This window comes from Prunus avium, chromosome 7, assembly GCF_965620075.1.
Source record: "Prunus avium chromosome 7, drPruAviu1.hap1.1, whole genome shotgun sequence".
Lineage (NCBI taxonomy): Eukaryota > Viridiplantae > Streptophyta > Magnoliopsida > Rosales > Rosaceae > Prunus > Prunus avium.
Window position 1 is genome coordinate 20,718,258 of NC_142290.1, and position 72,089 is coordinate 20,790,346.

General features: G+C 38.5%; 3 protein-coding genes and 1 pseudogene across 7 annotated transcripts; 3 read left to right on the forward strand and 1 right to left on the reverse strand.

Annotated features, from left to right (window-relative positions):
- Positions 1-13,437: 13,437 nt before the first annotated feature.
- Positions 13,438-14,151, reverse strand: LOC110765194 (putative F-box protein At1g67623). The gene has a single exon (XM_021968270.1). The coding sequence runs from the start codon at positions 14,149-14,151 to the stop codon at positions 13,438-13,440; it is 714 nt and encodes a 237-aa protein (XP_021823962.1).
- Positions 14,152-17,236: 3,085 nt separating this feature from the next.
- On the forward strand, positions 17,237-20,034 carry LOC110765195 (uncharacterized). The gene is made up of 2 exons (XM_088244586.1): positions 17,237-17,573; positions 19,865-20,034. Exons 1-2 carry the CDS (start codon positions 17,237-17,239, stop codon positions 20,032-20,034), a joined length of 507 nt encoding a protein of 168 aa, XP_088100712.1.
- A 2,255-nt stretch (positions 20,035-22,289) lies between these two features.
- On the forward strand, positions 22,290-26,050 carry LOC148293100 (receptor-like protein EIX2; annotated as a pseudogene).
- A 21,120-nt stretch (positions 26,051-47,170) lies between these two features.
- Positions 47,171-59,094, forward strand: LOC110765193 (receptor-like protein EIX1). Of its 5 annotated transcripts, none has more exons than XM_088244718.1 (7): positions 47,171-49,821; positions 50,081-50,229; positions 50,367-50,447; positions 50,546-50,659; positions 51,458-51,559; positions 52,345-52,519; positions 53,006-59,094. In XM_088244718.1, the coding sequence occupies exon 1, from the start codon at positions 47,193-47,195 to the stop codon at positions 49,563-49,565; it is 2,373 nt and encodes a 790-aa protein (XP_088100844.1). In that variant the 5' UTR covers positions 47,171-47,192; the 3' UTR covers positions 49,566-49,821; positions 50,081-50,229; positions 50,367-50,447; positions 50,546-50,659; positions 51,458-51,559; positions 52,345-52,519; positions 53,006-59,094. The 5 variants fall into 5 exon arrangements, with proteins under 5 accessions (XP_088100844.1, XP_088100845.1, XP_088100847.1 ...); XM_088244719.1 differs by having other exon boundaries at positions 52,345-52,391; XM_088244721.1 differs by lacking the exon at positions 52,345-52,519.
- The last annotated feature ends 12,995 nt before the right edge of the window (positions 59,095-72,089 follow it).

A 72,089-nucleotide genomic window follows, 5' to 3' on the forward strand; every position in this document is an offset into this window, starting at 1 on the left:
ATGTGTTCGGAAAGTGAATAAAATCAAAATAAAAATAAAAGCAAGAACTCAAACAAAATAAAATAAAAATAAAAACAAGCAAAAAAATTAAATTAAATTAAGGAAAAAAATCAAATTTACATGCTAAACTCCAATACCCCCAAACCTAGAAATGAACATTGTCCTCAATGTTTAAAAATTAGGAACAAGCAATGTCATAGCAAGAAATGAAAGGTACTAAAGTAAATATAAATCACAAAACACACAAGAATTAAAATACACAAATAAAATAATTACAAAAATAAAAATTACAAAACAAACAAACAAACAAACAAAAAAATGAAACAGTAAACCCTAATCACACAATTCTGAAACCCAAAAAAATTTGAAGCCCAAAGCCCACAATGAAATTAACCCACCTTGAAACCCAAACAAGGTGAAAAACCGACCCAAAATGAATTCTGAAGCCCACACATTTTATTATTATTATTTTTTTTTTTTTTAAAAGAAGATAAAACGTGAATTATGAGCGCAAAGTGGGATTTCTGAAAAGAAAGCACGTGGTCCCTAATGTCGTCTCATGGATAGTCACGGGCAGAAAGCAGGAGCCACGTGTCGACGCATAGAGGCGCCGCAGACTCCACAAGCAGAAATTACGGGGCCATACAAAGTCGTGATGACTTTACTGAACGCGTCCGTTCAGAAAGGTCACGTCGAGATAAATGTGTTGGGTACGGTTGGAAAGCGAGAAGGTTGTGGGACTCGATGAATGCTGGAGATTCAGAAATGCTTAGACGCTGCAATGGCTAGGGTTTGTCAAAGACTATATCTATAAGAAGGAAAAAGAAGGGGATAAAAACAAAACCACAAACTCAGAAACACAAAAGAGAAAAGAAGAAAAAAGTGAGAAATCAAATGGCCTCTTCCTACCCATTTTCGTTGGATCTCAACCTAGCTCCACCGACTCAAACATTGGGCCAAGCAGCGGCACCAGTATGGATGCCCTACTTTGGCTCCTCCCGGGGGCCTGTGTCTGTCAATGACTCAATACTCCTAGACAACGATGTTGCTATTGGAGTTGGCAGAAATTTAGTGACTCCCAAAGATATACGTGTGTTCGGGACAAGGGATGACAACCGGGTCACGAGTGATGCCCTGGCACTGAGCGTGCAGAGTACAGCATGTGTCGCAAGTTTGGGTCATCGCCTACTTGCGAAGTCCCATGAGGTGGAGGTGCTCAAAGCTCAGTTGGCGGCGGAGCGAAGTATGGTTGAAGATTGTCAGAGTGCTATAAAAAGCTTGAAAAGGGAAAGGTCAAGGATAGTGGAGGTGAATCGACACCAGCTAGAAGTATTGCGGGACGAGAATAAAAACCTATCAAAGATGGTAGAGTTGTATTCTCGCGACATGCGAAAGCAGCTGGAGGACCTAGACCGACCGGGTAAACGCAAGAAAGTAGATCACGAGAGTAGTTACGCTCAAGCTAAGATTGCGATCTTTGGGAGCTCAAGTGATGAGCCCCAAGAGGCTGTGCGTGAAGACCCAGAAGTGGACATCCAGACAGCCAAACTCAAAGCTCCTATGGTCGAGACACCGAAGGCCAAGAAGAAATGATTTCAGTTTTTATTTAATTTTAAAGTGTATGTGTGTTTTTTTTTTTTCTTTAATTGGGAAATAAAAACGTTAGCTATCTCAAAGAAACGATTGACCCTAAATTTAAAGAACGACAATCAAACAAAAACACGAAGACCCAAACAAGATTTTTTATTTTTTATTTTTTATTTTTTTTAGTTAAGTAAATACACAAATAACTGCTTCTTCTTTTAAGAGAAAAACTTAAGGATGACCAGTTAAGGGCCTCAGAAAACACAGCCAGGGGTTCCGGGAAGGTTGGAGGGGTCACAATGGTCCCGCTTAAAACCCTAACTTCTTAGACACCGAAGGTGTCGCCTTAAAGAACTCCTAGACACTGTATAGACTGCGGTTGCTCACTGGAGTTACCAAAAAATTTAGCTCCTTCAAAGAATATCCTATGAGTTTTAAATGATACTACCTAATTAAATAAAAAACAAAATAAATAAATAAATAAATAAACTGAAATAAACACGCAATTCAAACAAGAATTTAAAAGAAGAGTTGGGATTCTTGCACCAGGTGTCCAAGACGCATCTTTAATTTTGTCTCTTCTTCCAACTACATTATTAAGAAACCTGTCAAACAAGAAGAAAATAATTGAAAATAAAATAAAATAAAATAAAAACTGAAAAAGCAAAAACACAAACATCAGAAAACAGGGAGGCAAAAGTAAGTGAAAGTGTAGACATGCTCCCTTTTAAAAAAAAACGTGCTCGCAATTTGCGCCAGAAATGAAGGGATCCGAGAGAAAAGAGCACAGGATAGCACCCTCGAGATCCGAAGTGCTTTCGGCTCCCTCGTCTGTATAAGTCTATTTAAACTCATCTCGGTGAAGTAGAAGAGCACCCCGCATTTCTTCCTGCAAATTCAGAGAAAAACATCAAAAAATCCAAAAACAAAACAATGGCATCCTCATGCACTCACCTTGATGATCTTAACCTTGAATTGTCCCTTGCGCCACCGAATGCGCAGATAAGGGTTCCTCCAAACCATGTCTTCCCAAACTCCACATATCATCACGGTACGGCCTCAAACTTTGCTGAGATAATACCGAACTTTTCTGAGGCAATGCCGAACAGAGCAGCGCTGCTGGGAGGCATGATTGGTAACAATCTCACACCGACAGATCATCTGCATGTGGCAAAGAGGTCTGACAAGGCAGCGGTGGAGGAGTCCCACAATTTAACTGTACTCCACGCGGTCTCGGCTACCAATTTGGGCATGCGATTGCTGGCGAGAACACGGGAGTGTGCCGCGATGAGCGAGGAAATAGCTTCCTTGAAGGCTATGGTGGCGGACTTGCAGAAGCGGCTCTATTGTGCCAATCAGCACGTGGAAGCACTGCAGAGAAAAAATGAGGACCATGTGGAGCTGCTGCAGATTCTGCAAGTAAGAGATAATAGAGGCATGCCATGAAGATGAAGATGAAGACGAAGAAGAAGAAGAAGAAGTTGTTTTTATTTTTAATTTATTTGAATGTTCTTTTTTTTTGTTTTTGTTTTTTTGTTTTTTTTTAATTTTTTACTTTTTTTTTTTCTTTGTTTGTAATGCAGTGTTTGAGTGAAATAAAAATAATATGTTTTTAACACTCAGAAATAAACTAACTAACCACACCACGTAAATAAATACATAAACTAACTTAACAAAACAAAAAAAAAGAAAACAAAGAAGTTCCAAATTGATTTTTTTTTTTTAATTTATTATTATTTACAACTAATTGACCACACAAAGAAAAATAAAAAAAATAAAAAAAAAAGAAGTTCCAAATTGCAATTTACAAGGATAAAAAAAAATAAAAACTCAAATTTCAATTTTTTTATTTTGTTTTTTTTTTTTATAAAACACACAAATATACAAGCAACTCATGGATGACCAGTTAAGGGCCTCAGAAAACACAGCCAGGGGATCCGGGAAGGTTGGAGGGGTCACAAAGGTCCCACTTAAAACCCAAACTTCTTAGACACCGAAGGTGTCGCCTAAAGAACTCCTAGACACTATATTGACGGAGACGCTCACTGGAGTTACCACGAGTCAGCTAATATAAAAAATCTTTTTAATTTTTTTTTAATAAAAGAAATAGAAAATTAAAATTACTAAAATAATAACAAAACAACTAAAGAGAAAAGATTGGAATACTCCCCTTTGAAGCGATTAGGTCGAGCATGGATGCATTTGGAGGTCGCGACTTCTCCCACTGCTCCACACTTCCCATTCTTATGATTGAGGTTGCCATCTCTCTCCATTTATTATTGAGCTATAATAAATTGCTAAAACAAACATAGAAAACTTGAAACGGAATTAAAGGATTACGAAATATAAAAAAAAAACTAAAAATGAAAAGGAAAAATCAACACATGTCCAATTCCATGCTTCAAAGCAACAAGCACCAATGGGTTGTGTAAGCTGGGACTTAAACCCAGTTCTCTTGCTTGTTGGGCAATTGTCCTTTTCTGTTGGACTACAAACACAACTTGTCCATTAACGTTATTAACTTTAAAACAAGAAATTGTCTAGAAAAACATGAAAATGAAAAATAAAAATAAAAAAAAAGTAGGGAAAAGAAATATAACCAAACTATGCTGCCAATCCCCGGCAACGGCGCCAAAAACTTGTTGCGTAGATTTAGCTCCACCAAAATGGATTAAGCTGCATCCTCAACTTGTGATACTCGCAAGTGCACGAACCGTTGGTAGTATAGCATATGTAAGTGCGAGGTCGATTCCACAGGGATTGGTGATTGAATGATCCAATTTAGTTTCCCTACACAAAATAGAAACAAAAACAAAGAACATAAAACAAGGAAGAAAGAAATAAGTAACTCAAGCAAATAAGTTCCCAAGTTCAATTTAGATTAATGGATTGATTCTAGCTAAAGTATGATTAAGCCATGGTGTGTGGTCATAACCTTGTGTTCCTAATTCCCTAATTTGATCATTTGTTGTCTAACCTAAAATTAAGCATTAGGAACCCATTAAGCATAGAAGAACATTTTAAACAACCAAGTATGTATCTAATCCCTGTTGTCGAATGTCCATACATACTCTTCCTATTCATAGTTCAATTCGAATTAAAGCATGGTGTATACTCTTAATTCAAACCAAGATAGCTAACATGCAAGCCTAAATGGTGATCAATCATTCAAACTAGCATATTAACTTATAAGCATAATGAATAAGAACAAAAACCATAATTGAAACTTGGAAACTAATTCAACTTGAAAACTTAAGAAAAGAATTTACATAACAAAGAAAAATAAATTACAACTAAGAAAACATTAAGGAAACTAAGAGAACTTTGAGGAAGAAAGGAAGTGTTTGAGAACTTTGAGGAGGGAGAAGAAAGTGTTTGGTAACTTTAGAGAATTTTGGAAGAACATGTGTTTGAGAGCTTTGAGGATTTTGGAAGGGAATGTGTTTAAGACATGGGGAATTTGGAAGAGAGTGTTTGAGAACTTGGAGGATTTGGAGAAGAAAGTAGAGAGGTGTTTTGAGAGCTTTGTGGATTTTGGAAGAGAGTGTTTAGGAACTTTGAGAATTTGGAAGAGAGTGGTTGAGAACTTGGAGGATGTTTGTGAACTTGGAGAATTTGAGAACTTAGGGAAGGAAGAGAAATGTGTTTGTGAAGTGTTTGAGACATGGAGACTTTTGGAAGAGAAGGGAAGTAGAGAGATGTTTGAGAACTTTGAGGATTTTGGAAGAACATGTGTTTGAAAGCTTTAGAGAATTAGAAGAAGAGAAAGGAAAAGTGTTTGATATTTAGTACAAAGAAAATTTAATAGAATGATCTTATTACAACAATTGAGAACTACAAAGGGAAACTAAGAGAATTTGAGGGAGAGAAGGGAAGGGAGCTCTAGAGAAGTGTTTGAGAGCTCCCCCCCCTTGGGGTGTGTTTACAAGCTTGGGAAACCTCACTATATATAGGCCTAAAGAAGCTGAAAATCTGAATTAAGTATGGCTAATGCATACAACACTTTGTTTTATAAAATCTGAAATGGTTGATGCACTTCACTAATGCATACAACACTTCCATTATAAAATCTGAAATGGTTGATGCACTTCACTAATAAATCCCACCAGCAGCCCTAGCTCATCTTCATGTCACCATGACCAAGCTTCCAACCAGAAATAATAGCTCATCCTGAGGTCAGCATGACCAGCAACTTCAAGGGCTTACGAATTGGGCTTCCCTTAAGCAAATTAAGACTTTAAGCACTCAAACTTGAAGTTCAGAATGTCTTCTTTCCAGCCATATATCATTTGGGCCAATCCAAGGTCGGAGGAGGAAGTTAAGGCCAAAACAAATTGCTAACTCATTTTGCGCGCTGATAAAATCCATCCTGAGCATGGCTCTGTGTTTGCTAGGTAACAGACTCCATATTTATCCAATGGGGCTGAAGTTCGGATATGTTATATTACACACCCATTGGAACAACTTTCATGAAGAATGTGGCCTCATCCGAGCTATGTAGGTTGCTGAAACAAAGCTTGCAATATGACCTACGAAACTGGGCTGGCAGGGGACTGTAGCCAAAATTGAGTTTGTCTTTAAGCTCTTCATCCATTCATCCAAATTAGGCCCTAACATGCATGGATTGCATCATTTACTATCCAAAGCCCTCATTATTACCTAAAGCTCAATGAACTGAAAGATAAACACAAAAAGGATTAAAAGCACAAGTTTAACTCAAAAACATAACCAAATCATAAGCTAGAAGGGTACAAAATGATATGTAAATATGCACCGATCATGCTCTTGCTGGCTCTGCCAGCTGTGTTGTATTTGCTTCTCTTTTTGGGCGGTTTTAACTACAACAACCTCTTTCAGACCAAAAAAAAAAAAAAAAACATTATATAAGAATAAATCGCAGCCATTGAAATGCATCTGAACGGTTGAAGAGAAAAAGCGAGCTTACGGTGCATTAGGGTAGGCTGCAATTTCCCCTTAGCAGAGGTGTTAGGTCGCGCCTGGTTCGAAAAAATCGCGCCTTTCTTATTCCTGACAGTGGCGCCTTTCTTGTCAATGGAGTTATGAATGAACCCTAGTCATAACACCCAAATACCTACCAGACATCAAGTTCTCTATTCCTCATCTCTTCTCACAGAAACTCCTTGGTATACTGTTTCTTTTTTACTTGCTCTTCTGTTGTGGCAGAACCTCCGTGATCGAGTAATTCTCATCTGAACGTCTGAATTGGTACGTTTTTGTCGAATTTCCTCCCTCTCTTTGATATTAAAGTTTGCATGTTATACTACATTCACTTTATTGAAATTGCTTTAGGACTTTAGGGAGGATTTGAGGGCTTTGATTTTCTGGGTAAGAGTAGTCTGTCTCTATACGGAGTGTTTGCAAAAATATAAATTGGCCTGAGTAATTTGTGTTGTGTGTTGTACTTCGTATTTTTGTTTGCATTCTAGTTGTTTGTTGTGTTTTCGTAAAATTCGAGGAATCTTCATCTGTTCCTCATTGTAATCCTGCTTTGGGCATGTAGTGGTGTGAGTGTTGGGCATAATTTTAGGGATTTAATGGGGCTTGGCAAACAAATAATAATAAGTACCAGTTGAAGTAGAACGCATAAGAGAAAATTGAATCTTAACTCTGAATATGAGATGATTTGGGATGCATAAGGAGCAATGCATCTTGTAGTAGGTATCAATTTTGTATCTGAATTTGTTGAAATTAGTGTTTGTAGGTGAAATTATGTATCTTAATGTGTTGAAAATAGTGTATCAGTTTTGTAACTTGATATGTTGAAGATTGTGTTAGTAGGTATCAATTATGTAATGTGTTGAAAATAGTGTTTGTAGGTTTAAAAATGTGTAGATAATATTGTGAGTAGGTATCACTTCTGTATGTTAATGTGGTCATAATATTGTCAGCACGTATCAGTTCTATTTCTTAAGCAAAAGGTGTCTTTTGCAGGTATAAAATGGATTGTGGGTTTGAGCGTTGTTTCCCAGAGTCAGAGGTCTATTCTGCGCGGGTGAATAATCTGTGTGTGGCGCAAACAGTACTGTGTAATTTTGGGGCGCATTTCAGTGAGTCGCTTATGGAAAGATTTAGAGAGAGCTGTTTTGGGCACCTGTTGGGACTCCATAAAATTGCATTTAGTGGTCAAATTGTGCATGGTCTAGCACTCCGGCGAGTCGGAGGACTTGGTGTGAAGGACATGATGGGCCTTAGTTATGCAATAGGGTCCAACGTTGCTCAATTCAGTGTGAAGGATTTTTGTTTGATAAGTGGTCTAAAATGTGGAAGCGAGCCTGACATAACGTCTGCCGAGGAAGATCATAAGCGATTTATGACAGCGCATTTTACCAACAGGAGTCACATTACTGGCCAGGACTTAGAAAATGCATTCCTAAAGTCCGAAAGAGGAAGCGAGGACTCGTTCAAATTGGGACTGCTGTATTTTGTGGAGTCTGTGATAATGGGTAGACCCCAAAATGTAAAGATAAATGAGGACTACTTACATTTGGTTCATAAAATGGATGAATTCAACAAATATCTGTGGGGATCTATATCGTTTGAGTGTCTGCAAGATTCTCTGTTGTTTGTTCCCGGGAAGAAAGAGAGAGATGAAGACAAGGATGGGCAGGGGAAAGGGGAGAAAAAGCGAAAAAAGGCGGTGCGGAGTTCAGTGAGAAAAGGGAAGAAAAACGTGGAGGATGAGAAGCCTAAAAGAATTAACAGACCTGCATGGAATATAAAGGGATTGAGCTATGCTTTCCAGGTATGATTTAGTTCAAAATTAGTGTTTGTAAAATTTAAGTTCGTAACTAAGTACTGACTTTGATAATCTATTTGTTGTAGATTTGGGCGTATGAATTAATTGCTGAATTGGGAATTCCCCCCCTTAGATATTGTAGGCGGATCGAGGAAACTGCATTAGTCCCTCGAATTTGCCGGTGGGAATCCATAGATAAAGTGCATGAGTTTAGAAAGCTGAACGCTTATATATTTCAAAGCAAACAGGTGTGTAGTTAATAATTGATTTCAATAGTATGTTGGTTTCATGAGGAAAGCTGTTTACTATTGTATATGACCTGTTAACTGTATATGTTTGACAGCCTGTTATACTGCGGCTCTTACGACCACGTGAATTGGAGATTAGGCAACCATATTGGAGTTGGGGATCAGTTGTTCCTGAATGTGATGCACCTAGTGCAGGCCCGTGGGTATGTAAGGACCTTGATGAATTAAACTCTGTTGTGCAGCAGTTGAGGAATGAGGTTGCACTATTGCACCGTGAGAAGGGTGAGCTGGAGGAGAGAGTTTTACGCTTGGAAAAGTGTACCAGTCATGCAGACGCCAGGAAGAGTGAGGATGATGGAGAGGAGAGACTTAAGACTGAGGATGCTGGATAGGAGAGACATAAGACTGAGGATGCTGGAGAGGAGAGACATGAGACTGAGGATGCTGGAGAGGAGAGTGATAAAACCGAGGAAGGTGGAGTACCCGAATCGAGAGAGGAGTGTGTACAAAATGCGAAAGAAGAGGTGCAATATGCAACCCCGGATATAAATTGGGATGATCCAGATGTGGTGTGTGTCACCCTTGTTAAATTCCTTACGAATCCTCCTCGAAGATTGACATGTCCACTGCGGAGGGTGAATGTGGCGAAGATGTTATAGTTGGGGTGGGGCGAAAGAGGGGTCGGGGAAGGAGTCGGACAGTTGGTCCTGTGACGAAGAGGCCAAGGGCAGTGGTAAGGGAAACTCCATGGCAAGGTCGGGAGATTCCCAATATTTCGAAGGACCCAATTGCTGACCCCCTAAGGCCTGTTCCTCGTGATTCCCTTCTGGAGGTGGCAAAATTCTGCTGGGAATGGGGACAAGAAGTAAAGTAAGTTCCCTTTGCCCGTCCTTAGTGAAATGTAAATGGTTTATTATGATTACCTATTGAGTCACTGGTGAAACGGAATTGATAATAACAATGATTGATAAATATAGTTCAAATGTGCGGTTCTGTGGAGATGAAGCTATGGAAGGTTCACATAACTTCTTTATTCGGTTGCTGACCAAGGACGGTTGGTTGGATGACTCGGTAAGCATTGATTGATTTGGGATTTTGTCGATAAGCCCTTGCTATGTAGTAATTGATTGATTTAATAATGGAAACAACCCTTTTATGTAGAACATTGACATGGCCTTGCATTTGCTACGGGAGTAGCACAATAGGTCTGGCAAGTGGGCGGGTTCTGACTGGACGATACTGGACACCACTTTTCAGGTCTGTATTATTTCATAAGCATTGTTTGTTTTGAAATTCTGTATCCGTTATGATGCATAACTCGTGTGCCACTATGCAGAAATGTGCTGCCTTAGATTACACGCAAATGAAGTCGTATATTGGAAAGGAGGAGAGGAAGCAGAGCAACGGTCTAGTGGGAATGGTGAAGGGCGAATGGCATAAGTTGGCTAAATCATGGGGGTCTATGAATCAAGTTTTTTTGCCCTTCAACCTAGAAAGGCAGAAGCACTGGATCTTACTTGTTATCGATTTAAAAGAGTGTGAGATAAGGGCATATGATTCAAAAGTAGATCTGTGCAGAACGATAGCCATCCAACGGGCTGTGCAGCCGGTGTCCAAAATACTCCCCCGGTTGTTACACGAAGCTGGATATATGGGCGACGGTCTACTTCTTAAAACTGAGTGGCCAGTTAGTCGCGTTTTGGATGCACCCCAACAAGTAGGCGGGTGAGTCATATTCAACCTAAACACATTGTGTTATGAAAGTGCGCTTTTGTTGTACAATGAATGACAGCTGCTTCGCTATGTTTCAGGGGCGACCGTGGGATGTACATTTTCAAATACTGCGAGTTTCTGACCTCCAATGTAGAACTAGCCAATATTTCCCATCATGCCATGCCCTTGTATCGGTTGAAGCTCGCTGTGCAATTGTTGCAGGGATATTAACGCGTGTGCTTAATTAGGAGAGGCAATATGACATAACTGGGTAGGTGTAGTATACGAACTTGCAAACTTCATTTCACTGGGTGGGCGGTTTGTAATTATGTAGCTAACAGTAGTTGAATTGAAGAAATTCATATAGCTTGGTATTGGCTCAATTCGCGAGATAGAGAACTAACCTTTCTATCATATAAGGGAAGCTCGAAGAGCTTTCTTCGCATGCTTGAGGGCATCCTTCCCGTTTGTACGAAGGTTTTGAAAAGGTAGTTTTGAGTCTTACTTGTTAATGAACAAACTCTTCTTTATGATCCAACTACCCCTATTGACTTAAAATTAAAGAATAAGTTATTTTTATTGGGTTCAAATACAACCTGTATGAAACCGTCAACACATGTTGTTGATACTATGCTGAACCATAAACCGTAAATGGTGCCACATTGTGTTTTCAAATGTGGAATAAATAGGAATGTTTCTTGTTTACGGCAAACAAGATTGTGAAGGTCAAGATGCAGGCATATCAAACGTTCAAAAATTCATTTCCTAATTATGCTCAATGATTAATTCATAATAGTAGATTTGCAAACACTTCTTCATATTTCATAGCTGTCCGGATTAGAAAATTACAAAATATATACTTGAAAAGCCAAAATAGAACACAATTTAAAAATATATACTTGAAATTGCTTGAAGATTTCCAGACGCAAAAAGTTTCTTACTTCTTCATCACTTGACCTGCCAAATTCAGAAATGATAGAACTAACAACAGTAGAAGGATCTTTTTAATGCCCTTCACTATACGGATGACTTCAGCATATGCATTAAGTTCCTTCACATCCAGCTGGTTTTCAATTTGAGATTCAGTTGGCATGTTGCCTCCAGTCACCCATTCATAGCCACAACACCTTGTAGCTCCCTAAAAAAACATAAGAAAGTTGCATTTTTCATTTTCGAATTACAATGTCAGACCCAATTCTTCTACTCTGTAGCAGTTTTTGTTGGCTTAGGCAATGGCCGATCTGAGTTAGTGTTATTGGCTTAGGGAAGATAATACTTACATATGTTGTGAAGCACTTCCAATACGGTCTGCCCATATTCCTTTCAGATTTGGAAATTAGCATAACCATCTCAGCATTGCACTGCCGACACCTCTTTCCTTGAGTGTTCGTTGAAGAATTCGACATGGCTTTGCCCAGAAGGGAAAATGAAGATAACAGAAGATGACAACCCTTCCAAAAATTTGCTCAAAACCCCCAAATAATTTTCCTTAAAATCTGAAAAGGAATGGTATTTTATTTTTTGGGGAGAACTAATATGGAGTTTCAAGTTTTAATTGTCCTGTTTTGGTCGTAACAATCCGAGACTGTGAGCGGCAAATTCAAAATTTGCAGGAATGTTATTTTTTGTTAACCCTAACCCATGAGTGGGAAAGAAAAGCATTGGTTTAATATTTTTTAACCCTAAGCATTCGACAGTAAACCCTAAACCGTAGGCGGGAAGCCCCTACACCCTTGAAGTCGTTTAAAAATTGAATATTTAAGTGGAAATGATTAGAAAATAGAAAAACTGGCGAGTGGCGGCATGGGAATGCGCTGCGTGGCAGTTAGGCTTGCAGCTCCCCACTCCAGCGCCCCCACTTGGCATTTCTTGTATATTTTATTCAGTTTTTTCCCAAAAATAGTTAAAAATGCAGGAAAATTAAGGAAAAAATTGGGAAATTTCCTAACTGTGTGTGGGGATGAATACTTCATACGGAAAGTACAAACCCTGGTTTAGGAGCGAGTGAAAAATAAAATTTGGGAACCAACCCTACATTCGGATGATGCAAATGAAAACCCTAATACACTTTGTAAACCCCACACTCTCATATGTTCGATCACATTAATCCCGTATCCAAATTTGTTTGTCCTGCCCTTTTTCGGGATATGTCATCAAAGGAAATCTCGTCCCGATCGCTGAGGAATTTTTCGGGATTTTTTCACCTTCAATTTTGATTTTTAATTGAATATTTAAGTGGAAACGATTAAAAAATATAAAAACTGGCGTGTGGCGGCATGGGAGCGCGCCGCATGGCGGTCAGGCTTGTAGCTCCCCACTCCAGCGCCTCCACTTGGCATTTCTTGTATATTTTATTTAGTTTTTTTTCTCAAAAATCGTTAAAAATGCAGGAAAATTAAGGAAAAAATTGGGAAATTTCCTAACTCTGTGTGGAGATGAATACTTCGTTAGGAGTTTTGGGTTAATATTTGGCAAAATATTTTTTGTGAAAATTGATATGTAATTCTTGATGTTAGTGAAAAGGGATTTCCTTACTATGGGATTCAATATTTTTTTTGGTTTGGTGCAGAAATCCTAAAAATTGCTGGCCAAATCCGAAAATAATGGGGAAATGTCGTAGATGGTTATAATCAAATTGGGAAAAACCCTCCACTTAATTCGTAGATCCACATTGCGATATTTAAATAATTATGTTAGTGAAAAGGGATTACCGGATGACTTAATTACACTTCTGTTTTGTTGCAAATATAGTTTCAAATGCATGACAAATCAGGTAATTAGGGGGAGTTTTTTGGGGTATTTATGGGATCATCATAGTATCTTAGAAGATCGAGGATGTGTCAGACATCCACTTGTCAACAAAGTGACTGAAAGGATAATCCCTTTCCGGGTTGACAACACGCAACCTCCCTGCCATATGCCTGTCTGTCATCTTTAACGAATGACTGTTTGGGGGATATGAACCAGCAATTCCCCATTTGAGACTACTTACTGAAACGATATAGGACCCAAAACCATAAACAGACTTCAAATAAAAACAATACAAAGTTCACACAGTTTCACCTTTACATAAAAACACTAAAAACCAAAACAACAATTTATTAATAAAACACCTATCATACCATGTATATAGACTTATATATCAAACGCAGTCATCAAGTAGAGTTCGCGCTGGATGCAGAACAGCTCCGTCTTCCATTTGCAGGGTTCACAGCAGTTCCAAGCATCTACGTTGCCCCAGTCTTCGGCTCTGCGGTCCCCGAACTGATACCATTCCCAATTACCCTCACAGTCAATGCAGTCTTGAAAAAAATCTTCGTATGCAGTAAACTTTTCAAGCAGAGGAGGAGTTTTGGTGCCAAACATTGTATACCGACCCAGTCGCAAGGTTATTGAATCCCTGCAAGCTTGCATGTTCAGTTTCTTCATTTTGCTGAGATGGCACAAAAACTCCATCGCATTCTCCTTGCCCTCGCTAGGGTTCAACAGCCCTAGCAAGCCAACAAGGTAGGAGGCTTCCTCATGCCCTACCATAGCCGCCACCCACAGGTTCTTCATGCCCTCATCATCTTTCAATAGGAAGAAGTCATGAATAGCTTCTCTGTAAATCATTTCTGGATTGTTATGTTCTTTGCACTTTTTCAAGAACTCAACAATTTTGCCTTCCCCATTTGGGTACCAGTCCTGATGCCATTGGTACTTATCCACTGACACCGTTGTCCAAACCTCAGGATCGTTGAGCATTTCTTTAAATAACTTGCAGGTTGCCGCCATGTTGTACAGATCTTCAGAGGACTGCTTTGCAATCACGAACAGCACCTTAAACCATGCTAAATGTGGAATATCCATCTTGGTTGTTGGAGAAGAGGACTGAAAAGGGTCTGTGGAGGTTTTAATAATCAAGGTGTGGTTTGGGGACGAAGAAGGAAGTGCCGCATATAAACCCAACCGGCGTGACCCACTTGACAATGGACGAAGGGTTTAGATCAGTTTAAATTATATTATTTGTTTCCCAAGCGCTGTGACTGAAACGACAATTGACAGTTATCGCTGAAGCTGGAGGGACTCAATTGGTTTCGCGTGCTCCCATATTGAGAGCATTTATGATACCACTTGTCACCGGCAGCAGTCACAAAATTATAAATGCTTTTCGTCATAATTATTATGCTAAAATCATATCACCACTTATGATGCAAATGACTTAGTTACATTTGAACATGACCAAGTAATCAGTTTCATTTTTCCAACCTTGAAACTAAATATCAACGCACCATTAACAGTAAAGTAAATGATCACAGTGTATATGACACTAATAATGCAAAAATGACATCAGAACGAGTGAAGGTAACTTGCATTTTAACATTAACAACTAAGCAGTTGCTTCTTGCCAAATATGGAACTAAATATGAACGCGTATCACCAGTACAGAAAAAGAAAACTGTGTTTATGATACTGATAATGCAAATATGACAGCACACATTCTCAAGGTAACTTACATTTCAACCACGCCGCGCGAACACTTAAATCTCTGCAAATATGATACTTAATTTGTCTGATTATCACCTGTAAAGAAAATGAAACTAGTGTATCTGATACTAATAATGCAAATATGACATCACCACGGAAAGTAGGTATCTAAAGTGGCCGCTCCCCAGTCAAAGTGAACAAATTAATTTTGGCGGGTAAAATTAGTAAGGGGATTGCTGTATAAATAACAAAGTGATATATTTAACCTCACATTGCACCACCAGTTGGTCCAAACAACCCTCAACTCACCATGGGGTCACCTACGAAAATCCCCCGCATACTGATGGGAATCGGGGTCCGGACATAGGTCACCAACCACACACACGACACAAGCACCGAAATCTAGGGCTAGTGCAAACTCACATATATCGTAGCAAATCCATGCCACAAATAAGCTATTTCATTAATCATCAACATAAACTCCCCTGCAACTATTACATTAGCCTTATTTATAGGCTTTACAAGACTTGGGCACCAACGCGACTTGGTCCAAAAGAAAACTCATTAATTATAAAATCACACATAAATAATAAAAGATATCCTAAAACTACCTAAATAAGAAAATAACAATATATCATGAAATAACTAATTAAATGGTACCTAAACCACATTTGAAAACACAGTGTGGCACCATTTACGGTTTATGGTTCAGCATAGTATCAACAACATGTGTTGACGGTTGCGTACAGGTTGTATTTGAACCCACTAAAAATAACTTATTCTTTAATTTTAAGCCAAAAGGGGGAGTTGCATCATAAACAAGAGTTTGTTCATTGGGAAAAATAACTTATGCTTCGTATCTAAATATTGGGAAAAATTAGTCTTATTTTATCCTTTCAAATGACACACAGAATATTATTATTGTTATTTCCTTGGTCAAATTATATATTTCACACGAATAAGCAAACCTCATATTACCATTTTAGGAACAACAACTCCATATATTTTTAGATACGATCAATGCTAAAAACTATCCCATTCCTTTTAGGCATTTTGTAAAGAGAAATTAAATATGTTGACAGAAAATAATGTAAACAAACTTCAATTAAAGCATACCCACTTAGCTTTACAAAAGTACGCATAATAAACCAAAAGCAGTTTCCCATATTTTTCACTCGCTCTTTCTTCACATCTTACAGCTTGGATACATATAAGATACCATCTGAAGTGTCCAAAGCAAAATGGTTATACCTTCAGGAGCGCACACAGAGTTGGAACAAACGCAGTCAAAATGAACTTTTAGGCATGTTTTTCCAAACAAACTGACTGAAAATAACGAAAATGAACGTTGTCCAGCGACGGTTTACTCCATGGTGATTCCGTCCCAGTTGTAACTTGGGACAACACATTTTGCATACTGTCGGAACAGGTCAAACCCTTTACGTGCTTCTGCTTCCCTCATCTGCACTGCCTCATTCAACCCCCTGAACCTTCGACAACCTTTTCCTTTCGCAAGCCTAACCCTCAGTTTCATTAGTTTGACTGATCGAAGGTGTAATTTCGCTTGACTTTTCTCATTCCCCAATGTTTCTTCATACCATCTTAGACGTATCTTCTGACGTTTTATTTCAGTCAACAACGCATCGTACCGCATCTGGCCGATACGACCTGCATCATCGTGGTCCTCAGATGAAAAGTTGATGGATTTCGCAGGTCCTACAGGAACATCTTCAACGTTCTTATTCTTGTGTGAGATAGGGTCTGCATTTTTTGGTGGAGTTGTTATAAGTATGGGGGGGATTTTCGTAGGTGAACCCATGGTAAGTTGAGGGTTGTTTGGACCAACTGGTGGTGCAATGTGAGGTACAATATATAACTTTGTTATTTATACAGCAGTCCCCTTACTAATTTTCCCGCCAACATTAATTTGTTCACTTGGACTGGGGAGCCGCCACTTGAGATACCTAATTTCCGTGGTGATGTCATATTTGCATTATTAGTATCAGACACAGTTGTTTCATTTTCTTTACAGGTGATAAGCAGACAAATTAAGTATCACATTTGCTTCAAAAGTGGTGATGTGATTTTAGCATAATAATTATGACGAAAAGCATTTATAATTTTGTGACTGCTGTCGGTGACAAATGGTATCATAAATGCTCTCAATATGGGAGCGCGCGAAACCAATTGAGTCCCTCCAGCTTCAGCGATAACTGTCAATTGTCGTTTCAGTCACAGCGCTTGGGAAACGAATAATATAATTTAAACTGATCTAAACCCTTGTCTTCGTCCATTGTCAAGTGGGTCATGCCGGTTGGGTTTATATGCCGCACTTCCTTCTTCGTCCCCAAACCACACCTTGATTATTAAAACCTCCACAGACCCTTTTCAGTCCCTCTTCTCCACAGACCCTTTTCAGTCCTCTTCTCCACAGACCCTTTTCAGTCCCTCTTCTCCAACAACCAAGATGGATATTCCACATTTGGCATGGTTTAAGGTGCTGCTCGCGGTTGCAAAGCACTCCTTTGAAGATCTATACAGCATGGCGGGAACATGCAAGTTATTTCAACAAATGCTGAATGATCTTGAGGTTTGGACAACCGTGTCAGTAGAAAAGTACCAGTGGCATGAGGATTGGTACGGTGAAGATGAAGGCAAAATTGTTGAGTTCTTGCAAAAGTACAAAAAACATAACAATCCAGAAATCATTTACAGAGACGCTATTCAGGACTTCTTCCTGAAGAATGATGACGAGGCGCTGAAGAACCTGCGGGTGGCGGCTATGGCAGGGCATAAGGAAGCCTGTTGCGTCGATACAGCTGCACCAAAATGGATTCAGTTGCATCCTCAACTTGTGATACTTGCAAGTGCACGAACCGTTGGTAGTTTAGCGTATGTAAGTGCGAGGTCGATTCCACAGGGATTGGTGATTGAATGATCCAATTTAGTTTCCCTACACAAAATAGAAACAAAAACAAAGAACATGAAAGAAGGAAGAAAATAAGAAAGTAACTCAAGCAAATAAAATCCCAAGTTCAATTAGATTAATGGATTGGTTCTAGCTAAAGTATGATTAAGCCATGGTGTGTGGTCATAACCTTGTGTTCCTAATTCCCTAATTTGATCATTTGTTGTCTAACCTAAAATTAAGCATTAGGAACCCATTAAGCATAGAAGAACAATTTAAACAACCAAGCATGTATCTAATCCCTGTTGTCGAATGTCCATACATACTCTTCCTATTCATAGTTCAATTCGAATTAAAGCATGGTGTCTACTCTTAATTCAAACCAAGATAGCTAACATGCAAGCCTAAATGGTGATCAATCATTCAAACTAGCATATCAACTTATAAGCATAATGAATAAGAACAAAAACCATAATTGAAACTTGGAAACTAATTCAACTTGAAAACTTAAGAAAGAATGTACATTACAAGAAAAATAAATTACAACTAAGAAAACATTAAAGAAACTAAGAGAACTTTGAGGAAGAAAGGAAGTGTTTGAGAACTTTGAGGAGGGAGAAGAAAGTGTTTGGGAACTTTAGAGAATTTTGGAAGAACATGTGTTTGAGAACTTGGAGGATGTTTGTGAACTTGGAGAATTTGAGGGAGAGAAGGGAAGGGAGCTCTAGAGAAGTGTTTGAGAGCTCCCCCCCCTTGGGGTGTTTTTACAAGCTTAGAGAACTTCCCTATTTATAGGCCTAGGGGAAGTGAAAATCTGAATTCAATATGGCTAATGCATACAACACTTGTTTTATAAAATCTGAAATGGTTGATGCACTTGTATTAGAAAATCTAAATTGGGTGATGCACTTGTATTAGAAAATCTTGAATTGGTTGATGCACTTCACCAATAGATCCCACCAGCAGCCCTAGCTCATCTTCATGTCACCATGACCAAGCTTCCAACCAGAAATGATAGCTCATACCTAGCTCACCATGACCAAGCATCCAACCAGCACATGCTGAGGTCAGCATGACCAGCAACTTCAAGGGCTTACAACTTGGGCTTCTCTTAATCAAATTAGGACTTTAAGCACTCAAAATTGAAGTTCAGAATGTCTTCTTTCCAGCCATATGTTATTTGGGCCAATCCAAGGTCGGAGGAAGAAGTTAAGGCCGAAACAATTTGCTAACTCATTTTCCGCGCTGATAAGATCCATCCTGAGCATGGTTCTGTGTTTGCTAGGTAACGGACTCCAGATTTATCCAATGGGGCTGAATTTTGGATATGTTATAGTACACACCAATTGGAACAACTTTCATGAAGAATGTGGCCTCATTCGAGCTATATAGGTTGTTGAAACAATGCTTGCAATATGACCTACGGAACTGGACTGGCAGGGGGCTGTAGCCAAAATGAGTTTGTCTTTAAGCTCTTCATCCATTCATCCAAATTAGGCCTTAACATGCATGGATTGCATCATTTCCTATCCAAAGCCATCATTGTTCCCTAAAGCTGAAAGATAAACACAAAAAGGATTAAAAGTACAAGTTTAACTCAAAAACATAACCAAATCATAAGCTAGAAGGGTACAAAATGATATACAATTATGAACCGATCAAAGCCCTCCTACCTTGTTGGCTTGCTAGGGTTGTTGAACCCTAGCGAGGGCAAGGAGAAAGCGATGGAGTTTTTGTGCCATCTCAGCAAAATGAAGAAACTGAACAGGCAAGCTTGCAGGGATTCAATAAGCAATCGACTGCGTCGATATACAATGTGTGGCACCGTGACTCCTCCTATGCTTCAAAAGTTTACTGCAAACGAACGATTTTTACAAGACTGCATTCACTGTGAGGGTAATCTGGAGTGGTATCAGTTATGGGACCGCTGGGGCGATGACTGGCACAACGTAGATGCTTGGAACTGCTGTGAACCCTGCAAATGGAAGAGGGAGCTGTTCTGCATCCAGCGCGAACTCTAGTTGATCACTGGGTGGGTTTAAGGTCTATATACATGGTATGATAGGTGTTTTATTAATAAATTGTTGTTTTGGTTTTTAGTGTTTTTATGTAAAGGTGAAACTGTGTGAACTTTGTATTGTTTTTATTTGAAGTCTGTTTATGGTTTTGGGTCCTATATCGTTTCAGTAAGTAGTCTCAAATGGGGAATTGCTGGTTCATATCCCCCAAACAGTCATTCGTTAAAGATGACAGGCAGGCATATGGCAGGGAGGTTGCGTGTTGTCAACCCGAAAAGGGATTATCCTTTCAGTCACTTCGTTGACAAGTGGATGTCTGACACATCCTTGATCTTCTAAGATACTCTGATGATCCCATAAATACCCCAAAAAAATCCCCCTAATTTCCTGATTTGTCCTGCATTTGAAACTATATTTGCAACAAAACAGAAGTGTAATTAAGTCATCCGGTAATCCCTTTTCACTAACATAATTATTTAAATATCTCAATGTGGATCTACGAATTAAGTGGAGGGTTTTTCCCAATTTGATTATAACCATCTACGACATTTCCCCATTATTTTCGGATTTGTCCAGCAATTTTAGGATTTCTGCACCAAACAAAAAAAAATATTGAATCCCATAGTAAGGAAATCTCTTTTCACTAACATCTAGAATTACATATCAATTTTCACAAAACAAAACATTTTGCCAAATATTAACCCAAAACTCCTGACGAAGTATTCATCCCCACACAAAGTTAGGAAATTTCCCAATTTTTTCCTTAATTTTCCTGCATTTTTAACAATTTTTGGGAAAAAAATTGAATAAAATATACAAGAAATGCCAAGTGGAGGCGCTGGAGTGGGGAGCTGCAAGCCTGACCACCACGCGGCGCGCTCCCATGCCGCCACACGCCAGTTTTTATATTTTTTAATCGTTTCCACTTAAATATTCAATTAAAAATCGAAATTGAAGGTGAAAAAATCCTGAAAAATTCCTCAGCGATCGGGACGAGATTTCCTTCGATGACATATCCCGAAAAAGGGAAGGACAAACAAATTTGGATACGGGATTAATGTGATTGAACATATGAGAGTGTGGGGTTTACAAAGTGTATTTGGGTTTTCATTTGCATCATCAGAATGTAGGGTTGATTCCCAAATTTTATTTTTCGACGTTGCTCAAGGATTGACGTATGTCCCGACCCCAAAAACCCAACCACAAAGATGAAATTATAAAATCCAAGATTCCTGTGAGTCGCCTGAATGGGAAACCCAGAAAAATGAGGGTACCGTTTATGTGTTCTTTCTCAAACCGAAAAACCATTAACAGGGGTGCTCTATCTTCAATGTTACAGTTCTTCCTCAATCAAAGCTGATAAAAAATGGCCTCCTCATTGAACTGAGCGAACAGCTGGTTTGGAGGGGACTTCTGTTTTGGAGGGGACGTTTTGGAGGGAGAAGAGAGTATTGGAGGGAGAAGAGAGAAGAAGACCTCGTTCTAATACAACACTTACACTTACAATTGCTTTTCATACAGCCGTTAGACTGGATCCAATGGTGTTCTCATGTTATGTTCTCACATAGGCGTTCTCACTAGATCCCGACCCGTAGATTGTGATATTATAATTTTACATATACACCATTGGGCTTATGCATACTGCTTGATTATAAATTATAAACAATTTTCATTTTTGATAATGTCCTCATATGAAATTCGTAGGATTTGAGAGTTTTTTTATTATTAAAAAAAACAAGAGAAAAGAAATATAGCGGGATCTCTTGTTCCATATATATGACGACTTATTTACACCAACACCATCTGAGGTTTTTTTTGTTTTCACAAAACCCCCTTAGTTCTCAAAATTACATGAACACCTCTTGTGGTTTCAGTTTGTTTTCACAAAACCTCTTTTTCTTGATTGTTTGTCCAAAAATTGATGATTTTATTGAAATTTTTTTATGCAAATGACAAAATTAACCTCAATGAAGTATATGCAATCTAATCTCAATGCACAAGTTTGTCATTTGGAGAATATTTTTTTGTATAAAATTATCAATTTTTGGATGAAAAATCAATGAAAAGAAGTTTCGTGAAAACAATTTAAAATCTCAGGAGATGTTAGTGTAATTTTTAAAACCTCAATGAGTTTTGTAAAGAAGCCAAAAACCTTCAAAGGATGTTTGTGGAAATAATTCTTCTATGACTACGTCAAATAGTTTATTTGAAAAATATGCGATGCAAGTATTCTTTTGGATATTATTTGTCTCACTTGTACTCCATATTTGTGGTCTTAAATATCCCATTGACTGAAATTGCAACTTTAAAGTCATTATCTGGCTTAAGCGCTGATGGGGCTGAACTATTTACCCCACAACTCAACTTGACTTGGAAGTCTTTGCATGCATGATCGTAGCAGTGTCATTGTCAGTATTTTATCTTTATCAAAGACTTGGAAGTCGTTTAATCGATGTTCACACAATTTGTGTAGGTAGGGACCGGATTATGGAAATTTTTTGTTCTTGGTAGCGTGTCCGCGACGCATAATGTTGAACAATTCCAAGTGTACAAAAGCTCAACCATCTAAATTCTCATTTACTCCTATATACAGGGCATCTCTGAACTCCATAATCATACATACTCATATCTTTAGTTCTATAGATCATCCAATTGCATAAGAATCATGTGTCACTGCAGTGCTAGTGCTTCCATCCAACTTGTCTCACTAATTATACTGGCAGAAATTTTATCCCTTGAAACCATTAAATTCGGTTTACGCAGTGATGATCATAATGTGGGATGCATGGATATACAGAGGAAAGCCCTTCTCAAGCTCAAACAAGGCCTCACAGATCCTTTCGACCGACTTTCGTCTTGGGTGGGAGAAGATTGCTGCAAATGGAGTGGTGTAGGCTGCAACAACATAACTAGACGTGTCAACATGCTTGATCTTCGCAATCGCTATTCAGATGGGTTAGATGGTTACGAATCAATAAAGCATGCATTTGGTGGTGAGATCAATCCTTCTTTGCTTGTTTTGAAAGATTTGGATTACTTGGATTTGAGCATGAATTACTTTGAAGGTGTCCAACTTCCAAGTTTCATTGGATCACAAGAGAAACTGAAATACCTCAATCTCTCTCGTGCATCTTTTGTTGGAGTCATTCCCCCCACTCTTGGAAACCTCTCAAGGTTGCTTTATCTTGATCTTAGTAATTTCCTTTTTCCTAACCCAATTGAGACTGACCTTCAGTGGCTTGCAACTCTTTCTTCCTTAAAGTACCTTAACTTGGAAGGAGTGGACCTTACCAAGGCTACACCCTATTGGCTTCCCACTGTTAATATGCTCCCTTCACTTGTTGAATTGCATTTGCCCCTTTGTGGACTTTCCATCCTTCCTCTCACTCTTCCTTCTATCAATTTCACATCCCTTTTGGTTCTTGATCTCTCTGACAACGATTTCAAATCCACAATACCTCCTTGGTTGTTCAATCTCACTGAACTACAGATGTTGGATTTGGCATATAATAGTTTGACAGGAAAACTGCATGATTCTTTGGGATATCTTAAAAGCTTGAGATACCTCATATTGGCGGCTAACTCATTGAGTGGGATCATCCCAGAATGTCTTGGGGAGCTCTCATCCTTGGTTTCACTAGATATCTCTTACAACACATGGGAAGGTGCCATTACAGAAGCTCATTTCTCGAAACTTGGAGGCCTGAGAGAAGTATCAATTGCAAATGATCCCCCAAACATTTCCTTGGTTTTCAACATAAGTTCTGATTGGATACCTCCTTTCAAATTAAGATACTTGGACATAAGATCATGCCAACTGGGTCCCAAATTTCCTACATGGCTAAGAAATCAAACTGAGTTGACCACGGTGGTACTCAATAATGCTAGGATTTCAGACACCATACCAGATTGGTTTTGTCAGTTGGATTTGCAATTTGATATTCTACATGTCGCTCATAATCAACTAAGCGGCAGGGTGCTCAATTCATTAAGATTCAGCTATGATTCCAGTGTTGATTTGACTTCAAACCGCTTTGAAGGTCCACTCCCACTCTGGTCCTCAAACATTACATGGCTGTATCTTAGAGATAATCTATTTTCAGGGCCAATTCCTCATAACATTGGTCAAGTGATGCCCAATTTGACACGTCTAGACATTTCTAGGAACTCTTTGAGTTGAAGCATTCCCCTATCCATTGGTAATTTAAGCCAATTACATTTCATGTTGATGTCAAATAACCTCTTGTCTGGTGAGATTCCTCATTTTTGGAACAATATACCATCGTTGTATATTGTAGACATGTCAAACAACAGTCTCTCTGGTACAATCCCAAGATCCTTAGGCTCTTTTACTTCACTCAGAGTCTTGTTCCTCTCCAGCAACAACTTTTTAGGTGAAGTTCCTTCCTTGAAAAACTGCACTAACCTAAAGATTCTTGATCTTGGTGATAACAAGTTTTTTGGACCGATTCCAGCTTTCATTGGTGAAAGCATGCTCTCTTTAAAGATTTTAAGCTTGAGGTCCAACTCATTTACTGGAAGCATCCCTTTACAATTATGTGGCCTTTCCACTCTCCATATATTGGACTTCTCACACAACAATCTTTCCGGAAATATTCCCCACTGCATAGGTAATTTGAATGGCTTTAAATCTGAGGTCAAAGACATGGATACAGAATCCTACGGTTATTTGGGAAGATTGTTGGTGGTGTCAAAAGGAAGAGTGCTTGTATATGACTCCATCCTTTACCTTGTTAATAGCGTTGATCTCTCGGACAATAACTTGTCAGGAGAGATGCCTGTGGGGATAACAAGCCTAATAAAGTTGGGCACCTTAAATTTGTCCATGAATCATTTGACAGGAAATATCCCAGCAGATATCGGAAACTTGGGGTGGATAGAAAGTCTTGATCTATCAATGAACAAACTTTCAGGTTCAATTCCACAAAGCATGGTTTCTTTAACATTTTTGAATCATCTGAACCTGTCATACAATAACTTGTCTGGGAAAATTCCAACGGGTAACCAGTTTAAGACCTTTGTTGACCCGTCAATTTATGAGGGCAACCCCGGTCTTAGCAGGTTGCCAAGACAATGAAGGAGCACCTCAAGTTCCAAGTGGAGATGGAGGAGAGGATGATGACAGTAAACTTGAAAGCTACAGTTCATCATTAGCATGGTGATAGGTTTCTGTGCAGGGTTCTAGGGAGTTTTTGGGACTTTGGCCATGAAGAGGCCTTGGAGACATGCCTATTTTCACTTCCTTGACAAAGTGAAAGATGCTGTCCTTGATTTTGTCTTAGCCATTGGTACTTATCTACAGAAAAGATCGTAGAGCATAGAAGAAGCTGCACATGTGAAGGCATATGTATGCAAGCAAATAAAGCAGAGTTTAGTATTGTCCTTTACAATTTTTAATTTGGTTATTGTAATATGAATTTATACTTTTGTGTATTGTGCCTTAACGAAACAATTGCTTCAATCCATTTGAGTCAGAAAATAAAAGATTTAACAAAGTTCCTCACAAGAAGTATAACTGAGGTATGCCCTAGACCAGCATGTGCAAACACATCCACTATCAACAAATTAGGATGTTTACAAAGTGTTTGGGAACCTAACAACCCAAAGCCCCAATAACACTCACCGCACAAAAACAAATAGAGGAGGAGCCAGAGTGCCAACACATCCGCTTAACTAATGCTCTCTGGGCCCGAGTGCTAAAAGGGCGTTATTTTCCTGATGTTGATTTCACTAATGCCGTTGGTGGGGCCAGACCTTCATGGGTTTGGACAAGTCTTCAGGAAGGAAGATGGACAGTCATTGATAGAAGTCGAATACATATCCTAAATGGTGAGAATATATACTTTTATCTAGTCTGATAGCTGGCTCTCCCCTCCAAAAGATGGTCGCATTACTCCGATCAACCCTGTCCTCCCTTCTGCTGAGATTGGACTATTCTACCCCTAATCAATCAGATCGCAGGATGGAGTCCAACTTTGAGTCAGTTGAATGGTTTTGGACCCCTCGGAATTTGAATCGTGCTGCTCATGAAGTGGCAAGGATTGGTTTGGGTGCGGTGGACCTTCGTCCCTGGGTGGTGTTTGAGGGAAATAAATCATGCTAGGCTTTGGAATGGCTGTGGCTTTGTCTTTCTCTTGTCTTGTTTCCTATTTCTGGTTTGCTTTTGCAACTTTGTAATTCCTCTATTGCACACCTTTGCTGTGCTTTTGAATGAAATCCATGATTATGACCAAAATAAAAAAAAGTAACTGAAGTTGAGAAAATGTGGATTTTCAGTCCTTAAAATCTTAGAGTTTTTTTTTTTTTTGGAAAGGGAACGATAAAATAATTTTAGAGTTAGTGTCTGTAAGTTTTTCAATATTTTCTAAAGTTGTCAAAGTTTACAAATAATTTAAATTTTCTTTTCTTTTGAGTTGTTTTCTGCTTATTTTCTGTTTGGTTTCCTGGAAAATGTGGCAACTAAGGAATTAAGGCTACTCTATCAGTATTCTTGTTCAAAAATAACTTTTTATTTGTTTGAATTTGAGTGATTTTATTTGTCAATTTGTCAATTTTTGTGATAAGATATTAGTTTGGGAAATGCACCTACATCTATATATATAAAGCTAAAGATAGAGAATGGTAAAATATTCAAAATACCAAAAAATGCCTTTGGTTAATGCAAACATTAAGAATTGAAATTATTAATTAAATGCGGATAATATGGTAAATTCACACTTTTTTATATTAAAAAAATTAAAATTAAAAGAAAAATCAGATAATATATCCTATTTTTATGGAATACAATTATCCATTATCTTTTTTAATTCTAAAATAAATTTAATTTTTTTATAAAAAAAAAAAAAAAACATCTTGCAAGCGCAAAAGCGCATGCGAACTAGAGGTTAGTACTCACTAACAAGAAATCTTAATCAAGAATACTCTCTTTGCAAATATTAACCACAAATACTCACTTTCCCATGTGAAAGTACTAAACTGCCCTTCATATAAATAGTTCTATATTGACCATTTATTCTTCTCAGTAACCCAATTCCTTCCAACTCTTCCTTCCTCTCTCGTAGTCCTCTGTCGTCCCCATCGCACATCTAGAACGGCGCATCAATTCGTAGCATTATAGCAAATCTAGACGAAAGGCATAAGCAAAGAAGGCCGTTTTCAAAATTTCTAGAGAATGGTATTGACAATCTTCTTTCTTCTCAATCCCTAGTTTTCTTGTTTTTCTTTTTATGTGCTTTATTTCATTATTTTGTCAAATTAAGTAATTTAAGTTTCAACAATTAAGTCGTTAGGGTTCCTAATATTACAACTCCTATTCAACTCAAAACTTTTGCATTTGTTATACATATCTGGTTGGTACTAGAAATGTCCTACCAGAACTGTCTTAACAGAAATAGCCCACCAAGAATGGCTTACCAGATATTGCCTAGCCAATATGGCCTACCTGAAATGTCTTACCCATTTCAATATTGCCTAGCCAATATGGCTTACCCGAAATGTCCTACCCGTTTCAATATTGCCTAAACCAAGATGGCCTAGCCGAAATGTCATACCCGAACAATATGTCATACCCGAGCAATATGTGCTAGCCAACTCCTACTGCCTCAGCCATGTGCAGACCACCACGCACACCTTTGATAACAGATCACCACGTGCGTCCTGACATTTCACCAGGCCACTACCCCCTGTCTCCTGACAGCCCATGCCTTCCCCACGTGCTCAGCCCATACTCCACTGAGGATGACCCATGCCTTCCCCACGTGCCCAGCTCATTCTCCATTGAGGCTGACCTATGCCTTTGCCACTTGCCCATTAAACAACGACAAGTGGCCCTCCTCTCCTGCCTATATAAAGGAAGAGACCCCTCTCCAGCAAGGGCGCCAACTCTCCTCTCCATGCGCATATCCGGAGACACCCAAGCTCTCCCTCTTCCTCTTGTATTCAGGCTCTCAAGCCTCTCTCTATGTATAATGTAATACTCATTTATAATAAATACCAAGCTCTATAGTGGACGTAGCCCTATTCATGGGTGAACCACTCTAAATCTGTGTAATGTGTGTGATTGACCATATACCCTCTAGGGCCGTGCTAAATCACCCGTTAACAGGTATTAACAATCTTCTTTCTTCTCAATCCCTAGTTTTCTTGTTTTTCTTTTTATGTGCTTTATTTCATTATTTTGTCAAATTAAGTAATTTAAGTTTCAACAATTAAGTCGTTAGGGTTCCTAATATTACAACTCCTATTCAACTCAAAACTTTTGCATTTGTTGTCTTTAGATTTATTCCTAACTCTATGTTTTTTTTTCTGTGTGTAATGAACGAGTTACATAATTAGTAAGCCACCACATGACCCACCCAACTACTTAGATTGATCACCAATTGCAAGTAATTAATTGGGTTTCAGTTGCTGGCATTCTTTATTTGTGAATATCACCATCAAGCACATTATACTCCACATCATTGATTTTCAGCATCTAATCTCCTCCTCAACTTCTTTTCGCCTAAATTAGGGCACAACATAGATTTACATTTCATTGACAAATCTCGACGTTGACTAAACTAATTCTGAAGCACATTGCTAATTTCCTCGATCAAGTGTACCACTAGAAGCATGATTGTAAAACGAAGAATTGAATTAATGGACTCTGCAATATTAGTTGTCATGACATTATATCGTCGTCCGTCACAATGGGCTCGAGACCACTTATGGAGCCCTGCATGTACTAGATAAGTTTGCACTCGCTCGTTGTTTATCATGGAGAAATAACAATTGAACTCTGCTAGAAGGTAAGACTTGGCTGCCTACATAAAAAATCCCAATATCGGATCCCGCTTCTTCAACTTAAATGAGACTTTCATATTGCCCTTCAAGTGATAAAAGCAAATACCATGTGCTGCTCTAGGAAAAACTCTTTCCAACCTATTTTCTATGCTAAGATTTCAATCAGATATGACAACAAGATTTGAGCAATCACCAATTGCACAATGTCGTTTTGTGAAAAACCACTCCCAAGCTACATCTGTCTCCAAATCTCCAATCATAAAGGCAAGAGGATATACATTACGATTTTCGCCAAATGTGGTGGCAACAAACAAAACACCTTTGTACTTGCACTTCAAATGGGTAGCATCAACATCAATCACAAGATGCATTGAGGACTTAAATCCTCTTATGCATGCATCAATTGACATAAAAAAAATATATAAAAAGTGGTTGGCTGCATCAGTCTAAATGCATGTCAAAGTTCCAAGTTTTGTATGCTCCAATTCATAACAATAGGAAGGGAGAAGAGCATATGACTCTTCTACAGACCCTCTAATATGATATCACATGCAGTATAAATGGTGTGGGAATCCTTGAATCTGTGTTTTAGAGAGTTAGACAACAATCCAATACTAGCTTGAGGATGGTGACTACTAAGATACCTTAGATCACATTCATGAAATGGATTGTATTTAACAACCCTAAACTCATGTAATCCAACTTTATATGCCCGAAATTGCCAAGGGCAAGGAAGTTGCCAACAATGAACACACAATCGATGTTTCCCAGATTGGATTGTTCTAAATCGAAAGTGGTCTTTGACTGCTGCTAAACATAAGGTTTTTATAAAGGCAAACTTATTTGGAAAGACTCGTCCAACCTTAAAATTCGCTTCCTAATTTATGCAAGAAAGACCTTCACCATAATCAATATCTTCCACACTCTTGCCATGCACCAAATGAACCTGGCTTGTATGCATTTGAGTCCAACCTGATTGTTGCGGAGGTTCATATTGCACTTGTGTAACCTACACTGTGAAGGCCTGGAAATTGCTTTCTCGATGAGGATTCACATTTGGTGTAGAGTACGTTTCCTCTTCGTTGCTAGTTACACACAAATCTACGACTATGTTTTCGACACTTTCAAAATTAACATCTTCAACCCTATGTTTCCAATTAAAACCAGTTACACCATTTTCAGTTCTGCTATCCCCAATTACCTCATTCCTATCTCTCACAACAACTACAGGGGGAGCATTGCTACTCTCCATGCTTACAATGCCATTACAGCCTTGAATACCATGTCCTTCTATAATTTTGAGGGTTGCTAGTAATTGGCATCTTTCTTGAGATCATATTAATGCAAGTTTTTCATCTTCCTATTTTGAGTTAAGTCATTTATGGTTTAACTCTAATCTCATGTTTATAACTGAGTGATGCATTGTAGCCCTTTTCTGAGTGATTCATTTGTGAGAGGACAACTTTGGTGAGATTTGAAGTTGAACTTGTGCTTTGTATGATTTTTGAAATTGTGTGAAAACTAAGATTGGGGAATTTGTTGCATTTGGCTATCACACTACTACACTTTGAGCATGTTGTGTTTTGAACTTTGCCACCCTGTAAATATTGACCAAAACTGAGCTTTTATTGTTAAAACTTTTGAGTCATGTGCATGAGTCATTTCTCTTCAGAAAATGTTCAGGAAGATTGTTTTGAGTCTTATTTTTGTTTTGTTTTTATTTTTGTTTTTGTTTTTTGGTTGTTTTTGTTGTTGTTATTTTGTTTCAGAAATAAAAAAGTAAAGTTGCAAAAGGAAAAAGAAAAAGACAAAGAAAACACACTTCCCAAACTTAAATCAAACGAAGACGACAAACGGAAAAGAAAGCACAGTTCCCTAACTAAAATAAAACAAAGATGATAGCCGAAAGGGAAAGGTAAAAACACAAAGCACTAGAAAATGAAAGTAACGGGCAAAAACATAAAAACATCAGAAAACACGGAAAAAAGAAAAGTAAAGTGAAAGTAAAGGTGCTCCCCCTTGAAGCGATTAGGTCGAGCATGCCCGGGAAATCCGAAATGGCGTTGGCACCCTCATCAGCATATGTCTATTTAAAGCACGCCTCTACAAGCGGATGATACCCTGCATTTCTTCCTGCAAACTCAAAGAAAAACATCAAAAAATCCAGAAACAAAACAATGGCATCCTCATGCACTCACCTTGATGATCTCAACCTAGAGTTGTCACTTGCACCACCGAATGCCCAGATAAGGGCTCCTCCAACCCCTGTCTTCCCAAACTCTACATATCATCACGGCACGGCCTCAAACTTAGCTGAGGCAATACCGAACTTTGCTGAGGCAATGTCGAACAGAGCAGTGCTGCTGGGAGGCATGATTGGCAGCAAGCTCACACCGGCAGATCATTGGCATATAGCACACAGGTCTGACAAGGTGGCAGTGGAGGAGTCCCACACTTTTACCACGCTCCACGCGGTCTCGGCCACAAATCTGGGCTTACGACTACTAGCAAGAACACGAGAGTGTGGAGCTCTGAGCGAGGAGGTGGCTGCCTTGAAGGCTATGGTGGCGGACTTGCAGAAGCGGCTCTACTATGCCAATCAGCATGTGGAAGCACTGCAGAGAAAGAATGAGGACCATGTAGAGCTGCTGCAAATTCTACAAGTGCGAGAAAATAGAGGCAAGCCATGATGATGATGAAGATGAAGAAGATGACGAAGATGAAAATGAAGAAGAAGTTGTTTGTTATTGTTTTTTTTTTTTTTTTTTTTTAATATTTAATTTTACTTTTTTTTTCTTTGTTTGTAATGTAGCGTTTGAAATGAAATAAAAATGTGTTTTTAACACTTAGAAATAAACTAACTAACCATACCACGTAAATAAATAAATAAACTTCGGTGCATAATTACATATCATTTTGTATACTTCTAACTTATTAAAAGCACAAGTTTAACTCAAAAACATAACCAAATCATAAGTTAGAAGTATACAAAATGATATGTAATTATGCACCGAAGTTTATTTATTTATTTACGTGGTATGGTTAGTTAGTTTATTTCTGAGTGTTAAAAACACATTTTTATTTCATTTCAAACGCTACATTACAAACAAAGAAAAAAAAAAGTAAAATTAAATATTTAAAATTAAAAAAAAAAAAAAAAACAATAACAAACAACTTCTTCTTCATTTTCATCTTCTTCATCTTCTTCATCTTCATCATCATCATGGCTTGCCTCTATTTTCTCGCATTTGTAGAATCTGCAGCAGCTCTACATGGTCCTCATTCTTTCTCTGCAGTGCTTCCACATGCTGATTGGCATAGTAGAGCCGCTTCTGCAAGTCCGCCACCATAGCCTTCAAGGCAGCCACCTCCTCGCTCATAGCTCCACACTCTCGTGTTCTTGCTAGTAGTCGTAAGCCCAGATTTGTGGCCGAGACCGCGTGGAGCGTGGTAAAAGTGTGGGACTCCTCCACTGCCACCTTGTCAGACCTATGTGCTATATGCCAATGATCTGCCGGTGTGAGCTTGCTGCCAATCATGCCTCCCAGCAGCACTGCTCTGTTCGGCATTGCCTCAGCAAAGTTTGAGGCCGTGCCGTGATGATATGTAGAGTTTGGGAAGACAGGGGTTGGAGGAGCCCTTATCTGGGCATTCGGTGGTGCAAGTGACAACTCTAGGTTGAGATCATCAAGGTGAGTGCATGAGGATGCCATTGTTTTGTTTCTGGATTTTTTGATGTTTTTCTTTGAGTTTGCAGGAAGAAATGCAGGGTATCATCCGCTTGTAGAGGCGTGCTTTAAATAGACATATGCTGATGAGGGTGCCAACGCCATTTCGGATTTCCCGGGCATGCTCGACCTAATCGCTTCAAGGGGGAGCACCTTTACTTTCACTTTACTTTTCTTTTTTCCGTGTTTTCTGATATTTTTATGTTTTTGCCCGTTACGTTCATTTTCTAGTGCTTTGTGTTTTTACCTTTCCCTTTCGGCTATCATCTTTGTTTTATTTTAGTTAGGGAACTGTGTTTTCTTTTCCGTTTGTCGTCTTCGTTTGATTTAAGTTTGGGAAGTGTGTTTTCTTTGTCTTTTTCTTTTTCCTTCTGCAACTTTACTTTTTTATTTCTGAAACAAAATAACAAAAACAAAAACAACCAAAAAAATAAAATAAAATAAAAACAACAATTAGCAATAGAAATCATTTCTTCACAGTGCTCGGTGTCTCGACCATTGGAGCTTTGAGTTTGTCCCTTTGGCTGTCCTCTTCCGGGGCTTCATGCACAGCCTCTTGGGGCTCACCACTTGAGCTCCCAAAGATCGCAATCTTAGCTTGAGCGTAATTACTCTCGCGATCTGCTTGCTTGCGTTTACCCGGTCGGTCTAGGTCCTCCAGTTGCTTTCGCATGTCGCGAGAGTACAACTCTACCATCTTTGATAGGTTTTTATTCTCGTCCCGCAATACTTCTAACTGGTGTCGATTCACCTCCATTATCCTTGCCCTCTCCCTTTTCAAACTTTTTGTAGCACTCTGACACTCTTCAATCATACTTCGCTCCGCCGCCAACTGACCTGTTAGCACCTCTACCTCATGGGACTTCACAAGTAGGCGATGACCCAAACTTGCGACTGTTGCCGTACTCTGCACGCTCAGTGCCAGGGTATCGCTCACGACCCGGTTGTCATCACTTGTCCCCAGCACACGTATATCTTTAGGAGTCACTAAATTTCTAGCCACTCCAATGGCAACATCGTTGTCCAGGAGTATTGAGTTAGTTACTGTCACAGGCCCCCGTGCGGAGGCAAAGTAGGGCATCCATACTAGTGCCGCTGCTTGGCCTCGTGTCTGAGTCGGTGGAGCTAGGTTGAGATCCAACGAAAATGGGTAGGAAGAGGCCATTTGATTTCTCACTCTTTTTTCTTCTTGCTTTCTTTTCCCTTTTGTGTGTTTCTGAGTTTGTGTTTTTCACCCTTTCTTTTTACCTTTTATAGACTTAGTCTTTGACAAACCCTAGCCATTGCAGCGTCTAAGCATTTTCTGAATCTCCAGCATTCCTTGAGTCCTACAACTTTCTCGCTTTCCAACCATACCCAACTCATTTATCACGACGTGTCTTTTCTGAACGGACGCGTTCAGTAAAGTCTTCGCGCCTTTCCATGAGCCCGTAATTTCCGCTTGTGAAATCTGCGGTGCTTCTATCTGTCGACACGTGGCTCCTGCTTGCTGCCCATGATAAACCATGAGACGACATTAGGGACCACATTTTCTCTTTTCAGAAATCCCGCCTTTGCGCTCCCAATTCACGTTTCATCTTAAAATAAAAAATTTTAAAACGTGTGGGCTTCGGATTTCATTATGGGTCGGGTTTTCACCGTTGTTTAGATTTCAAAGTGGGTTAACCTTCTTTTGGGTTGGGCTTTCAATTGTTTGGGTTTTGGTTTGTGTAACTGTTTGTTTAGGGCTTTCTGTTTCGAGTGTTTTACTGTTTCGTTTCTTTTTATTTGTTTGTTTGTTTTGTAATTTTTATTTTTGTAATTATTTTATTTTATTTTTTTTGTGTTTTTTTTTTTTTTTGTGATTTATATTTACTTTAGTACCTTTCATTTCTTGTTATGACATTGCTTGTTCCTAATTTTTAAACATTGAGGACAATGTTCATTTCTAAGTTTGGGGGTATTGGAGTTTAGCATGTAAAATTGGTTTTTCCTTAATTTAATTTATTTTTTTTTATTTGCTTGTTTTTATTTTTATTTTATTTTGTTTGAGTCTTGCTTTTATTTTTATTTTTATTTTTATTTTATTTTTATTTTTATTTTATTCACTTTCCGAACACATTTGATGAGATTGTGATAAATGTTTGCATGACTTAAATGAAAATTGAATTTTATTTATTTATTTATTTTTCCTTTTTTGTAAATTTTTATTGTAAAAAAAAAAAAAAAAAGTGGCATTGTTCTAGCATGATATGTTTGAAACCTTCTTTACACTTGCCATTTGTTTCATAATTTTCCAATTAAAGGATTTGCATGACCCAAAGAATTGTATCAAGCATAAATTAGACTTATATAACCATACAATGTGAGCTTTTGAGCCTTGTGCTTCATTTCATGAGTGTTATACACGTACTCTTATTTTCTTGTCATCAAAGTTGTTGTTTGATCTCATTATTCATTGATTTGGTTGAACACGTAAAAGTCATTCATTCTTATGCAATTTGATTTCATGACATTTAAGAAGTGATATTAAGGCCCTCTTTGGATCGTTTGTGTCTTTCAAGCTAACCTTATGCATGCTTAAGCATGATTTTCCATTGTTAACCATTTTGAGCCTACATGTAAACCTTTTCTTTCATTTTACCAATTATATTTCCTCGCCTTAGCCCGAAAAACAAATATTTACCTTTCTAAGGAACTCATGAGCTCTAATTCGGATGTGTTTTTCATGCTAAGTTTGGGAAGGGATACTACATAAAGAAAAAAAAAAAAAGAAGAGAAATTCACACAGTTGGTGAAAGAAAAGAGAAAAGTTGTGATTAAATGGTAGTTGAATGAAATTTCGTTTTTGGGTTTCATTGGTGTTTGTTCAATTAAAGGGAAGGAGTATGAATCAATGTAAATGAAGGTATAAGGAGTTTTGATTATGTAAAAAGAAAAAAAAATCTAATCATGATGATTCGAAGTCTTGTAAACAATTATTTTATGCTCTTACATTGCGAGTTCCTTGGACTTTGTATTATCCATACCTTTCATTTCTTACTCACCTTATACCCTTGGCCCCATTACAACCTATATTAAAGACCTAAATTGATCTTAAATGTCATGTGGTTGAATTGCATGCATTTTCTTACTTTTAAGTGTTTGGCATCTTTCTTGAGATCATATTAATGCAAGTTTTTCATCTTCCTATTTTGAGTTAAGTCCTTTATGGTTTAACTCTAATCTCATGTTTATAACTGAGTGATGCATTGTAGCCCTTTTCTGAGTGATTCATTTGTGAGAGGACAACTTTGGTGAGATTTGAAGTTGAACTTGTGCTTTGTATGATTTTTGAAATTGTGTGAAAACTAAGATTGGGGAATTTGTTGCATTTGGATATCACACTACTACACTTTGAGCATGTTGTGTTTTGAACTTTGCCACCCTGTAAATATTGACCAAAACTGAGCTTTTATTGTTAAAACTTTTGAGTCATGTGCATGAGTCATTTCTCTTCAGAAAATGTTCGAGAAGATTGTTTTGAGTCTTATTTTTGTTTTGTTTTTATTTCTATTTTTGTTTTTGTTTTTGTTTTTGTTTTTTTTTTTTTTTTTTTTTGTTGTTTTGCTTAAAGGACTAACACAATTTTTTTTAAGTTTTCTAATTACTTTGTTTTACAGAGTCAGTAAAACGTTTGTGGGTATCGTATCTGTTAAACCCTCAGGAGACACAACTCCTCCTACTAGAGATGCCTAGAGGTTCAAAGGCTTGTTGCATACGCTCAATGCAATCGAGTTACCTACGAAAGTGGTCTAATTAACTTCTTGTTTTATTTTTATCTTTGTTTTCCGTTTGTTTTGCTCGAGGACTAGCAAAATCTAGGTTTGGAGGTATTTGATCGGTGCATAATTACATATCATTTTGTATCTTCTAACTTATGATTTGGTTATGTTTTTGAGTTAAACTTGTGCTTTTAATAAGTTTTGTGTTTGTTTCAGAGTAAAAAGCTTGAGACTCATTAAATGCATTTTGGAGACAAGTTAGCTCATCGGTGTCTGCAGATCAGTCAACTTCACGAATTGGACTATACTTTCTCAAGAAGAACTAGATGATGAGCCATATATCATTGGAAATATGCGGAAGTCTAGTTTCTGGAGAATTTTACGGTTCATGATTCCGAGTCTTCTAGAGAAAGTTATGCAAGTTTTGGCAGCTTAAGGTCAAATTCGGCAGCATCTGCGTTACTGTGCCAAAAATGACATTTGAAGGTCTTTCCGATTTTTTCTTGAGTTGGGCTGCATATTCTTGGAAAGATAATTCAAAGGGTTTGAAGATCCAGATTTTTCCAGATTTTGTAGGAGGGAAGATCAAGCCCAAAACAAGCCCACAAGCTGACTGCAATGAAGTCAATTCCAGTCTATTTTCGGCAGTCAACTTGCAAGGCCCAAAACGTACACTTGTACTACTCAGATGGGAATACATTCTTCATAAATGTTGTTCTAATGGGTGTCTATTATGACATATCCAAATTTAAGCCCCATTGGATACATATTGAAACCTCAGGCCTTCCTACACCAAGCCTGGTTCAGAAGAATTCGTTTTTCCAGCAACACATGTGCAGCAGCAAAAGAACTTTATTAGCCAGCAACAAAGACTAGCAGCACATGGGTTGGCAGCAAATAAAGAGCCAGACCTCCATGCTAAAAGAAGAAACCAGCAAACCCATGTGAAGAAAGCTTGAGATGCAACAAAAAAAAGTATGGGATGGAATTGATTCCAACCACACTAACATAGACAAGATGAAGTGAGAGTTATGGGTTGTATTAAAAGAGGAATGGATGTTGGAATTCATCATGATGTTCCTCCCTCTTAGCCCTATAAATAGAGAAGTCTTCAAGCTTCAAAACACACCCCAAGGGGGGGAGCTCTCAAACACTTCTCTAGAGCTCCCTTCCCTTCTCTCCCTCAAATTCTCTTAGTTTCTCTTTCTAGTTTTCAATTGTTGTAATGAAATCTTTGTGCTGAAATTCTCCTTAAGTTTTTCTTAGTTCCACTTTAGTTTTCATTGTTATGTAAATTCTTTTCTTTAGTTTCAAGTTTGATTAGTTTCCAAGTTTCAATTATGGTTTTTGTTCTTATTCATTATGCTTATAAGTTAATATGCTAGTTTGAATGATTGATCACCATTTAGGCTCGCATGTTAGCTATCTTGGTTTGAATTAAGAGTAAACACCATGCTTTAATTTGAATTGAACTATGAATAGGAAGAGTATGTATGGACATTCGACAACAGGGATTAGATACATACTTGGTTGTTTAAAATGTTCTTCTATGCTTAATGGGTTCCTAATGCTTAATTTTAGGTTAGACAACAAATGATCAAATTAGGGAATTAGGAACACAAGGTTAGGACCAAACACCATGGCTTAATCATACTTTAGCTAGAATCAATCCGTTAATCTAATTGAACTTGGGAATTTATCTGCTTGTTTTATTTATTTTCTTTCTTGTTTTTCTGTTTTGTGTAGGAAAATGAATTGGATCATTCAATCACCAATCCTCGTGTGATCGACCTCGCACTTACATATGCTATACTACCAAACGGCTCGTGCACTTGCGAGTATCACAAGTTGAGGATGCAGCTGAATCCATTTTGGTGCAGCTGAATCGAAGTAACAATGGTTACTTTAGAAGTCATAACGTCCAGATTTCAACGTTATTCTTGTGAACCCAGCTTCCGTTGTAGAATACCAATATTTTAACAGTATCCATTCCTGCAAATAACATTAATAAATCAAGAGTGCTGCTATTTCCACCCACCTGTCCTATTTTCCCACCTACTTTATCTTTAAATTTTTAAAAACAAATTTATCCCTTTGCAAACTGACTTTTAAGAACAAATTTAAAACTCTCTCTATTTATTAATATAAGCTTGACACATAATTAAAATTCAATCTAAGGGTTTAAAAAAAAAAAAGGACACATCGCCACTTTTACTTGAGGAAAATAAAACAAAGGGAACCTAATGTCCCGCTTCTTTCTTCAGAAGAGATGAACAGAACCCACCCAAACTGTAACATCCCACATCGACCAACGGAAAGGGGGTTGTGCCTTATATGTACATGCCCATCTCCATCTAACACGAGGCCTTTTGGGAGCCCACTGGCTTCGGATTCATGGGAACTCCGAAGTTAAGCGAGTTGGGGCTAGAGCAATCCTAGGAGTGGTGACCCACTGGGAAGTTCCTCGTGAGTTCCCAGAAACAAAACCGTGAGGGCAAAGAGGGGGGCCCAAAGCGAACAATATCGTGCTATGGCGGAGCCGATCCAGGGTGTGACACAAACTCTGAAACTATAATATCCATTTTTATTGTCTAGTTTCATGCCATATTGAAATCTAATCCCTTTTCTTTTCCTTCCTGACTAGAATTTAGAATCTTTAGTTTTTTCTACTTGGCTAATTTGTTTTCAAATCAGACCTAATATACTTCCTTCTTCCAAAAACAATAGAACCTTCAACAATATCTAGGCATCAGAACTCAAAAGACAAAAAGGAATTCTTGATTGAGAGAAATAATTGGAAATAAGATAAAATTAATAGCTTATTTTGAATATCAGAGAGAGAGAGAGAGAAGCAAAGGAACCATTCATGATCATGGGAATCAAAATACAATGGTACAATGGGTTCTATTTGGGTTTTGAGGGTTTATCTGTATATATAAAGCAAAAGGCAGAGAATGGTAAAACATTCAAAATACCAGAAAATGCCCTTGGTTAATGTAAACATTAAGAATTGAAATTATTAATTAAATGAGGATAATATGGTAAATTCACACTTTTTATATTAAAATAAAATTAAAAATTAAAAGAAAAATCAGATAATAGATCCTATTTTTATGGAACACAACTACCCATTATCTTTTCTAATTCTAAAATAAATTTAAATTTTTTTTAAAAAAGTCTATCGTAGGCGTGGAAGCGCGTGCAGAGAAGCTAGTATTTTTTAAGGAATGGAGGTTTGGGTAGGGGGGGGGGGAGGGAGAGACTTAAGTGGGGATGGGCTAATTAAAGAATTTTTTAATTGTAATGGAAAATATGAAAATACAATTAATGTTTTAAAAAAAAAAAAAATTACTAATGATTAGCAAAGAGAATTTACTAGAATTAATATTTAAAAGGTATTTTAGGAATAATGGTGGGTGGAAAGATAAGTTTGTGTTCTTTCAAATATAAATGGTGAGTGGGAAAATATGACAAGGGGGTGGAAATAGCAGCACTCTAAATCAATCTATTTTTATCCCTATCATAAGGTATAGTCATTTCTTTCAATCACCAAATTGGAAACCAAAACAGAAAAACTAAAATTCTTAGCAAAACTAACCCAGAATGTCAATCAAATCCCATTCAAAGGCCTAAAATTTCACACTTAAGCATCTAAATTGAGGCAAAAACTGACCTAACTAACCTATTTATAGGCTAGACAAAATTAAGATCTGATTTTTATGTTTGGTGTTATTTTGGGCAAAATGCTTTATGGATATTGAAGAAGGGGACAAATAGCTTAAAACTCAAAAATACAAACAAGGGTTGCATACCATCAAATTTATTGGCATATATATATTGGCAATTACAAAACAAAGCCACGCACTGGTCTTGAAGCAGCCTATTAAATATCACAATTTCAAATTTTTCTTCACCTTTTATATAAATCAAATAAGGGATTTTTGTAGACATGTCACCTGAACTTATATCTCAGTTTCAATTTGTCACCTTAAAGAAAAATTTAAGAGAAATGTCACCTTAATTTTTTAAAATCCATGATTTGTCATCTGACTTTAACACCATCCAATTTTCCATCCATTTTTAAGGGTATTTTAGTCTTTTCTATTTTCGAGGGTATTTTAAAAATGGAAAATTCATTATAAAAAAAAATTATACATGGTTAGAGAGAGAGAGAGAGAGAGAGAGAGAGAGAGAGAGAGAGAGAGAGAGAGAGAGAGAGAGAGAGAGAGAGAGAGAAGAGGGGGAGGGGGGGTCCTGTGCGATGTGTTTTGGGGGCGGGTAGGGGAGAAAGGGAGAGAAAGGTCTCTTTTTTCTCTTTCTTTTTTCTTGAAAATGGAAAGACTAAAATACCTTTAAAATTTTAAAATGGATGGAAAATTGGATGCTGTTAAAGTCAGATGACAAATCATGGATTTTGAAAAATTAAGGTGACATTTCTCTTAAATTTTTCTTTAAAGTGACAAATTGAAACTGAGGTATAAGTTCAAGTGACATTTCGACAATTATCCTATCAAATAACACAAGCCAGGATAAGTTCAGCAATTCTGGGATTACCCTACCTATCTTAATTGAACACTTGGGCTTTATTGTCTCAGCCTTTCTTCTTACACTTCTATCTTTTTGATGGCCTAGCCAATTGGAGAATTGAGTGTGAAGAAGTGGTTGGTGGTTGGATTGAGAACATATATAATAATAGTCATACTGGAATTTTCCTGTTGCAGAGAAGGGAAAAAGGAAAAAGAAAAAGAAAGACATAGAGTTACCTGCAAAAGCGATGGAGGAACTAGAAAAGAGGGACCTGGTCGCAATAGGAGTCGCAGGTTGCTGCTGTCGCTGCTTCTTTTCTTTTCCTTTTGTTTCTTCCCTATGTACGCTCTTGGGGGCGTCGTTTCAACAATTGAGGTGGTAGTCCAAAGCTTCTTCTAGTTGAATTTTAGACAATCATCGAATAACTTGGTCAGATGCCCTCCAATTTTTCCTTGGTTCGACGGTGGAGAGGAATTGGGAGAGGCTGGTTTCAGATTCAGAGAATGAATTTTTGAGTTTTTCTATTTAAATCCCACACTTTTCTTTGTGGTTAAAATTTGTAAGGTGAGTATTTTTTATTGAAGTTTGTATTTAGTGAGTACGTAAGTCAATTTCCCTATTAGTTTTTGTATTTTGCTACATGGTTTTTTCTTGGGAATTTGGAAAGTGTTTAAGGGTTTTGTTATTGGTGGTGATAGGAGTTACAAGACAGAGTTCACTTCAGGGCGTTCTTAGCAAGAGTGGATCCGGTCTCATTTTCTATGTCCTCCATGTCCCTTCTCTAAGTTTTTGACAAGTATCTACCTACTTAACTCCGATATAACACCATTAAATTCTATTAAAATAATACAAACAAAAAACAAAAAAAGAAAAACAAAACAACCTAGCAGGTAATAGAAAACCTCGCACCCACTGCAACCCACCCAACCCCATCTCATCCGCCATGTGCATCTTTCCTTTTCACTGCCAGCGAAGCTATTTGGCAGCCACCAAAACCCCAACCAATCTTTCCATGAGCTAGGGTGTACAAGATTCAATCTAATCCGCCCAAACCGATTAATCTAATCCAATTCAATTCAATTTTAATTGGTTTCAAAGATTTGACGGATTAGATTGGATTTATAATTTTCAAAACTGACATGATTCGATCAGATGACAGATTTGCTTATGAGAATCCAATCCAATCTATTTAATTTTAAGTCTAATTTGATAACAATCAATAAAATGGAAATTTATACGGATATAGTCAATGGACTATTTTGAATTTTTGTTAGCTTGAGGTCAATGGGCCTTAACGAGGGCTTTAAGGCATGTTTAATTTGTATTTTAATTTACGTTTCTACCCTTTTATAACTAAAAACAACCCAAAATCCGTCAAAATAAAATATACCGTTGTATCCCATCAAATCCACCGACCTGCAATGTCGAACCCAACCCCACCTCCGATCTTTCCAGTCTCTACCACCTCTGATCTTTCCGGTCTCAACCATCTCCACAACCACAGCAAGCTCAGTCGGCTCCGCCCAATCCCAAGCCCCGATCGCCACCCCAGCCTTCCACACCTCCCTCAACCACATCTCGGAAAATCTCCGCAAAGGCCTCTCCCAGCGCCGCCTGTGGTCGGAGCTCTTTGACAATTTGTGGTTGGTACCAATTGTCCATTTTTGTTATTGTGCCCCACATGGCTTTCATGTTTTTTTGAGTACTTTCAGCAGCGATTATAGTTGGAAAGAGGAACTATAGAGGCATGAGCAAGAAATGTCATGTTGGTGCAGTTAATAGCATATTTTCTAACCTTTAGTCAATCTGCAATGTAAAGTGTAAACAGCATATCGTTCTTGACTACGCTCTGTTCACAATCAATCAAACGTCCAACACCTAAGAGGATGCTACAGTCAATAGAATTGTACAGTTTTGTCATGATTTTTCGCTCCTGTCTCCATCTATTTACGTTGTCTTGGCCAGGTAGGCTGGTAAAGAACTGACTTGAGGTTTTACAGGTCACCCTGCCTTGTATATTTCTTTAGTACTAATATTTCCGCGAAATATACCACCGAGGTAAAAGATTTGATGATTCAATGATATTTTGCTTGATTATTCATCTCCATAAGAGAAGGTATTTATTCTGGATTGATAATAATAAACTAAGAGACAATACAAAGCTTAACAAACATAAAGGCAAGATAGTGGTAGACTGTGGGTTGGTAGATTGGTGTATGGCATGTTTTATAATACGGGGGTGGCATGAAAGGCATATGAAAGAGATGTGGCTTGTTAGATGCTTCTTTCAAGGAAACTGCAGACATGATAAAACTCTATATAACACAAATATATATTGGTAAGGAAGATGACGTTAAATCAATACAGCTTTTAGGAAATTAGGATACATAGCCTCTTCCAAAAATGGGTTTCTGGGTTGATGACCAGAAGGTTTTGTGCAGACAAAGGCTAGAGTTACTCATGCTTTCCTTTTGTTCCCAGTCTTGATACAATTTCCAAGAGATAAGCTGCCTCACAAGGATTTGTTATCCAACCCTTGTGCGAAATATTCTTCCTCATCGTTCCAAGTAATAATACCGTCATCACAAACAAAATTTGAAGTATTTTATATGAATTCATTTACTTGCTGTAGCAAATATCTAGTCAGATCAGTCGGTGACATTCTTATGTTTTAAGTGGTGTACAATGGACTATATCAAGGGCCACAAACAGTGGAGAAGCCAGGATTTCATGTGTGTGGGGGCCTCTTACAAATTATAAAGAATCAAAAATTCGAACTCACAATACATACGAAAAATAATATATATCACATATGTCAAGAATTATATTGCTCATTCATTGCAATCACATGTGGGTACATATCAAAATGTAAAGTATTTGAAATAATATACATATACAAATACATAACAGTATATTCCCAGCTTTGGTAGGGGATGTAAGGATTGATACATAAAATAACTTTTTATTTGATTGATAATCATATAAAGCAGAAGATATTTTAGCCATTTGCATCAAGCTCAAACTTCCTTCTTGCATGCGTGCTCCTCCGGAAGCACACACTATAATAAGAGGTAAAAATTGATTGGTAGCATACTCGGCCAAACGTGTGATTTTTTCGCCCACTACAGATCCCATACTACCCCCCTCCGCCCCTGGCCACAAATAATATAGTCCAGCACTAATATATATTATTCCCAACTTAACAATCTAAGTCTAATATTGTGACTCCATGGACTCATCCAGGTTCTCCATGTATTGGTTTGGGGAAAATGGCTGGGTGTGGAGGTTGATAGGGTGGTGGGTTGTTGGGGAGAGAGAGAGAGAGAGAGAGAGAGAGAGAGAGAGAGAGAGATGGGTGGGAGAGATTAGTGCATGTGGTAGATTGTGATATTATCTGACAACGTCTAGTAGTTACTGAAATTGCTTCGAAGTCATTATTTGGCTTGACGTGCTGATGTGGGATTGAACTATTTACCCCACAACTTACTCAAATTTGCTAAAATATGATATTTGGTTTGAATATGTTAGGTTCTTATCTTTATTCTTCTCTATAAGGAGGTATATATAAAAGTTTACATGAGTGCTTTACAAGGAATTAGATAAAGTAAAGGATTAGGAAAGTATCTCATAATTATACAATGATTTGACAACTATATAAAAATAGGAAAGTAAATCCCTTAATTAATCAAGGAAATAAATCTCTTTGATTAATTAGGAGACTCACTTCAACACTCCTCCTCAAGTTGGTGCATATACGTCACAAATGCCCAACTTGGTAAGTGAATCATGAAATTTGTAGCACCTGAGTCGATAATCCATGCGGATTTTTGAGAGGACGTATGAAAAGTAGAACCTTTGGTGGTGTTCATAGAAGCACAAGTCTGCATGCTTCTGTGAGTCTGCAATAAGGGAAGTAAAATGTGATATGAGAATGTGAGGGATTTTGATTGGAGGAATTTGATTTGAGGAATTTGATGTATGAATTTGATGTAGGAATTGGATTTGAGAGGTATGTGTATAAGATTTGAGGAATTTGATTTGAGTATGATAAATTTGAGATAAGGCATTTGAGGACTTTTAGATTTGAGGGATTTGGATTTGGGGAAAAATATGAGGAATTTGATTTAGGGTTTTGGATTTGAATATGAGAAATTTGAGATAAGGCGAGGACTTTAGATTTGAGAGATTTGGATTTGGGAGAAATATGAGAAATTTGATATGAGGAGTTTAAAGAACACAGAAACCCTGTGAACACGGCTAAGGACACAGAAAATCTGTGAACACGGCTTAAGAACATAGAAACTTCTCTTCAATCCTCTTCTCCCCCTGAAGAGAAGGCTCTTCTCCTCCTGAAGAGAAGGATATCTCCATGAGAAAGAGAAACAAATCACTTTTCACTCCCCCTTCCCCCCTTGAAGAGGAGAGGAGGAGAAATTTTGATATGAGAATTTAGAGACAACCGAGGATCGATTGCTCTAATACCATGCTAAAATATGATATTTGGTTTGAATATGTTAGGTTCTTATCTTTATTCTTCTCCATAAGGAGGTATATATAAATGTTTACATGAGTGCTTTACAAGGAATTAGATAAAGTAAAGGATTAGGAAAGTATCTCCTAATTATACAATAATTTGACAACTATATAAAAATAGGAAAGTAAATCCCTTAATTAATCAAGGAAATAAATATCCTTGATTAATTAGGAGACTCACTTCAACAAAATTGGCTTGGAAGTCTTTGCATGCATGATCGTCGTGTATCATTGACTTTAGAACTCTTTTTTTTTTTTCTTTATCAGACTTGGAAAAAAGTCGTTTAAAGTTCGCACAATTTGTGTAGGTGGGGACCTGATTATGGAAAATTTTCGTTCTTGTTAGTGTGTCCGCGACGGCACATAATTTTGAACAACCATCTAATTCTCATTTACTCCTCTATACAGGGCATCTCTGTATCATCTCATTGCATAAGAATCATGGGTCACAGCAATGCTTCCATCCAACTTATCTTACTAATTACACGGTCAGGAATTTTATCCCTTAAAACCATTCAAATTCAACTTAGTTTCTGCAGTGCTGATCATAATGAGAAACAACTAATTTCCAATCCGTCAGCAGCCCGCGTTTTCCTCCTTTCCAGCTGCTTCACATGGCTTTGTTTCCTCTTTTCAGACAAAAGGCCATCATTCCTTTCCTTTAACAATTGCCCACGTGAGTTGCTGCACTGCCAACCAAAGAACCATTATTTCTTATTTCAACGATTGCTGCCCTCTACCGAATAAAATAATGCCAAAGCCACATTCTTTTATACCAAGTGTGGCAGCCAAGAAACCACCGACACACATTTGAGCCAACAAAGTCAAGAATGGCTGCTCCTGCTTCCACAATTTGTTGCCAATTTTCAACAATTTGCTATCCAACCCTAAGTATGAAATACTCTTCCTCATAGGTCAAAGTAATAATACCGTCACCAAAAACAAATCTAGAAGTCTTTTATATAATTTCATTTACTAGTAGCAAATATTTAGTCAGATGAGTTGGTGTGCAACAGACTATCAAGGCCACTATTAATCTAGTCCAACATTAATAATGTTCCCAACTTAACAATCTAGGACTAATATTGTGAGTAGACATATCCAGGTTGTCCAGGTATTGGTCTGGGGAAATTGGCTCGGGTTGGAGGTTGATAAGGTGGTGGGTTGTTGTTGGAGAGAAAGAGAGAAAGAGAGAAAGAGAGAAGAGAGAAGAGAGAAGAGAGAAGAGAGAAGAAGGGTGGTAGAGATTAGTGCATGTGGTACATTGTGATCTTATAATATTGCATAAACTCCATTGGCGTATGCTTACTGCTTGATTTGTAAATTATAAACAATTTTCATCTTTCATAATGTGCTCATATGAAATTCGTCAGATTTAAGGGTTAAAAAAATGAAATATAGTAGGATCTCTTGCTCCATATCTATGTCGAGTTATTTACATTAACATCTTCTAAGGTTTCTTGTGTTTTCACAAAACTCTCTCAAGTCTCAAAAATTATGTGAACACCTCCTGAGGTTTCAGTTTGTTTTCACAAAACCCCTTTTCGTTGATTGTTTGTCCAAAAATTGATGATTTTATTATAAAAAAATGTATGCAAATGCAAAATTAACCTCAATGAAGTATATGCAATCTAATCTCAAATGACAAGTTTGTCATTTGGAGAATTTTTTTTTTTGTATAAAATCATCACTTTTTGGATGAAAAATCAATGGAACAGGGTTTTGTAAAAACAATTTAAAACCTCAGGGGATGTTTTAAGGAGTTTTGTGAAAATATCAAAAACCTCAGATGATGTTTTTGTAAATAACTCTTCTAGGACTGCGTCAAATAGTTTATTTGAAAAATATGCGACGCAAGTATTTCTTTGGATATTATTTGTCTGACTTGTACTCCACATTTGTGGTCTTAAATATCCCATGACTGAAATTGCTACTTTAAACTTCAAAGTCATTATCTGGCTTAAGTGCTAATGGGGTTAAACTACCCACAAGTCAAGATCGTAATAGTGTCATTTTCAGGATTTTATCCTTATCTAAGACTTTATGGAAATTTTTCGTTCTTAATAGCGTGTCTGCGACGACACGTACAAAAGCTCAACCATCTCAATTCTCATTTACTCCTATATATCTCTAGTCCTACAAATCATCCCATTGCATAAGAATCATGGGTCACTGCAGTGCTAGTGCTTCCATCCAACTTGTCTCACTAATTATACTGTCAGGAATTTTATCCCTTGAAACCATTAAATTCGGTTTCTGCAGTGATGATCATAATGTGAGATGCATAGATATAGAGAGAAAAGCCCTTCTCAAGCTCAAACAAGGCCTCACAGATCCTTTCGACCGGCTTTCGTCTTGGGTGGGAGAAGATTGCTGCAAATGGAGTGGTGTAGGCTGCAACAACATAACTGGACGTGTCAACAAACTCGATCTTCGCAATCGCAATGACTATTCATTTGGATTTGGTGGTGAGATCAACCCTTCTTTGCTTGTTTTGAAAGATTTGGATTACTTGAATTTGAGCATGAATTCCGTTGGAGGTGTCTTTCCAAGTTTCATTGGATCACTAAAGAAACTGAAATACCTCGATCTCTCTGGTTTATCTTTTGTTGGAGTCATTCCCCCCAATCTTGGAAACCTCTCAAGGTTGCTTTATCTTGATCTTAGTCATGAAAATCTTGAGACTGACCTTCAGTGGCTTGCAACTCTTTCTTCCTTAAAGTACCTTAACTTGGGAGGAGTGAACCTTACTAAGACTACATCCTATTGGCTTCCCGCTGTTAATTTGCTCCCTTCACTAGTTGAATTGTATTTGCCCTATTGTAGTCTTCCCATGCTTCCTCTCACTCTTCCTTCCATCAATTTCACATCCCTTTCAGTTCTTGATCTCTCTGGCAATGAATTCACCTCCACGATACCTCATTGGTTGTTCAATCTCACTAAACTAGAGAAGTTGGATTTCTCAGTTAACAGTCTGACAGGAAAACTGCCTGATTCTTTGGGATATCTTAAAAGCTTGAGATACCTCCACTTGTCGTATAACTCACTTGAGGGTTCAATCCCAAAGAGTCTTTGGGAGCTCTCATCGCTGGTTTCACTTCATATCTCTCACAACAAATGGGAATGTGCCATTACTGAAGCTCATTTTGTGAAACTTAGAGGCCTGAAAGAAGTATCAATTGGAAATTATCCCCCAAACATTTCCTTGGTTTTCAACGTAAGTTCTGATTGGATACCTCCTTTCAAATTAAGATACTTGGAAATTATATCATACCAACTGGGTCCCAAATTTCCTACATGGCTTAGAAATCAGACTGAGTTGACCACGGTGGTACTCCGTAATGCTGGGATTTCAGGCACCATACCAAATTGGTTTTTGCAGTTGGATTTGCAATTAGATGAACTAAATTTCGCTGATAATCAACTAAGCGGCAGGGTGCCCAATTCATTAAGATTCAGCCATTATTCCATTGTTGATTTGAGTTCAAACCTTTACGAGGGCCCACTCCCACTCTGGTCCTCAAACATTACTGACCTGTATCTTAGAGATAATCTATTTTCAGGGCCAATTCCTCATAACATTGGTCAAGTGATGCCCAATTTGATATATCTAGACATTTCTACGAACTCTTTGAGTGGAAGCATTCCCCTATTCTTGGGTAATTTAAGCCAATTACAATACATATTGATCTCAAATAACCTCTTGTCTGGGGAGATTCCTCCTTTTTGGAACAATATACAATCATTGGGTTGGATAGACTTATCAAACAACAGTCTCTCTGGTACAATCCCAAGATCCTTAGGCTCTCTTACTTTACTGCGGTTCTTGGACCTCTTTAGCAACAACTTTTCAGGGGAAGTTCCTTCCTTGAAAAACTGCACTTACCTGAATATTCTTGATCTTGGTGATAACAAGTTTTCTGGACCGATTCCGGCTTCCATCGGAGAAAGCATGTCCAGTTTACAGATTCTAAGCTTGAGGTCCAACTCATTTACGGGAAGCATCCCTTTAAAATTATGTGGGCTTCCCGCTCTCCGTATATTGGACTTCTCACACAACAATCTTTCCGGAAATATTCCCCACTGCATAGGTAATTTGAGTGACTTGAAATCTGAGTCCACTGACGAAGGTAACCTTGGTCGCTTGGGAAGATTTGAGTTTGTGTCTAAAGGAAAAGTGTTTGTATATGATCATCTCTACATCCTTAACCTTGTTACTAGCATTGATCTCTCGGACAATAAATTGTCAGGAGAGATACCTATGGGGTTAACAAGCCTTATAAAGTTGGGCACTTTAAATTTGTCCATGAATCATTTGACAGGAAATATCCCAGCAAATATCGGAAACTTGGAGTCGATAGAAACTCTTGATCTATCAATGAACAAACTTTCAGGTTCAATTCCACAGAGCATGGTTAATTTAACATTTTTGAATCATTTGAATATGTCATACAAAGTTATGGGAACCTCACAACCTAAATCGCCAAATACACTCAATAACACTCACTGCGCAAAAATCAAAAGACGTGACACCTAATAACTAAAGTGTATGTGTTTCTTCTTATTTTTTATTTTTAAAAGACGAAGGTCTAAAAGACAAAGAAAGTAAAACAGAGAGAACCAAATCCTATGGCGCTTCTTCTTCTGAGACCTCCTCCTCCTCCTTATCTTCGGTTCATGGCCTTACGCTTTCTCTCACACTCTTCTCTTCACCTTCACTTCCCCTCCTCTTCTTCTTCTTTCTCGTCTTCCTCTCTTGCTCGCCCCTCCCTCTTGTTCAACCCACAACCCAGGTGCTTTTCCCTTTCATATTTTGCCCCTCATTTCTGCTTATTTTCTGTTTGGTTTCCTAGAAAATGCGGCAACTAGGGAATTAAGGCGACTCTATCAGTATTCCTGTTACAACATAACTTTTTCTTTGTTTGAATTTGAGTGATTTTATTTGTTCATTTGTTATTTTTGGTGATAAGATATTAGTTTTTGTATTTTGCCACTCGGGTTTTTCCTGGGAAAGAGGAAAGTGTTTAAGGGATTTGTTATTGGTTGTGACAGGACCCATATTCCACTGAAGGGCATTCCTAGCTGCTGTGTAGTTCGAAATGCGGTTGCTCCAAGAGCTTTTATGTCGTCTAACCCTGCAACCGAGGCTTTTCAGGGCAGCTCTGGCTCCAATGCATATGGGTATTATCAGATTCAGATAAGTAAGTTTATTAAGGTGTTTATGTTTGTTGGAAATTGTTGCTTATTGATGGGTTTAGTTAGAAATTGTTGGGTGGGACTTGTAAGCTGTCACTCCTTCTTAGCTTTGGCTTGATGCTATAATGTCTAACATGTTCAGGTATTGGAAGGCTTAGACCCTGTTATAAAGAGGCCAGGGATATATATTCGGAGCACAGGACCTCGTGGTCTTCACCATTTGGTATTGCTTTTCGTCACTTTTATCTTTCCATTTTTAATAATGTGCTTTTGCTAGATTCATCTGAGTCAATAAAGAAGTTTCTAATCATGCTCTTTTAGGTCTATGAAATATCAGATAATGCTGTGGATGAGGCTCAAGCCGGATTTGCTTCAAACATCGAGGTTATTTTACTTGCAGATGGTTCTGTGAGCATCGCTGACAATGGTCGTGCGGTATGCTACGTCTTCTATGCCTTTTAGTCAAAAGCTTCAAAAATCCTTTTTTGTATATATTAAAGTAAGAACACAGTGTCATGATTTCTTATAAGATATTCTAATGTTCACACACATGTAGTTTGATGTGCCTCCTTGAGTCCTTAATTAATCCCCTCCTTCGCATCATCTACTTGAGCACAGAAGAAGCTGCACATGAAGGCATATATGTATGCAAGCAAATAAAGCAATGTTTAGTATTGTCCTTAACAAATTTCTAAGTTGGTTGTAATATGCATTTATACTTGTATGTGTTGTGCTAGAAGCCACCAAGCCTTAAGAAAATAATTGCTTTAATACATATCGAAATCGATAAATTTCTACTAGAGCAGGTGCTGCTAACCCAAGGATAATAACAGAAAATAAATGTAAAAACAAGAAAATAAAAGATTTAACGAAGTTCCTCACAACAAGTATAACTGGGTATGTTCCAAGAGCAGCATGTGCAAGCACATACACTATCAACAAATTGGGATGTTTACAAAGTGTTTGGCAACCTCACAACCCAAACCTGCTCTAAATAAGTCAAATATTAAGCATATGTTTCAGTGACACTTCGAAGGTTTGAACCATGAATGATAGAAACTCAACTAGTTCTGGGATTTCTAGTGATAGAAAGACCTTTGGAAATTTATGAGTTGAAGTTTTATATGTTTTTCTTAATGAAGAAAATATGAAATATATGCAACTTGGGAGCTATTTTAAATGCAGGAACATATTATTGTTTTATAAATGACAGTTCTTATGAAAATTATTCAGGTTTTACATGCTGGTGGCAAATTTGGTGGTTCAAGTAGTGGGTATAATGTCTCTGGTGGATTACATGGTGTGGGTTTATCTGTCGTCAATGCCTTGTCTGAGGTATGCATTATCTGTTCATCTTGATTTATTTGGTAAATTTTCCTGCATTTGTGCAAATGTCAACGTTAGAGGAGTCATTCAAGGTTTGCTCGGTGTAGATGAATAGATGAAAGAGGTATTATTCAATTAATCACAAAGAACAGTGACATGAAATGATAAAAGAAAATTGCTCAAAACCCTGTGCATGCTATTTAAAATAAGTCAAGAGTATTGATATTATTGCATTCGATTGAAGTCCCAAGCACTAGCATAAACCATTTCCAATCAAAATTATACACAACCAAATTATATGTCATAGATATGTACATATTCAAACCTGTAAATAAATAATAAAAAATCTAAAAATTCTCACAATTCAAAATTCAGAGATTCCAAAACCAACTAAAACAATCTCTAACCATTCCCCAAAATGAAAAACAGACACAAACAGACCAAACATTTTTTTTCTTCATATTTTCCAGCTTCCCCAGACAGTTATTTTTTTGGTAATTAAAGGGGGTGTATTCAATTGAGATTTTAATAGATTGTAATTACATGATTTTAATGTAATTGATTTCAGCCGGATTTGTAATTATATGATTTTACTTATGATTTTAATAGATTGTAATTACATGATTTTACTTATAATTTTAATTCACTTCGAATTTTACTTATAATTTTAATAGATTGCAATTACATGATTTTACTTATATTTCTATACAAGCTTGGCAAGTAAAAATGATTCAGCATGGGACTGAGAGCAAAACATGGAAGAACTATCTATTCCTACTTTTTACTTGCTACAGGGACAAAGTCGCAGCTAGGTGAAGTACTCCCAATTTCCATATATGGCGTAAGCAATCCTTACTTCTCCACTATGGTCGCCGAAAGTCTTCCCTAATTTACTTCTATTCCAGTATGAAATTTGAATTCATTTGCGGAACTACTTGAAGAGTGGAACGGACTCTAGTCATGTCCAAGGTGTTCATTAAAACTTTTCCTTTGTGTATTTTCCTGTGTTAATCCCATCTTAGCGTAAATCCTCCAGCCCAACAGGCCAACCCAAATTTCCAGCCTAGTCCCCTTTCAGAGAAATTGTAATGAAGGTTGCCTAGCTATTATTAGACGTTCAAATTGACCCCCTCAACATACCCTTTGTTATTAAAGCTCATATTTTTGGTTCCACTATTGGACAAAGTGAAAATTAAGTGCCATTAAACCAAATGATTAGTAGATAATTATTCTAGTGTATTTGTAATAATTTGTAGATGCATCTTCATGAAACATGGTGTATCGTATCAACGCCCTAATTCATCCGTAAAATAATCACAATTGACATGCAACTTTGGTTCATATTTATCTTACTAGCAAGAAACAAAAGGAGGTTAGTGTGAAACCAAATATGAACAAAAAGGAAAACTGCATCATCATTTGGAATTTAAAATATCTATAGCTCCTTTCTTGCAGGCTTCAGCTTTTTCAGTTTTGCTCTACGCGCGGGTTTTCTCACCTCTGAACTTTGGCTCTCTCGCACCTCCCTTCCAGGACCCCGCCCCTGCGGTGGCGTTCAGATCTGTTTTCAAATCTTCCCAGCTACACATCCCATGGAGGGCAAGTCTCCTGGGGTATTTCTACAGAACTATCGAATGACCAAACGCAACCGAACTACGGTTGATTGCGATGCTGAGCCGGAACGGCCCACGCCTACCCTTCCGAATCCAGTGATGGAAGTTGAACCGACCCAGGTGCCTGCAGTGTCCGCTGGCACTGTAAGTTTTCGAGATAAGCTCTTAAACAAAGCAGATACTCTTAGGAATGTTGGTATTGCTATTAACTGCCTTGAGGATAATTATAAGGAATTGAACGATGAAGAGGATGTGACTATCTCGCGAGGTGATCGTGGTCCTTGTATCCAATTCTCTGAACGCGCTATGTCTCGGTTATGCAAGCCCTGGGAGAACGCCCTAATCATCAAACTCCTTGGTCGCTCCCACACTTACAACTACCTCCATGCTCGGCTTCAGCAAAAATGGGGCTTGAAAGGGGGATGGAAACTGGTGGATTTAATGCACGATTACTTTGTGGTCAAATTCGATCTTGAGGAGGATCTCAACTTTGTTTTAACTGGGGGGCTGTGGATCATTGCAGGACAGTATTTAGTTATGCAACATTGGAGACCAGGGTTTTGTCCGGCAACTGCCCAAACTACAAGAATGGCGGCTTGGGTTCGTGTATCTGCAATACAGCTTGAGTGCTTTGATGTATGGGCCTTGAAGCGTATTGGCAATCTGTTGGGAAGGCTGTTAAAAATTGATGCTCTTACTACCTCCCAAAACAGGGGAAAATTTGCTCGTCTTTGCGTTGAATTAGATTTGACCAAACCTCTGGAAGCTTTTATCCAAATCAACCAAACTTGGTATAACATTGAATATGAAGGATTACCTGAAATCTGTTTCTTGTGTGGTCGCTATGGGCACAAGAGAGAGAACTGCGAAATGAACAAGAAAGAGAATTGCGAGATGAACGCCCGGGAAAAACTAATTTGGGTGGAGAAGGGCAGACTTCAAAGGATGGCCTTGGAGCTGAGGTAGAAAGGGTTGCTACCAAGGAAAAAGACAGTACTGATGCTTGTATGGATGGTCTGAGAGGGCCTTGGATGATTGTGACACCTCGCAGAAAATCCAAGCATATGGCAAATGATAAGGGTAACAAGGTACCTGCAGGCAAGAATAATGGATCTCGTTTTGATGTCTTACGACAAGTGGGAGAAACCCCTGATATGGGAGAAAGCTTGGCTAATGGTCATAAGGCACATACGGGCAAAACTCAAGCTGGCTCATCCAGGAGGGATGCGGATATAGGACAGAAAGTTTGGACAAAATCTACCACCAATTTCGTTGGTAGTCGGACAGCTTTGAATGACATTTCTAATGCAATGGTGGAAGAAAATGCCACTAGAAAAACGAATTCCAAGAACACTGATGGGCCTGCAAGAATGAACCCTGGAACCTTGGTCAATAGGGGTAAAATGATTATTGGTGGCAAAAGGATAGTGCAACAGATTTCAGTCCAAGAGCAACTAAACAGCTGGATACAGGGAAATAAAGAATATAATGACAAAGGCACTTATATCTTTGGACACCAACCACCTAATATTGGTGCGAGTAATATTGAACATGATGAAGACTGTGACACAGAGTTTGATGATGCACATGAAGGTGAGATACAGCAAGAACATATGGAGATGTCTGAGGGACAAAATGAACCTTCACTTGATGAGAAGATTGAGAATAATCCCTTCATTATTGAAGGTATGCCTCTTGGCCTATAAATCGGGTGTAGCCCATGGGATACGTATACTTCTGCTAGTGTTTTATGGATTTAGTCTGCTGGAATGTTAGAGGTGCTGCTTGCACTAGTTTTCGAAATAATGTTGTGGAGTTGATTCGCACACATCACCTGGATCTGTTGTTTATTTGCGAACCTAGGATTAGTGGAAAGAAAGCTCTTGACATGGCCAAATCTCTTGGTTTCTCTTCTTATGAAATTGTGGATCCCGTGGGCTTCTCTGGAGGTTTGTGGTTGCTTTGGAATGATAACAAGATTAACATCCAGATTTTGGGCACTACTGACCAAGCTATTACTTCATGTGTCTCCTGGCATGGTCAAGCTCCTTGGATTCTGACTACCATCTATGCTAAACCCTGTGCAAGCAAAAGGGCTATGCTTTGGGATTACCTCAACTTTGTGGCTAGTTGCCATCAACTACCTTGGATTCTTGCAGGTGACTTCAATGAGATGTTATTTATGGAAGACAAACTTGGGGGTGCCAACCCGTGCAGGCTGAAAGGCTTCAACAAGTGGTTTACAGAAAATGATATGATTGACTTGGGTTACTCTGGTCCTAAATTTACTTGGACCAATAATAGGGTTTTTGAAAGACTTGACAGAGCTGTTTGCAACCTAAATTGGATGCAAATGTTTCCTGATGCGAATGTGTTGCATATTCCGAGAACCAAATCCGATCATTGCCCCATCAAAATTTGCTTACAGTCCCGCCAGATCTCCTCTCCAATTGCTAGACCCTTTAGATTTGAAGCGATGTGGATGCAGCATGGAAACTTCAAAGACTTTGTGACGCAGAAATGGGGACAGATTCCGGGATCTGCTCTTGACAAGTCCTATGGGCTAATTCCACATCTGAAACAGTGGAACCACAATATTTTTGGCCATTTGAAACGTAAGAAAACGCTTATTCTTGCTAGATTGGATGGTATCCAAAAAGCCTTGTGCCATTGCCAAAGCACGTCTCTGTTTATGCTGGAGGATTCTTTGGTGTAGGATTATAATGCGTTACTTGACCAGGAGGCATTATTTTGGCAACAAAAATCGCGGCTTCAATGGCTACAAGAGGGGGATAGAAATACAAAAAATTTCCATATGACAACTATAATAAGGAGAAGGAGAAATAAGATTGAGAGACTGAAAGCTGATGATGGTAGTTGGGTGGAGGAGGCTAATGGCTTGAAAAACCTTGCTGTCAACTATTTTTCCAACTTATTTTCCCAGGGCCACTTAGTTCCTACTCACATGGCCATACCTAATATGTTCCCAGGTTTGGCATGTGCTGATCTTTCTAATTTGGTGAAGCCAGTTGATTTATATGAGATTAAAGATAGCCTTTTTAATATTGGCAATCTCAAAGCTCCAGGAGTGGATTGTTTCCCAGCTGGGTTTTATCAAAATAATTGGTCATTTTGTGCCAATGACATTGGTGACTTGGTCTGCAATGTCTTCAATGAAGGGGTTGTGCCTACGAATCTGAATGAGACCCTCATTACCTTGGTCCCCAAAATTGACAGCCCGCAAAATATGACCCACTTCAGGCCTATTAGCTTGTGCTGTACTCTCTATAAAGTCATCTCCAAAATAATTGTAGCTCGGCTGCGTCCGCTCATGGTGGATCTGATAAGCCCTCATCAAGTCAGCTTTGTGCCGGGTAGGCAAATTTCTGATAACATTGTTATTGCGCAAGAAATTATGCACAAATTTCATGTTTCTAAAGGAAAAAAAAGGTTTCTGTGCTTGGAAAATTGACTTGTCAAAGGCTTATGACAGATTGAATTGGAGCTTCATTGAGTATGTCCTGAATGAATTGTCTTTACCCCCGCAACTTATCAAATTGATTATGGATTGTGTTTCTACTGTAAACTATAGAATTTGCATTAATGGGGAGCTTACTGAGGCCTTTACCCCCAAGTGCGGGATTAGGCAAGGTGATCCACTATCACCCTATTTGTTTGTGCTTTGTATTGAAAAATTAGCTCATATTGTGATGGATGCTGTGAATAGTAAAAGATGGAATCCTGTGAAACCTTCGCAGTCTGGCCCCGCTATTTCCCACCTGTTTTTTTTGCAGATGATCTAATTCTTTTCGCTGAAGCTACCCCTAAGCAAGCTCGGGTTATGAAACACTGCTTAGATACTTTCTGCAAAGCCTCAGGTCAGACAGTTAATTTTGAGAAATCCATGATCTATTGCTCTCCTAACACTTGCAGTGTTGTGGCTAGAGAAATCAGCTATATTTGTGGATCTCCTCTCACTTCAAATTTAGGCAGATACTTGGGCATGCCTCTGCTGCACTCCAGAATAAATAGAACTACTTCTCATAGCCTGATCGATAGAGTTAATAAACGGTTAGCAGGATGGAAAAGCAAGTTATTATCTCTAGCTGGGAGGGCTACTTTGATTAAGGCAGTTACGGCCTCAATCCCTGTCTATGCTATGCAAACTGTCAAACTCCCTGCAAGCACTTGTGATAGCTTGGACCGCCTAAATCGTAACTTTTTCTGGGGGGGAAGTGTGACAAAACAAAAGACTCACTTATGCCAATGGAACTTAGCTTGCCGCCCCAAGAACAAAGGGGGTCTGGGCTTCAAAAAAACTTCAGATATGAACTAAGCTCTATTGGCTAAAATGGGGTGGAGACTCCATCGAGGGGACCCGGGACTGTGGGCAAAAATATTTGAAGAGAAATATCTGAAGGGCCATTCTATCTTAGAGAACACTCTCCAAGGGAAAAAGGTCTGCTCCTCCACTTGGAGAGGTGTTTTACATGGAGCTGAGTTACTCAGGCAAGGTATGATTTGGAGGTTAGGTAAAGGGGACCGTGTTCAATTCTAGAATGATAGGTGGATCTCTGACATCCCTCTCATCCAGCATGATGGTATCGTAAGGCCTGCCCAACTTAATTGTACAGTTTCTGAGTTCATGAAAGACGACTGGTGGGATGTTGATAAGTTGAGAACTATGCTCAGTGAGGATTTGGTCCAGAAGATTGTTAGTTACCCTATTGGTTTTGGTACTAACTTGAGGGACGCTCATATATGGGACTCTACCGCTAATGGTGTGTTCACAGTCAAATCTGCTTATGATTTGTTGTTCAGAGACGATGGTCGATCTGATCCCTTCTGGGATGTGCTTTGGAAAATTAAAGTTCCTCCTAAACTGAAAGTCTTCTTCTGGTTGGCGTACCAAGACAAAGTCTTGACAAACGAACAGAGAACTAAAAGAAATTTAACCACAGACCCTTCTTGCAGCCTCTGTGGTTGGCACTCTGAATCTGTCCTCCATCTCTTCAGAGAGTGTCCTAATGCCATAAAGGTCTGGGATGCTGTCTGCACTCCTAGGCAACTCTCTAACCTATTTACTACTAGTTTGCAAATCTGGCTTATGGGGAATTTGTGCTCTAAGGCTACTTGGGGAGCTGGTCTGCCTTGGTCCTCTGTGTTCTTGTTCACATGCTGGTTTATCTGGAAATGGAGGAACCATTATATATTTACTGATAAGAAGGAGTTGCCTCCTTATCCGCAAAAAATAATTCTCCACGCAATTAATGACTGGGTTGATTCTTCCATTGTACCGAGTGGAAAAAAACCCAAAGTGTTGATTTCGCTTGTTTGGGAGCTGCCTGCAAATGGCCTCTTTAAACTGAACATTGATGGCTCTAGGAAATCTCTGTCTGGAGCTGCTGGTGCGGGAGGGGTCATTCGGGACTCTATGGGAGATTGGAAGGGTGGCCTCGCTGTGAACTTGGGCAAGGGTCAGATTTTGGAAGCTGAAATGTGGGGTCTTTGGTTTGAAGCTGGCTGTTGATAAAAGGCTTTCCCCTTTGATTGTTGAGATGGACTCTGCCATTGCCGTCCACTTAATCAATAAGGCTGCTGTTAATGAGCTACATCCTCTTGCTGGATTAATTGCGAGCTGCAGAAACCTCATGAATATGTTGAATATCTGTGATGTCAATCATATTTACAGAGAGAAGAATCGCTTAGCGGACTGCCTGGCCACTTGGAGCTATAATATTGATATGGGATTATGCGTATTTGATACCGTGCCTCCTTGGGCTGCTACAATCCTAGTGGATGATATTGTAGGGGTTGCCCAACCCCGCTTAGTTTGTTTGTAGTTCTCTTTGTTAGGGGCGCTGCCCCTCATTCTTTTACCAAAAAATAAATAAATAATAATATCTATAGCTCCAGTGGTTAAGAGCATTTATCCTTGTATCCCGGTTCTTAGGTTCGATTCACACATCCCCCAAGATCTCTTGTATAACAAAAAATGTTTGCCTTTTTTAACAAAATATACCAATTATTACCTCAAGTTAATTAACAAATGAGGTGACACATAATATAACACTTGCTTTATCTATATATATAAAACAAAAGGCAGAGAATGGTGAAACATTCAAAATACCAGAAAATGTCCTTGGTTAATGCAAACATTAAGAATTGAAATTATTAATTAAATGAGGATAATATGGTAAATTCACATGTTTTCATATTAAAAAAATTTAAAATTAAAAGAAAAATCAGATAATGAATCCTCTTTTTATGGAACACAACTACCCATTATCTTTTTTAATTCTAAAATAAATTTAAAATTTTAAAAAAAAAGCCTCTCGCAGGCGCGGAAGCCCGTGCAAAGAGGCTAGTTGATTATAAAATGAAATGTTATCACATCAATGGGAATTTTAAAAGTTGGAATAATTATCGGCGATTCTCAAATTATTCTCATTTGGATGTCTCTAGGATTATTTAAATTATTTTTTTCTTTTAGTACAAGCGATTGATGAAGGGGGATTTACATAATATTCATTAATTGGGTACTGCTCCCAACTTACTTATGACTATAGCTAGGTAAAACTTGAAACCTAGAACCTAGCTTTGAAAAGGACTAGTTCCTATCATGCATAGGGGGAGAGACCGGGTAGTGAGGAGTGTGAGACACATCCCTAGAGTTTTTAGGATTGAAGCTAAAACTTTTTGTATTCAGATTGATGATTTATCTTTCGGGGGGTCTATTTTGATTAGTGAGAGACTCAAAGAGAAAGTTTTCCACATATCCGTCGAACTGGGATGTGCCCGGTGGATTTTAAATCAGATACAAGATGTTGTGGGTAGGGGGGAACAGAGCTTCTTTCGAAAATTTAGAGGAGACTCCTATCAACTGTGGATGGAGAAATCAAGCAATAAGAACGGACACTTTCTGAGGTTGTCGAAATGTCTGCATGGAGTTGTATCGTCCGTTGTATGTCCACAAGGTACAAGAGGGATGGGGTGGAGAAAACTGGAGGAAAGCTTAGAGATAGTCTTATTCGGCGAAACCGCCTTAAAGAGTGGACCTGAGTTTAGGAGAGAGAACCAGAATGAGCCGGCTGCTAGAACTATTACCACAACTAAGTCATACAAGGAGGCGGTGCAAACAAAAGCGGAAAAGGAGAAGGCAGATACTATAGTGGAACAACACAACTTGTCCCAATCAGCCACGGGAAGAGAAATGCAAAACTGGAGTTGGGTGGTAGCCTGTGAAAGACAAGTAGTACACCAGACTTGGAAGGACATTGAAAAAGCCTTGGGAAGCTGGCTCCATTTCAGAGTAGAGCTATTTCCATACCAAAATAACAGAGCTTTTTTCGCTTGCAACAGTAAGGAGGAGGCAACAAGGGTAGGGAGAGCAAGTAAGTTGAAGATAGATGGACAACCAGAGGTGTTATTATGGTGCTGGGAGCAAAGTTTGAAGAATAACATAACAAAAGTGGTAAGTTATGGGGGATGGATTGCTGTCACTGGGCTTCCGATTCATTGGTGGTCCAAAAAGTACCTTGAACGAATTGGTGACGCCTGCGGGGGTCTGCTGGAGGTGAGTTGGAACACGGAGAAGCTGAAATATCTCTTTGAAGCCAAACTGAAAGTCAGGAAGAACTTGGTCGGTTTCTTACCCGAATTACTCAAACTAGCAGAAGGAAATGAGGTGTATTATGTTCAAATCAGACCGATTTCACCAGCGATAAGACCATCCCAGCCAGATCGTAATAACCCACTGGATTTTAATCCGGCGCCGACTTGGGTCAGAGCAAACCGCCGGGAAAAACAGAAGACAAAGGAAGGAGGGCCTTATTTTGAGGCTGCCTCGATAGATGGCAGATATACAGGAAAAAGAAACGCATGCGGGTCCGCTGATCTCCAGGTCACGTGGATACCACCACTGGTTTGTGGCAGCAACATGGAAACATGCACGCTTAACCAACAGTCGCGTGCAACATCAAAAGAATTGTACAACGTGGAAGTTAGGGACAGAGGGGTGTTCAAAGATACCAGCTTGGGCAGCAGAGAAGCTGAAGTTGGGCCCAAAGGCAGGGGGAGGATAATGGGCCTAAGTCACCAAAATGAAAAGAACAAACAGGTTTGGAAAGCCCATGATATTTTATTGCTGCCAATAAACAAGCCCACTCGCAACAGTGACTTTGGAGTGGGCCTGAGAAGCAAGTGGGTGGATTTAAAGTCCCCTACATCAGAGTCAAGATTCTTTACAAGATTTGGACTGAACAAAAGCAAAGGAAGGGGTCTAGCACGTGCTTTCCCCTACAGCTTTGGAAATCAACGTGAGCAGATTAAGGAAGGTGGCTCAAAAAAACAAAGTAAAAGAAAAGGGCCACTCGTGCTGAACCATTTTGACAAAGACTCTGTAGATGGTTTCGTGCAACAGGAGGGATCTGATGAAGAGGAAGTTGGCCTCATCGATGGAACTCAGAAAAGTTTCTGCGACCTATCAGATGCAGAAACACAAACTGATATGGAGTTTATGGGCGGCTATTTCAAGACTCAGGATCCAGGGTCAGATTCGGGACTCGAATCAGATCGGGATTTGGGCAACTGCACAGAAATGGATAATCAGGAAGAATCCTCAAGCTCTGAGATGGTGTCTGAGTACGAAGATACAGTGGATTTGGAGGTTATGGGGGAAGAAGTAACAGGGGAATACTACCTACAACAGTTGTTTCTTGAGAAGGGAGACCAGCAAGAGGGGATGAATCAGGAGCTGGGCTCAACACATGTTGAGAATAAGGAAGGTGGCCACAATGGAAATCTGAAAATCTTGGAATCAATGTTAGAAAATATGGACCTGAGATGGGCGAAAGAGAACAGCTGTACAGAGAACAACCAAGATGGAAAAAGTGTGAAAAAAAGAAAAGGAAAACGAGAATTGGAAAATCTGAAATTCGGGGTGAGTTATGAAAGGAAAAGAGAGAAAGGAAAAGAGGGCAGCAACTCAGTGATCCAATGAAGATAGTAAGCTGGAATGTTAGGGGCTTGGGAGGGAGGAAAAAAAGAGAGGTGGTCAAGAAGCTGCTAAAGACGCAGGGTGCAGATATTGTGTTGATCCAGGAAACAAAAAAGATGTCCATTGACCGGAAATTAATTGGAAGTATCTGGGGAACGAGATTTAAGGAATGGGTCTTTACCCCATCTTGCGGGTCGTCAGGAGGGATTCTAGTCATGTGGAACACAAAAGCTATTAAGGTGAATGAGTCTTTGGTGGGCTCATACACGACCTCCATCAATTGTATAGACACAGAAGGAAAAGAGTGGTGGCTGACAGGGGTGTATGGACCAAACGGTTCAAGAGAAAGAATTTTGCTGTGGGAAGAATTGGCTGCTTTATATGGGTTATGTGGCTCGAAATGGTGCATTGGAGGAGATTTTAATATTACTAGATCCCCATCTGAAAAATCTAACGGGGGAAGAATCACAAGGAGTATGACTGTGTTTAATGACTTCATAAGGGAGACAAACCTATGTGATCCAGTTCTTCACAATGCTGCTTTTACATGGTCAAATATGAGGGAGAATGCAGTTTTAAGAAAGTTGGACAGGTTCTTGTTCAATCCACATTGGGAGGAATTATTTCCGCACGCTAGGCTGGTGGCTCTCCCTAGGGTAATCTCTGACCACTGCCCTATCTTATTGGATCTGAATGCAAAGAAATGGGGACCGGTACCTTTTAAATTTGAGAATTGGTGGCTGAAGCAGCACGACTTCAGAGGAAAATTCAAAGAATGGTGGTTAGAAGAGCATCAACAAGGGTGGGAAGGTTTCAAGTTCATGAAGAAATTAAAGACTGTGAAAGATAGAGTGAAGGCTTGGAGTAAAGAAATTAACAGTGAGCTGAACTCTGAATTGAAACAAGCAGAGGTTCGAATTAAGGATCTAGACCGAATGGAGGAGGGGGGCCATCTATCACAAGTTGAAAGACAGGAAAGAGCTCAGTTGAGGCTAAGATATGAAGAGCTGGTTTTCAAAGAAGAGAGTATGTGGAGACAAAGAGCAAAGGTGGTGTGGGCAAAAGAGGGGGACACAAACTCAAAGTTTTTTCATAGAATTGTAAACTGCAGAAAGAAGCGAAACTTAATTGAAAAATTGGAATTGGCAGATGGGTCCTTAACTGGGGATGATGGCAGAATAGAACAGGAAATATTGCTATATTTCAAGAACCTATACTCAAGTGAGGACCGGGATAGGCCTAGACTAGATGGTCTAGACTGGAGTGCCTTGGAGGAGACGAAGGCTTCATGGTTGGAAAGACCTTTTGAAGAAGAGGAAATTAAAAGAGCTGTCTTCGAGTGCGGGAAGGATAAGTCTCCAGGCCCTGACGGTATGTCCTTGGCCTGTTTTCAACACTGCTGGTCGATCGTAAAAGGCGATCTAGTGAGGGTGTTTGAGGAATTTCATGAGTCAGGTGTGGTGAATAGGGTTACTAACGAGACCTACATCTGCCTAATACCTAAAAAGGTCGAAGCACTCAAAGTGGGCGATTTTAGACCTATTAGCTTGATCTCAAGCCTGTACAAAATCATAGCAAAGGTCTTGGCAGCGCGCTTGAGAGAGGTGTTGGAGGACACCATTCCTCAAACGCAAGGTGCCTTCATAAAGAATAGGCAGATTTTGGATGCGGTATTGATTGCTAATGAGGTGGTGGAGGAAACGAGAAAGAAGAAGCAAAAGGGGTTCGTATTCAAGATTGACTTTGAGAAAGCCTACGACCATGTTGATTGGGGCTTTCTGGATTATGTGCTGGAAAAAAAGGCCTTTGGTCTGACTTGGCGGAAATGGATAAAAGGGTGCCTTCAATCTGCAAACTACTCAGTTTTATTAAACGGAAGGCCAAGGGGAAAGTTTGGAGCCTCTAGGGGAATCAGACAAGGTGACCCTTTGTCTCCTTTTCTGTTTACTTTGGTAGCAGACTCACTGAGCAGACTCTGCACAAGGGCCAGAGAAAGGGGTTTGGTGGAGGGGCTGGTTGTGGGAAGAGATAGGGTGATGGTTTCACACCTTCAGTTTGCAGATGACACTATTTTTTTCCTATCTGACAAGGAAGGAAATCTTCGCAATCTTCTAAATATTCTGGAGCTTTTCAACTTGTGTTCTGGTCTGAAAATAAATAGAGGAAAATGCTCAATTGTTGGGATTAATGCAGAAAACAGTGAAGTAGAGGGCCTATCCGTTGAGATAGGTTGTGGCAAAGGAAGCTGGCCTCTGACTTACCTTGGGCTGCCTCTTGGGGGAAAACCTAGGAGCTTACCTTTTTGGGACCCGGTTTTAGAGAAAGTAGAACGAAGGTTAGAAGGTTGGAGCAAGGCGTTTCTATCTCAAGGGGGAAGATTGACTCTAATTCAGGCAGTATTGAGCAGCCTACCAACTTACTATTTATCACTATTCCGAATTCCAGCTAGTGTGGCAAAACGGCTGGAGAAGACAATCAGAAACTTTCTGTGGGAAGGTGTGGAGGAAGGTAGGAAGGACCACTTGGTGAAATGGGAGGTAGTGTCCTTACCAAAGGAAAATGGGGGACTCGGGATTGGAAATCTAAGGAAATGTAATGAGGCCTTACTTGGGAAGTGGCTATGGAGATTCCAAAATGAAACCAATACCCTCTGGTACGATGTGATTAAGAGTAAGTATGGGTTACAGGTGAATGGGTGGGACTCTAAAATAATATCGGTAGGTTCCAGCCGATGTCCATGGACTGAAATAATCAAAGTTTTGGGTTATTTTGCTGCTTGTTGTCGCCTCAAGGTCGGAAATGGTGAAAGAGTAAGATTTTGGGAAGATGTGTGGCTGGGAGATACGACTTTGGGGGAGAGGTTCCCTCGCCTTTTCCGACTATCTCGTAAACAAAATGCCAAAATCGCAGACATCTCTATAGACAGGAATGCCACTAAGCTGGGACTTTGGGTTCCGTAGAAACCTAAGGGATGAGGAAATAGAGGAACTATCTGAGCTACTTTTCAGATTGGAACAGGTCGTGTTGGTTCTTAGTAGATGCGACACCAGAGTTTGGAACTTAGAGCCCTCAGGAGTATTCTCATGTACTTCTTTTACTAGGCACCTGATGGTAAATCTCCATCCAAATCTCTGCTTCCCTCCAGCTGTAATCTGGAAATCTAAAGCTCCCCCTAAGGTAAAAGTACTAGTTTGGCTAATCGCTCAAGGCAGAATTAACACATGCGACTTGGTCCAAAGGAAAAGACCCAGCTGGTATTTCTCTCCTAATTGGTGTGTCCTGTGCAAAAAAGAAAATGAATCTGTGGATCACCTCTTTTTGCTATGTCCCTTTGCCTCGTCCCTGTGGGCTAAGCTATCCCGGGAGACGGGGATAACATGGGGAAACTTTGCAACTTGTAGTGAGGTGTTGGAAGCCAGGTTCAGATTCTTTGGTGGGAGGAGGAAGGGTTTAGTGTTGGGAAACTGTGCCATGATGGCAATTTTCTGGCAAATATGGGGGGAAAGGAATAGGAGAATTTTTGAGAATGTGATGGGGGACGAGGTAGAGATGATATGGGATCGTATCCGAGCCTGGGCATCTCTTTGGGCCTCTGTTTCTGTAGAATTTAAGGATATCAGCTTTCAGCTTATCCACCTAGATTGGAAAGCAGTAGTGTTGTAGTGCAGAGCTTTTTCTTTCTGTTTTGTAAGATGGCCTCCTTGGCCATCTCGTGTTTTTCGCTCTATCCTATTTGAATAATACTGTTTCTTTTCAAAAAAAAAGGCTTGGCTTTCAGATTTCGACATTGATTATGAAATATGAAGTAATTAACAAGATTGTAACTCCTTTTCAATAAAGAGACCCATCTTCTTCTTCTTCTTCTTTTGGTAAAGAAAGAGACCCATCTTTTTTGATAAAATGAGAAAGCAAAAAAAGAAATAATCTAGTTTTCTAAAAAAAAAGAAATAATTTGACGTGGGTACATAACGGGCGCGAACTGCCCTGTGCGTGTGACCATTTTCTGAAAATCCTTAACCGTTTACTCAAATGTTCATGCAAAGAGGCTGCAGCTAGGTATATATATTTTCAACGAAAATCCCATTTGAAAACTCCAAATGGGACTCTATCACCCATCATCATTCACCTAAATACGTAACCTGAAGGCATACACCATTATGGAAACCATGGAAGCTGCTGATTTAGAGAAGCAGAAACATAATAATACTAGAATGGAAGTCTCTGCACGTTTGGCTAATCTGGAGGCTGCAAATGCTGGCCTTGCAAAATCCCTAGCCACCTTGCAATGGAATCTTTTAGTAGAGGTTAATCAAGTAGCAGAACTTCCACAGCAAGTTGAATTAAAAGAAGTGAACCATGAAGAACTCATGAGGAAGATCTCCGATGCTCATCAAGCAAACGTTGAAATGACAAGGAAAGAGATAGAGGAGCCAACATAAGTAGAAATTGAGCTCAAGAGAAGGCTTGCTTAGATGACTGACCATTTGATTCATAAACAAGCCCAGGTTGAGGCTCCTTCTCTCACTACTACAAAAAACACTTTGCGTGACGAAATTTTGGTCGCGCAAGTTCTGTCGCGCAAAGATCGTAAAGAAAGGGTTTGCGCGACGAAAAATATTTTTGTCGCGCAGAGCTACTTTGAGCGACGAATACTAACTACTTTGCGCGACGAATACTAACGTCGCTCAAAGTTACTTTGCACGACGACAAATAACCACTTTGCACGACGAATTCTAACTACTTTGCGCTACGAATACTAACTACTTTGCGCGACGAATACTATCTACTTTGCGCGACGAATAATATCTATTTTGCGCGACGAAACTTAACCACTTTGCGCGGCGAAAGTTAACGTCGCGCAAATATACTTTGCGCAATGAATCCTATTGTCGCGCAAAGATTTGCGCGACGAAATATTCAATTTTTTAAAATTTTTGTTTTTAAAATTTTTTAATTAAAATAAACTAGTTAAATAGTTTGCGCGACGAAATATTTTGTTGCGCAAGGTTTTTGACATTTTGTTTTATTATTTCTCTTATATCAATTTCATTATATTAATTTTTTCAAATTTTTACTTTTTTTAAATTTAATTTAATTGTATGATTTTAGTTTTTTAAATTACTTTAATTTAAATTGATATATTCAAAATAAAATTACATAGGGGTGGGCATCTCATCCGAATTATCTGCGTACCGACCGTACCGTACCGACGGTTTGGTTAATGGAAACAAAATTCCTAACCCGACGGTTTAATTATTCCGATCCGATCCGTAACGAAATGTTTGGTTTGGTTAACGGAAACAAAATTCCTAACCCGACGGAAACTCGTACCGATCCGATATTTATACTTATTTTATTATTTAAATACAAAACAAGAAACCAAAGGTAAATACAATCAGCATTTTGTATCACTCTTTTATCACTACTGTATCACTTCTTTATCACCATTGTGTCACTACTTTATCACCATTGTATCACTACTTTATCACCATTGTATCACTTATCCGAGTACAGTAGCACTTTTTGGTCAGAGAGGAATTTATGAACTTCCTATGTTTTCCAGTTTCGACCTTTGTCCTGTTTTTTACCTGTAACTTTCCAACTGTTGATCCAAATTTTATGTTCTTTATATGGTTGGATTCAGCATGAAAAAATAAAGAACCCAAAGCGAAACAAATGTCAAAATCATTTACATAAATGTAGAGAATTCAATAAAAAGAACACTCAAAAGTTCAAACAACAAACACAAGTGGCTCCCAATACATCTTGAGTACATATTGAATTAGGTTATTAGATTTCTATATTTTAAAAGGATAATTTGGTGTATTTGTTCAAGAACTTATGTTATGTGAAAGTATTATAAATTATATTTTTATTAGTATGTTTTTATTACGGTAGTACCGGCCTACCGACCCGTTCTGAACCGAATGTTAGGTTAACCGATCCGAAGTCTACCGAAGTCTTTGGTTTGGTTAACGGAAGAGAAAATGGTCTACCGAAGTCTTTGGTTTGGTTAACAGAAGAGCCATCTACCGTTCCAAACCGATCCGCGCCCAGGCCTAGTGGATATCACAAAATCTTATGTTATATTTAATAAAAGTATAAATAAACTCTTAATTGTTAGTGAATATATTGTTTTGATGGCATACGCATTCTACGAAACTAGTTTCAACGATCCAACCGTCAAACTTGTTTGTTTATACTTCGAGATCATATACGCCAAAAATCGGAAAAAAAAAATTCAAAGATCAAGTAACGAGACAAAACATTTCGACGGTTATAAACGAAAAATCAAGATTTAACGGTTATTTCAACTCTGATTTTGATGATTTTTTTACAGCTACACTCCTTGACCCTATATGAATACAATGACTTCATTCGATCGTGAATTTAAAATATTTACACTAGTGGATACCACAAAATCTTATGTTATATTTAATAAAAGTATAAATAAACTCTTAATTGTTAGTGAATATATTGTTTTGATGGCATACGCATTCTACTAAACTAGTTTCAACGATCCAACCGTCACACTTATTTGTTTATACTTCGAGATCATATACGCCAAAAATCGGAAAAAATAAACATTCAGAAATCAAGTAAAGGGGTAAAACATTTCGACGGTTATAAACGAAAAATCACGATTTAACGGTTATTTCAACTCTGATTTTGATGATTTTTTACAGCTACACTCCTTGACCTTATATAAATACAATGAACTCATTGGATCGTCAATTTAAAATATTTACACCAGTGGATACCACAAAATCTTATGTTATATTTAACAAAAGTATAAATAAACTCTTAATTGTTAGTGAATGTATTGTTTTGATGGCATACACATTCTACGAAACTAGTTTCAACGATTCAACCGTCAAACTTGTTTGTTTATACTTCGAGATCATATACACCAAAAATCGGAAAAAATAAACATTCAGAGATCAAGTAATGGGACAAAACATTTCGACGGTTATAAATGAAAAATCACGATTTAATGGTTATTTCAATTTCGATTTTGATGATTTTTTATAGCTACACTACTTGACCCTATATGAATACAATGAACTAATTCAATCGTCAATTTAAAAAATATATATTTTCTAACAAAAACCCAATCCGAACTACAATAATATATTTTTCTAACAAAAATCCGATCTGAACTAAAATAATAAATTTAAAGCTACTTAATAAATATATATACCGTTTAATTTCTTAAGTGTTATGCGTGCAAAATAAAAAAACAAAAATAAGTTGGTTTAGGTGACAAAATATTTGGATTACGTCATGCAAAGATTTTAAAAAATAATTTTTTATTATTATTTATTTTTGTAAAGACTTTGCGCGACGAACAACACTTGGTAGCGCAACACTTGGTGCAACGAAGGTTAGTAATTGGTCGCGCAAAGCCATGGAAAGATTTTTAAAAATATTTTATTTATTTTATTTATTTTTGTAAAGACTTCGCGCGACGAACCACTCTTGGTAGCACAGTACTTTGTGCAACGAAGTTAGAAATTGGTCGCGCAAAGTTATGCAAAGATTTAAAAAATAATTTTTTTATTTTATTTATTTTTGTATATACTTTGCGTGACGAACCACACTTGGTAGCGCAATAATTTGTGCAACGAAGCTAGGTATTTCGTCGCGCAAAGTCATGCAAAGATTTTAAAAAATAATTTATTTTATTTATTTTTGTAAAGAATTTGCACGACGAATCATACTTGGTAGCGCAATACTTTGTGCAACGAAGTTTAGTAATTGGTCGCGCAAAGTCATGTAAGGATTTTAACAAATAATTTTTTTATTTTATTTATTTTTTAAAGACTTTGCGCAACGATTTTTGTCATCGCGCAAAGAGTTGTCGCACAAAGTGGGTTTGGGCGACGATTGTGCTTCGTTGCGCAAAATTTAGTCGCGTAATACTTTTAGTGACGAAGTTTTGTCTTTCGTCGCACAAAAGTTGGTCGCGCAAGGGTTTTTTTTTACTAGTGTTCCTCGGAGAAAGCGATTCTTCTGTTCAGAATTGAGGCAATGTCAAGATTGCTAGATGAAAGTACATCTGTAAACCGAAAATCCTGCGACAAATGAGACAAGAACACGTGTACAAAATAATATTTGTATTAATGAAATTTAGGGAAATTTGTGTTTGATACAAGGGTCATAGAGACTTGATCTTGATCAAACGGGTAGCACAAGGCTTGTTTGGTGATTGGATTTTTCTAGGTGGAGGAACCGGCACGTATTTGTTGTGCTTGGTGGCTCTTCCAAAGTGAGGTGAAGAATGCAGAGAGTTTTCTGTTTCTTCTGAGTGCTTGGGTGTGTTTTAAGCTCCTTCTTTCATCTTGAGGCCTCCTATTTATAGGCTCCTGCAGGATGTTTGATCTAAATAGATTTCCTTCTTTAAAACCTTCCTTTGTGGAATTCTGATTTGATTTAAAATCAATTCCAATAATTTGGCAATTTAACCAAATTATCTTTGACCGATTGACTTGATTAATATTTGATTTAAATCAAAGTCAATCACAGAAGATTCTTTCCTTTAATTTTGTCTTCACTTTGAATCGTTTGATGCATTCTGTCGGATGTCGACACGTGTCACTTTTGACAACTAATCCGATTTTGATGAGTCATACGCCACATGGGCGAATTATGGGGCCCACAATTTAATCCACCAAACCCTAATTATTTTCTTATTTAGTGGAATTTAATTCACCAAAAATTTCTCTGTCTACAACGTTGTAATTTCAGAGACCCTTAACTGGTCATCCTTGAGTTGCTCCTACACCCATGCCATGCCATGGAGAAATTATAGAGTGATACGGTATCACCACGTCAGCGGATGATACTCCCACTCAAAATCTAACACATGTCAATTTTAAAAAAATATTTTTATTTTTTTCATAGTTGTACTTTGTCTTCCAACTTTACCCTAAATAAATTTTTTTTTTTGTTGAGAAACATGAAAAAGAAAACAAGATTGTAGCAGTGTCCCACCCAGATCCCATTGGCAATCTGCCTACCACGCACTGCCGCCCCTTAGCTGCAGCCCCCCTCCATGAATAACAACATCAAACAACACCACCCAAAAAGTGGTTGATAAAATTAACAGAAAGATGAAAAAATAACTAATTTACTTGGTTGCCCATAACATCCATCATTACCTTTCTTTCAATAGTGGGTTCTCAACTTATCATCATAGGAGATGCTTTTGAAGATTTCTGATTTGCACTTATATATATTCAAGATTTTTGGCTTTTTCTTAATGCGTTTAACTTTTTTATCGAGAATGAGAGGGAGGGAAAGAGGGGTTGGGGATGTTGGATGAGAAGGGAGAGAAAGGTTGGGGTGGGTGGCGAGGGAAAAGAGAAGACAGCTTGGTGGCTGGAGAAGCGAAGCACAGGGAGGACGGTGGGAGAGGGGTTAGGTCTAATTAATGTTGAAGGGTAAACTTGGAAGACAAAGTCCATGTGTAATTGTTTTTTAATTTTCTTTTAAAATTGATACGTGTTAGATTTTGAGTGGGAGTATCACCAGCTGACATGGTGATACCGTCTCACTCTATAATTTCTCCATGCCATGCCATGCCACTGCCAATTATTTTGGGCTAAAATTGATTATTTGGCCCATCTCGTTGCCACTTCATGGCCCCAATAATCAAGGGGGCTAATGTTGAGGCCCAAAAAAGTCACGGTTCGGCCCAAATAAATTCTCGGCCCAATGCTATACCTTATCGAGAAGAAACCCGATTTGGGCATGCGAAAGTTCGTCATATGCTCTTGCACACATGCCACGCCAAGCAAATAAGCAACACGCCATGCTACAAGCTTAAGTGGGCCTAAGCCACGCGAACGCCTGGGGCTTGCTGAGCGGGTTGTGGTATGGATGGTTACGAGTATTCACGAGGCTCATTGATGGTCCAAGGATTGGA

Bases quoted from the DNA above. Each gene is read 5' to 3' on its own strand.
- LOC110765194 (XM_021968270.1), bottom strand. From the start codon at position 14,151: ATGGATATTCCACATTTAGCATGGTTTAAGGTGCTGTTCGTGATTGCA.
- LOC110765195 (XM_088244586.1), top strand. From the start codon at position 17,237: ATGGATATTCCACATTTGGCATGGTTTAAGGTGCTGCTCGCGGTTGCA. The intron at 17,574-19,864 runs GTTGCGTCGATA...ATATCGTTTCAG, and splicing joins GGCAGGGCATAAGGAAGCCT to TAAGTAGTCTCAAATGGGGA.
- LOC110765193 (XM_088244718.1), top strand. From the start codon at position 47,193: ATGGGTCACTGCAGTGCTAGTGCTTCCATCCAACTTGTCTCACTAATT.